At 45.8% G+C, this 51,802-nt stretch overlaps 2 protein-coding genes across 11 annotated transcripts; one reads left to right on the top strand and one right to left on the bottom strand.

Annotated features, from left to right (window-relative positions):
• The first annotated feature begins 4,753 nt into the window (after nucleotides 1-4,753).
• On the top strand, nucleotides 4,754-7,312 carry AQP6 (aquaporin 6). The gene is made up of 4 exons (XM_030834995.2): nucleotides 4,754-5,146; nucleotides 5,932-6,090; nucleotides 6,351-6,431; nucleotides 7,100-7,312. Exons 1-4 carry the CDS (start codon nucleotides 4,754-4,756, stop codon nucleotides 7,310-7,312), a joined length of 846 nt encoding a protein of 281 aa, XP_030690855.1.
• A 9,354-nt stretch (nucleotides 7,313-16,666) lies between these two features.
• On the bottom strand, nucleotides 16,667-50,139 carry RACGAP1 (Rac GTPase activating protein 1). Of its 10 annotated transcripts, none has more exons than XM_060305759.1 (18): nucleotides 50,054-50,104; nucleotides 45,083-45,198; nucleotides 36,671-36,759; nucleotides 30,805-31,007; nucleotides 29,644-29,780; nucleotides 28,620-28,689; nucleotides 26,895-26,948; nucleotides 26,137-26,217; nucleotides 25,243-25,360; nucleotides 24,637-24,767; nucleotides 23,825-23,989; nucleotides 22,531-22,626; nucleotides 22,245-22,443; nucleotides 20,623-20,728; nucleotides 20,315-20,447; nucleotides 20,065-20,200; nucleotides 18,057-18,165; nucleotides 16,667-17,750 (listed from the first exon to the last, which is right to left on the bottom strand). In XM_060305759.1, the coding sequence occupies exons 3-18, from the start codon at nucleotides 36,753-36,755 to the stop codon at nucleotides 17,675-17,677; spliced, it is 1,899 nt and encodes a 632-aa protein (XP_060161742.1). In that variant the 5' UTR covers nucleotides 36,756-36,759; nucleotides 45,083-45,198; nucleotides 50,054-50,104; the 3' UTR covers nucleotides 16,667-17,674. The 10 variants fall into 10 exon arrangements, with proteins under 10 accessions (XP_060161742.1, XP_060161741.1, XP_069902518.1 ...); XM_060305758.1 differs by lacking the exon at nucleotides 50,054-50,104 and adding an exon at nucleotides 45,866-45,981; XM_070046417.1 differs by lacking the exon at nucleotides 50,054-50,104 and adding an exon at nucleotides 45,866-45,981 and having other exon boundaries at nucleotides 36,671-36,755.
• Between the last annotated feature and the right edge of the window lie 1,663 nt (nucleotides 50,140-51,802).

The raw sequence follows: 51,802 nt of genomic DNA, 5'->3' as shown, positions 1-51,802 counted from the left end.
CAGTTTGGCCAGCAGAGGGCGCTGCGCTCTCTGGTGTCGGATCGTCCCCGCGCGGCTCGAGTCCGGCGCTCACAAAGACCTGCGCACGCACGAGCCCGCACACGCTAGCGCCGCTCCACAAGGCTCTTCGGTTGTACCCAGCGGGCTCCGTGTTTCGGCATAGACCGCTCACTCCGCGTGTGTGCAGAGCCACATCGCCCGTCCCCTATTCCCTGTCACAGGGCCGCTCGGGACCAGACCCAGCTGCCTGGCTCCACGTGTTATCAGCGAGGTATACGTGTGTGTCATATCCAAGCACACACACGCTCAGTCATCCCTCTGACCCTCTGCTCCACCTGAAGACAGAACCCAAAAGAGCTTTGATTCTCCTGTAGGAGGCTTCCTCCCCTTCCCTTCCCCGGGGCTGCCAGTTTCACCAGGTAGGAAGGTGGACATGGTGACATGATGGAAAGATGGAGGAGGACTAGGGGTCATGCAGAGAACAGACAGAGGGTTTGCTGTCTAGATGGATGGACAGGAGGAGGGGTTGCCGGGAGGGTCGGCTCTGTCAGCCCCCCTCTGAGCCTCAGCTTCCTCTTTCCACCATTTTGTGGGGATGGGTGAGGGGATACAAGGGAAACTACCTTGAATCTTTCCCTTTCTGTCATGTTTTTATTGTCCTTTCTCATCTCTTCCAGTTCCCTCCTCCTTCCCCTCCTTCTTGCTCCCCCATCCTCTCCAAGCCCTGAGAGAGAACCTCAATCAGAGCTCACCTTGCCCCTCGGGCCAAGCACACACCACACACACATCTCCCCACAGAGACGCCCACCCCGCTAGTCTGGGGAGCCCAGAGACAGGCCTCTGAGAGGTTCAGAGCACACAGCCACCTGACAGGCAGCTGTAGGCAGCCAGGTGTGGGGCTTGAAAAAAGCTCTTGGACCAAGAGTGACCTCAAAAGCGTACTACTAGGGCCCAGGACTGGCTGGGCCCAGGGACACGCTGGCTGGAGCTGGAGCAAGTCCTGGCCCATGTCCACCTGTCCTCAGGGGGTGAAGGACCTTGTTCCAGGCCAGGCAGGGCCCCAGGAGGTTCTTCTCTAGGCCAGCTAGAGACAAGGGCTGCCACTACCCTTAAGGCTCTCAATCTCCAGGGCCCAGAGCAGGGGCCTCAGGTGCTGCTTGTCCTGGACCCTTCCCACCCCAGCACGGCCCTCACAGCTGTCTCGCTGGAGTGGGAAGGGAGGTGACAGTCCTAATAACCAACATCTTCTGACTGGGGGGTGCTCTCCTAGGGAGGTGGGAATTATCATCTCCACTTTTTTTTTGGCCATACCACGTGGCTTGCGGGATCTTAGTTCCCCAACCAGGGATCAAACCTGGGCTCCTGAGAGTGAAAGCTCAGAATCCTAACCACTGGACCACCATGGAATTCCCAACATCTCCACTTTAAAAGTGGGAAAGCTGAGGTCACAGGAGTTAAGCACTGGTCAGGGGTACAGAATATGTGGCAGTGTTCAAATGCTTTCACTTTCTTTTCAAAGCTTCTCAACAGACAGGCATTACTGCTGTTTGTTGCCTGTGTACAGGTGCAGAAACTGAGGCTAGGTAAGATGTAGGGCCTGGCAAGTGTCTGTCCCCAGGCCCTGTGTGAGGGGAGGGAAGGAGATAGATGCCCGTGAGATTCCCTGGGACAGCCAGGGAAATTCCCCCACCCTCACCCCCCAACCCCAGGGCCAGAGAGGAATGTCACTCACACTACATTCCTTCAATCTTGAGCATTTCTTGAAAGACTCCTTCATGCCAGACAAGACTGGGAGTCTGCACTGGAACAGTGGAGGCACCGAGGAAGTCAAAGCCGGAAGTAGCCCCTGGCTTTGCCCAAGCCCAGTTTCTCTACAAAGTTTGCCCTGACTCTCCTGGAGGCGAAAATTAGGGCAGGCTTCATAGAGGAATTGAACTTGAGCAAAGTCTTGAAAGAGAAACAAAGAGGAAAGGCATTCCAAACCCATGGTCTCTCCACTACTCCATGATTACCCAGGCACATTATAAAGAAGCAGCCAGGAGAGGGAGAAATGAAAATCGTAGATGAGGCTGGGAATGGCCAAGAGAGGGCCCCAGTTGCTCAAAGGGAGCCAAGAACACAAGGAGGGGCCCCCTGACGCAGACACAGGAGGAGGGCTGCCTCTTCTTCAGGGCCAAAGGGAAGCTGGTGAGGGCATGGGGCAGCTGCAGGTGAGCTTGCGGCTGGGGGAGGGTGGGGTGGAGGGATGGGAAGAAGTCTTGCCAGCTGGTTTCACTTTCTAGGTAGGACAGCAGGCAAGTAGATCTGCTGGAGGAAAGCCAGAGCAAGGTAGGGTACTTGAAGAGAGTACGGAAGGTTTGAAGTAGGGCTTACAAGAATGGGGAGAGAGCCGCCTGGCGACGGTGTAGTGTAAGGATTGCTGAGCAGAGCTGTGACCCTCACTGTGGCCAGAGACCATGGACTTGTCATGGCGGCAGTCTGCACGGCTGGGCGAGTTTCTCCAGCAGCGCTCAGCAGGGCAGATGGGGGCAGAGGGGTGTGGAGAAGAATGAGGATGGAGGGACACGGCTGGGGGGGGCGGGGTTCAGAGAACAGGGTGCTGGGACAGAGGGCACTGAGGTGAGATGCCAGGGGATCTGGCTGGAGAAGGTAGAGTCAAGCAAGGATGGCTGGATGAACAGAAAGGGGCTGGGGGAGACACTGGGGGAGGAATGTGACTGGGACTGAAATGGGGGAGGGTGGATGGACAGAGCCTGTGGTCAGAGTTGGGATGTTTCACTTGAAGATTTCAGAAGACCCAGCCCCAGGTGAGGACAGGTATAAGGCTATACGGAGAGCCAGCTGAAATGAAGCAGACATGAACGTCACCTGCCTCCAGGAGGCCAAGAAGCTTTTATTCACTCATTCGTTCATTCAACAAATATTTATTGAGGACCTTACTGCAGCAGTGAGCAAATCCCTGTGCAAGACGTTACATGTAGGGATGAACAAAACTTGGTTCCTGCCCCCTCACCCAGGAAAGGGGGAGGTGACATCAAAGCTGAGCCTTAGGAATAGGACTCACCCAAGCAAAGGACGTGGGATGGGCTTTCCAGGGAGAGGAGAGAGTATCCCGCCAGGGGAGAGCAGCATGGAGTGTTCTAGAACCATTGGCCTTCTGGTGAGGCCACAGGGTAAAGGACAAGGCAAAAGGTGGGGAGAGGTGAGGTGGGAGGTGCAGGATCCAGGAGGACCTTGTAGGCCAGGCACGGAGCTCACAGAGGGGACAGGAGGCTTCAAGTGATTTTAGCAGGGGCCAGCAGCATCCGCTTTGCATTTTCGAGAGATCACTCAGGCTGCAGTGTGGGTAATTGATTGGAGCGGAGCAAGGGAGGAGACAGAGAGAATGGTTAAAGGCTGCAGGGCAGCAGGGCTGGCAGGAAGAAGGCACAGGCAAGAAATATTTAGGATTCAGTATCACTAGAACTCGCTGCCTTCGCTGGATGGGGGCGGGAGGGTGAGGTCAAGGATGCCTCCCAGGTGCCGCCAACTGAGCTGGGACAACAGAAGGAGTGCTTTTGGGGTCACGGGGAGAGACGAGGATCTCGCTGTGAGACAGGTGGCATCTGGGGAGCCTGAGGACACCAGGGGACAACCACTGGGCAGGGAGCTAGGGCGGGGGGTGAGGTCAGGGCACCCAGATGTGGTGAACAGGTGAAGAGTGTACTGTTTTAACAGCTCGGCAGGTTCTTCTTAGGGAAGGAACACTTTTATTTGAGAAAATACCTTGGTATATTGCTGGGAGTTAAAGGGCAGAGCCTAGGGCGCGGGTAACCTTAGGGCCAGCATAGCCACAAAAATGGTAAGCTACGCTGCGTGGCACGAGAGGGATTGTTTTGGCCCCTGAGAAGGAGGAGGTCAGAGAAGTAAGGGGAAGGGCTGAGTTGGGGGAGGGGAGGCAGAAAGAGGCAGAAGTGGGTGAAGGGCCAGCGGAAACTGGTGTGTGGCTGGTGTGTGGCTGGCGGGCAGCAGAGGTGCCCATTGCCACAGGTGTCACTGATCAGCTGTGGAATAAACACCCCCTCCATCTGACCCCCTGCACCCACACAGGCCCGCGTCCTCAGTAAGGCTGACTCCGTTCACATCAGCTTTCAGTGAGTGGGGTTCTAGGTGGGAGTGGAGGACAGAGCTTCATTCACATCTGGGTTTATGGGGCTCAGAACAGCATGAGCCCACTTGGAGGCCGAGCCTGCAGGCAAGGGGGGCCGGGGGAACAGGTGCTGCAGAGCGTGCGCAGGGCCCCCCGAAGCAGGCCTTGGACCTGGGGATCTCAGTGAGCTTGCTCTAAGCTGACATCGGGGGTGGGAGCGCCCTGGAATCCCATGGCCCGCGCTACTCCGGCACCTGTGGCCCCCAAGGTTGGGCGTCTGCCCACAGCGGAGTTAGGCCTGTCCAGCTTGGAAAACTCCTGGGAGGTTCCAGCTCAGTGCCCGGGGAGGGCCCCCCTCCTCCGGCCGTCAGGTGAGCTTAGGGTGGAGCGGGCATGTGAGAGCCACCCGTCATGCCACCCCTACTCCCACCCACCCAGACGCACATAACCCTGTCAGCCCGCCCCCTGCCAGTCTGACCACACAGTCCTCAGGGCAGCAGCACTGTGGAAGAGCTGCAGGCTGGGGCCGGAGCAGCCCGGAGACAGGAGACCAGGGGAGGCAGAGGAGATCAGAGGGAAGAGAAACAGAGGCCCCGGGAGCAAAGGCACCAGGACCCGGATGCCATGGAGTCAGGCAGGCGCAGCTTGGCCAAGACGCTGGTGTGCCGGCTCTGCACGACCATCAGCAAGGCTGTGTTTGCCGAGTTCCTGGCCACGGGGCTGTACGTGTTCTTTGGCGTGGGCTCGGCTCTGAGATGGTCCTTGGCGCTTCCCTCTATGCTGCAGGTTGCCATCACCTTCAACCTGGCCACGGCCGTGATCGTGCAGATCACCTGGAAGGCTAGTGGGGCCCACGTCAACCCTGCTGTGACGCTGGCCTTCCTCGTGGGCTCCCAAATCTCCCTGCCCCGTGCTGTGGCCTACGTGGCTGCCCAGCTGGCAGGGGCCACGGCGGGGGCTGCTCTGCTTTACGGGGTCACGCCCGGGGACATCCGAGACACCTTTGGGGTCAACGTGGTAGGTGCGGGGAGGGGGAGGGGGCAGGTCCATACAGGTGGAAAGGGGGGAGGGCCAGGCTGGAGGAGAGGGGACAGGGAGGTAACAGAGCAACACCTGCTCTGGGCTGGGACCCGGGACCCAGGGGAGTGACTGTGGCCTTAGTGCAGGGAGAGCAGGAATGGGATTGTGGTGCAAGGCGCAGGGGGAGCAGGAAGAAGCCACACTAAGGGACAGGAGTCGGAAAAGGACCAGGCATTTAAGGGTGGGGGTAGGTGGGGAGAGGTGGAGCTGTGGGTAGCGGCAGGGGACCCTGCACGCACTTCACCTCCCCGGGTCCACCCCACGTCCCCCGCTCCTCTGTTGTCCCATGTTCCTCCCTCCCCAGCACCCTGAGGCCTGTCTCACTCCCCCAGATTCCTGTAATCATCTGTGTTCCACTTACTTCCCTGAGTCCCCACCTTCCACTCCTACCCAGGGCCCCTCCCAGGCAGCTTGCAGACACGCGTCGTGCATCTTAGCTTCCCCAGCCTTCCTGCTCCCACCAGTCCTGAGCCCCCGCCTCCCCTTGAACCCGTGGCCCCAACCGAGCCGTGTAGTGGGTGGGGTGCCACTCGCTTCTGCAGGGAGCAAGTGTCTGGGGCTCACCTGAACCCCACCACACAGCTCTCCTCAGCCCATTATCTCCTTAAGTCCTGGGACTGGCGGTGGTGAGGCCTCTCACCCCTTACAGTGAGGAAATGAGGCCCAAGGGGTCACCAGCCCCGGGCAGAGCCTGCTGGCTCCAGTGTAACCCCCTTGCACAGGTCCGGAGCAGCGTCTCCATGGGCCAGGCGGTGGCAGTGGAGCTAGTCCTGACCCTGCAGCTTGTGCTCTGCGTTTTTGCTTCCACCGACAGCAGACAGACTACTGGCTCCCCAGCTGCCACGATTGGAGCCTCTGTGGCAGTGGGCCACCTCATTGGGGTAAGGGGCAAAGGGGACACCGGGCCCATGTACCCACTGGTCCCTCCCTGGGGAGGCTGCAGGGGCCCTGAAGGCGAGGAGGTGTCCTTCCCTGAGCCCTCGAGTCTTGGGGCCAAGGCTGTGCCCTGCACTCCAGGCCCCGGATGGGGTGCTACAGAGGCCAAGCCCGGGGCTGGGGCTCTGAGCCATGGTGGAGGGCACTGTCCCCTCCCAGGCCTGCCTTCAGCCTCCTCACACCCTGACCTGCACTCACTCCCCAGATCTACTTCACCGGCTGCTCCATGAACCCAGCCCGCTCCTTTGGTTCTGCTGTCATCGTCGGGAAGTTCGCAGTCCACTGGGTGAGACCCTCTGCTGGCAGCCAGGGGAAGGGAGAGGGCCCCAGTGGCAATAGGGACTTTCACCAGCAGGAGGACCACAGACACTTGGGGAGACAAGTCCCCCTGCCACAGACCATCTTGACCCCCAGTGGAGGTTTCCCGAAGCTCAGAAGACCGGAGCCAGCATCCTTTCTTTACAGCTTCAAAAAGTCCGGGGTACCCAGTGGACTGGCAAGAAATGAGCCAGGGCAGGAGCTGCAGCCTTGGCCCAGGCCTCAAGTCCTGGCTGTTTCCTTATTCACTCCTTCCAGCTGGACCACTTTCCAAACTTGGATAAAGAAAAAGACAAACAGAAATAGACACACACACACACACACACACACACACACACACACACCAGCAGGGACAGGAAGAGCACTAGCCAGGGTTCTGGGCTGGAATGGGGAAGGCGAGAAGAGAGAGGCAGAGGGGTGGCGGGGAGCCTGGCCCAGCCCCGTGGGAGGCAAGGTCCCTTCACCTGCGGGGACTCAGAGTGGGAGGTCAGGACTTGTGCTTCTCAAATTTGCCACCTCGTGGATGGCTCCAGGGTTCCTGGGAGACCAAGTCAACACTGGGAAGCAGGTGGGGTCCCAAAACCACCCTATGGTCCTGACGGCTCACAAGCAGGGTACCCACTTCTGCCTCCTCAGATCTTCTGGGTGGGACCCCTGACGGGGGCTGTCCTGGCTTCGCTGATCTACAACTTTATCCTGTTCCCTGACACCAAGACCCTGGCCCAGCGACTTGCCATCCTCACAGGCACTGCGGAGGTGCAGGAGGTAGAAGGGGTGGAGCCCCAGAAGGAAGAATCTCAGTCCAGTTCAGAGGACACTGAAATGGAGAATGTGTGTCAGGTGGCATAGAACCTGGCCCCTGCCCTCACACTTCTGAAAAGAGCCCTAAAGTGGGCAGCATGCTTCGTGTAACCAGACTTCAGGTTTTCCTGGGGGGCGTGGGGCTTGCGAGGTGGGGTAGGGAGGCTTGGCCTCTTGTCCTAACAGGGTGGGCGGGGGATCCCTGGCATTACATTTCTAGATGGAATCGGGGAAGCAAATCTGCTCAGTTTCCTCCTCCTACCTCTCTTTTAATGGGACAGAGCAGAGCGAGGCAGGGGGAATTCATGATTGCTCTCCCTGTCTCTCATCTGTCTGGACCCCAGTGGGGGTCCTGGGCTTCCAGGTCCCCATGTCTTGGAGAAAAGGGAATTTGAGCCCAGACAGACACTCTGCTTAGAGACTGAGGGCTATGGGGACCTCTGGGAATCCCAACTTCTTACCCCACCCTTGGGGAGGAGGGACCAGACTTCCCAGAAGAATCAAACCCTAGGGCAGCCTCTGCACTCCTCAGAGGGATGTCTCTGCTCTTGGATGAGGACGGGGGCTGTGGCTCCCCCCTCAGATGGGGGGCTTCCTGAGGCCAGAGACTGCCCTCCCAATAGATCTTCATTCCTTTCTCCTCCAAACGCTCAGCAGAGAGCCCCTCCCTTGGGAAGAGCTGACACAGAGAGGAACCTTTTCTCCGGCCAGCAGAGGGGCATGATATAGGCAAGGGAGGTTCAGGCCGGACAGGCCTTTCTCCCCAGGTGCTCTCCTACCTTCCACTCCACAGCCCCATTCACAAGAGCAATCCTGAGAGGGGAAATGTCCTATCCCAGCACTTGGTCCCTGACCTGGGCCTGAAGAAGCCATCTCCAGCCTCATTCTCAGCTCTGCCAGGATCCCCAAAAAGCTGTTGAATACGTCCCAAGGATGGTAGGAACTCAGGAATGACGCAGGAAACCAAGATTTGCAATTCAGTGCCTCTGAAGTATTATCTGAGTCTCACCTTGTTTGTTAATATTTACAAGCTGTGGTAAATCTACTCTGCCTGTGATTTGGGGTCCTGTCTGGATCTCAGCTTCCTCAGCTGTAAAATCTCCCCCAGAGATTGATGTTAAAACAAACAACAGGTTGGAAAATGTTTTTGGAGGTTAAAATGCTAGAAAAACAAACCTAATAAATGATGATTATTGTTGCTGTTACTGTAATTATTGGGCTTGAATACAATTGCTGTTGGTAATGGGAGGAAGGAGGCCAAGAAGGGAGAGGGAGATGACTGAGAGGGAGGGAAAACAGAGTAGGCTTTTCTTTTCATCTGCTTTACTTACCAAGGGTCCTGCCTTCTTCTCTCCTGGGCCTACTGACCTGGGAGCTTTGTGAGTGTGTGTGGGGGGTGACTGGGGGAACAGGAGTCAGGCTGGGGAGGGACCCTGGAATGAAGAGACAAGCCAATAAAAGTCAGTTCTTCTCATCTCTATTGTGCCTGTCATTATGGTACCCTGCGATAGAGCAGCCAAAATGCACAAAAAAGATAGGTCCTTTTCCACAATGTCTCCAAAGGGGCTGGAGATAGGGGAGGGGCTGCCAAAGTCTTCCAAGGACAGGGCCCAGCCTGTGACAGTGCAGTGGCTGAGTCCTAAATGCTCGTGGCCACAGCAGCTGTGTTCTGTAATATCGTCAGTGCAGAGTACTACTCACATCTCTCCAAGCTGGGCCCCACTCGTCCATCTTCAAGATCTCTCAGAGCCCAGGGCTTCCTGTGCCCTTTTATGAGCAGGGACAGCTGGGCACGCGTGCGCACACGTGTCTGTGTGTGTGTGATTGACTTGCTAAAGGTCACCCAGCTCGGTACCACAGCCCCCCAAGGTCTCCCCAGCTCCCAGCTTAGAATTTTCCAAAATAGAGCTCCAGGGGGGCTTATACAAACTGCAGCCAGAGGAAGGAAGGAAGCAGGAACTAGGAGGTTGAAGAGGGCAGGGGGGTGGAGCTCCCACAGTAGGCTCTTAAGCTCCTAGACAAATCATCTCCACATCCCCAGAGCCAAGCATGCAGTGGGTGCTCAATAAAAGTTTGATGAATGAATGAATGAGGCTGGGCGGCTGGGGAGGGGAGGTGGTAATTGATCAAGAGGAGAACTCAGGAGTCATAGCTCTAAATGAGCCAAGATGACAGAAGCTGAGAAGCCTATGCTCACAGGTCAGGGGAGCTGGGAAGAGGGTGCACAGCCACACTTGAGCCCCCGCCCCTACACCAGAGGAGACTGGGAAACCTCTGTCCCAGGGACTTCCGGGACAAGAGGGTAAGGGTGATTGCCTGAAGAGAAAGCTGGGGGCTATTTTCACAAATAGTTCTTTAAAGCTGTTTTCTGTCATAACAGACTAGAGCAAGAGGAGACAAGCTTCATGAGAGGTGAGGAATTAGGTTAGAATCTGAAGAGTATCCAAAGTTAGACACAGGAATGAGTAACCAAAGGTTAGCTTCTCCTTCTCTGGAGCCCTTTAATAGGACAGCCGGCCATCTGCTTGGATGTGGGAAGGGTTGGCCTTGGGGGGGCGGGGGCAGAGCTCAGCGGTGCCAGCCAGGGGCTTCGCTTCACAGGCACAACCCCTGAGCCTGGATGGGGGGCGGGAGCCTGGGGAGGGCAGAGACCCAACCAGGCAGACCCCTGGTGTGCACTCCCTTCCTCCCTTTTGTCAGGGGAAGTTTTTAATTAATGGTGTGTAATCTGATCTGGCCCTTCTCCCCGCTGAGCGCTGCCTTCAATCAGCAGAGCCATCTGCAATTGCAATTCATAATTCTCCCGAAAGGGAGGGGGGCCCGGGGCGGGCGCCTTGGTGATTAATACAATTAGCCTTTTATGTTGATGATTGTCTTAGCAGGAGCAGATGATGGGAGCACAGAGCCATGGCTGTCGCATCCCCATTGGCTGGCAGGAAGCCCCTCTCCGCTCCCCCCCCCCCCACTGCCTCCTCCGGGTGTAAAGAGGACAGGTCTAATCTGGGACCACGCTGCACAGTGGAGGCGGCTCCACAGAGGGGCCAGGCTCCGGGACACATTCGGGCTCCATGGACTGAGAGGAGAAGAGGAGCACGACGACGATCCGGAGACTTTCACTTTCCAGAGAAAATCACTTTGACCTGAAGGAATTCTGTGCACCAAGGTTTTTTTAAAAAAAGGCCATGTGAAGATAGAATAGGGGTTGAGAGGGTTGAAAGAGTTTAAATACAGGCTCAGGCACTTACAGCTGCATGAACTTAAGCAAGTCACTTCAGGATCCTGAGCCTCACTTTCCTCATCTGGAAAACAGGGTCTGTTCATAAGCGTCTGGAAGAACCTTACGGGGCGCATGTGTTCAGCACTGCGCCTGACACACAGCCCTCGATCAGTGGTGGTTTTCACCATCATGGTAGATTGCCATGCCCTCTGCCAATGAGCTCAGCTGTTTCTCCTGCAGTTTTGAACACGGCCAGGCTGTTACTAAAGAAGGGATCACTTCCTTCCCATACCCTAGGCTTAGCTTGAGTAAAGGAGAGAGAGAAAAGGAGGGACGGAGGGAGGGGAGAAGTCAGGGCTAATCAAGATGAAGCATCCGGCCAAGCGGTCACCACCTGGGCAGCTGGGGCAGGGGGTCTGCACAGACACATAATCACTTCTCAGCGGGGAGCAGCTTCACATATTTAGTAAAAGCTGCAGAGGGGAGGCACGGTAAGTGAAGGGGGTTTATGAAAGTGGGGAGCCCAAAGACTCTAATTAATAGGCTACAGTTAATGGGCAGAAAAGGGGAGGATGAAAATTTTTCAGAGCTCGAAGTCAGATAAAGGGGCAGTTTTTCTCAGAGCTGGGGGTGGAGGAGGCCAGAGACAGAGGCAGGGACCAATAACTCCCCCTGCGCCCCCGTGGGCAGATGAAACAAGGCCCAGCCAGGCCAGGGCCCAGCCCCGGGTCAGAGGAGAGACCAGGACAGCAGTCTAGGGCAGTGTCCGGTTATGGAGCACCAGCCTAGAAGTGCTTCCCCAGCCCCGATTATGCTTCCGGGCCTCTCGAGCCGCCCGGTTCACGCTGAGACCTCGCTTTCATGTCATCACCTCTGAGGCTCTCTGAAGCCTCCAGCTCCTCCCCACTCTGAGTTCCCACAGCACTCTGCACCCACCTCCGTCCTGGCACTGAACACATCACTTCATAGTTATTTGAACACCTCTCTCTACCCAAGCAGGAAGACTTTCTTAAGCAAAATTGTATTTTTAATCTCATCTCCAGGCAACAGGTTCCTTAACTTGGCCATCTGTCCCCTTTTTTGTTGGTGCCCTACCATGGCCTTCCAGTTTCTAGTGAGTAAAGACCTCTGGTGTTCTGGATTTGGTGAGCCAAAGGTTTGCACAGATTATCTAACACCTCTGTGTTAAAGAACCCTGAATGTTTCAGTACTATACCGTGATTTCAGAACTCCACCAGAAGGTGCTATTATTTTGGTCACAGCCTCACTGATTCATAATGGCTTCTTTTGCCACTTCCTCAATTCAGGGGTCACACGTGAGGGCTCTGGGGGTCATGATTGGGACAGATTTTGATCCTCTCCTACAAATTACTCGTCTGCTTCTTCATGCCAAGCATCCTGGGGTTGAGCCTTGCTTTTCCTACACCATAGCTTCCCTCAGACCTGGGGAAACTCCCCATTTTAATCTTTCTCTGATCACAGCTAAGTAGCAGCTTCCCTCACCTCCACATCTGGTCTAGCTAACAGCCTATCTCCCAAGAACAGCTAACATTTCCAACCCAAATCATGTTGATAATAAGATGCACCGCTATTGTACAAGCCACTAAGAAAGAAAAGCACTGCATTATATGCCACAGATTATAAGTCATCTCAATACTCAGGTATTAAATTGTATTTTTAAGTGCATTTTACAATCAAGGAAATGATCATTTCTCCTTCAAATCTTGGCTCTTTAAGTCAGATTTGGGAATGGAAGGCCCAAGGGGGGACCACGTTGGAGGGGCTCAAGTCTTCTTCCTTTAAAGGGGATGGACACCATGGCCCTTGTATGCTCCCAACTCCTCTGCACATCTGTTGCTATTCTAGCTTTTGAATACCCAGGCTGCCCCTCACAGCGACCATCTCCTCTCCTTCAGTGCCAGGGAGTCCACTGAAGAGAACCCCACTTTTCTCACAGAGGCAAAACAAAACACAAACCCTGCCAAAGCCGGGACTGCCATTTTTTATATCATCACCTAGCACTCCAACACCATTTATCCAACCACTTCCCACTCTAGCGGGTTACCTTCCCCTGAGCCTCCAGGCCAATGCCCCGAGATTAGTTATTTCCTCCTAATCAGGCTAAGACAGCACCGTTAAGCTGCCGACTGCAGGCAGTTCCCATTAAAGCAAAGCAGCTGGAAAGGGCTTAGCCCTTTAATGCCAGCAGCTGTATCTCCACAGTGCGGCTGCTCTGTGAGGGGGCTGGACTCTGTCCAGAAGCATCAGGCATTTAGCCCCAGTCGATGTATATTAACCTAGGAGGAGAGAGCAGCCAGCTCCCTGGGAGGAGGGGAGGTGGCTCAGTTAAGCACGTCCACCCACAGGCTTTGCTTTCCAATAAGGAGGAAAAATCCCAGCCCCTTGGTAGTGTTCACTCTACTAAAATCTGGACCAACGGTATCATCTCACAGGCAGAGCTTTCTCTGTAGCAAGAACGACTCCATCTTTAAAACTCACATAAGGACAGATCCACTTGTCAGTTCTGACAAGAATTTAGGCCACTAACCACACACTCATTCTCCTTTGAACCGATTTTTTCTCTGAGGTCTCAAGTGTTGTTTGGATCCCAGGTGTGTATACATGTGGACACAAACAGACGGGCTTCCTCTTCTCAGAGAGCACTGGGCCCTGGGGTTGATGAGGGAGAAAGCTGAACAGCCCTCAGAAAGCCCTGGCACAGAGCGGGCTGCTGAAGAGAGATCACTTGAAGACTTCTTACTCAAAGCCAGATGGTGAACATGAGACGGGGTGAGAGCTAATGCCACTCGGGGAAAGCCAATAAGCTAATCCGCTGACACGTCTCTAAAAGCAGGATGATGGCTTTCGCTCAGAGACTTGCCTGTTCTTGGCTCGAAGCTTCGGAGCACACAAAATGCTCACGGGTGGTCTGAAAACAGACTCCCACCAGGAGCAACCTTAAGCTCCTCCTCCACCAGCTCCTCCTCCACCTTACACACAGAGCTCGGCCCCGGACCACCGAGCCCAGGTCCTCCATCCTAACAACAAGCCAACGTTAAGACATTCTCCTATCCCAATGCTTTTCCCAGCAGCCTGGGCCTTCCTGCTCTTTCTGGGTCATCTGTTGAGAGCACACAGGCACATCCACATACAGCCCTGCGTGGAATTATTTACATACCTAATAATGTATTAACAGGCCCCGCGAAGCTGATGAAGTCTGAAGTAGCAAGCAGCACAGCTGACCTCCAGAGCAGGAAGGAGCTTAATCTCCTGGTTCTAATCCCAACTAAACTATACTTTATGAGAATTTGAGCCAAATGACCTCTCTGAATTTTTCATCGATTGGGATCATATCAACTATCCCGCCCACCACACATGGGTGTGCCGAGGTCAAATAAGATGATAAACGGAAGCAACCAGTATACTGTACATCACCATATTATATCTTCTAGAGGCTTCTTTTTAATTCCATCTTCATTGATGACCAGAGAAGATATTAACTGGCAAGTGCTTTATGAGAAGTCTAAATATCCATTTACATGTGTCTAAGCCTAACACACAGATGGTGTCCAGCCATGTGAGATGCGAGAGTAATGCTGTATAAAAACAGTGCAACTAAATGAAGCCTGGCAAGTTACAGAGGGAGAAGGTATACAAGAGGAAAAAATTCCTGCTTCCAACTCTGTGTCCCTGAAAAGTGGCCTCCTTTCCCATCCCACACGACTGCAGAGGACAAGGCTCCCACACACTGCAAGGTTATTCTTGGTGACGTCAAGCTGTCTTCAGCCTGACTTCGTGAACAGAAACCATCAACAAATAGACTCTGAAAACGAGAGTCTAATAAATTACACGAGTTAAGGACCTCTTGGCCTGGGACTTTCACTTATTTACAAAATATGCCAGCTACAGGGACAGATTTTTTTTAATTACTAAATTCTTAGGTTAAGTGGCCACTCTCCAAACCCAGTTTATACTAAAAGCACAATGACTAACATGCCCTGACTCTGCACGCTTAAAAGCTTTTCGCACCAGTGGCTGAAGCCTGAGTCACAACTGAGATTACCATCAAAGCACATTGATCGAGAACCTACTGTGTGAGCTGTGCCGACTTGAACACTGAACTCTGTGCCTGCCACCCTTGCTTCTCAGATCTGGACGCCACAGCAGCTCCCTTCCCCGCTCCTGCTGAGAATCTAAGAAAAGGTGATGCATGATTAAGCAAACTGGTCAGTATTCCAGGCACAGCAGTTGGTCTCCCAAATGCTTTCCAATAGGAAACCATATACCATATGTATATGCACGTGTGTACGTCTGTCTACCTACCTGAAGCGTGAGGTGGGAAGAGAAGCCCTAGAAAACAAAAACAGCAAGCCTGGGATCTCTGCTCACTTCACTCACGCAGCACTCCTTGTCACTTTGTGCTGCCTGATAACTTAAGCACGAATTTAGGAACTCAAGACCCCTTTCAATGCCACAGCATCAGTTCACAGCCAAAAATGACTTTTTTCCCCACAGTAAATCAACTGAGCATCCTTATAGTCCTCTGATGGAAACGCATGATGCCTTCTCACCCTCTATTTCTGCAAGCAAAGAATTCACCTTCGTAAGAAAAAAAACGTTAAATACCAATAATAAACACAAATTGTTGCCGCTAAATCAAACCATGTAATGCTTGCCCAGTTAAATAAGCATCAAACTTAGGAGACTTACATAGATTGATGGAGGTGAATGGATTTAAAGATGTGAATATTCCAGCTATTAGCAAGTGGGGTAATAAAGCTAAAATGCATTAAAAACAGAGTAACAGGCAGCATCAGACATGGTTAGGAGCAGGAGGTGGGGTGACACCCACTCCAAAGCCCCTTCCATAGATCTCACATCAAGGGAGCACAATTTAATTAAGAAAGCCCTCGAAATTCAAGCTGTTCCACATGAAGTACTGTTAAAGAAGCTGAAGGTTGGTACATATTTCCCTCTGCCAATATCAGAATTATTTTCATGGCTAAGGTCTCGGCCTAGCCCAAAAACTGAGCAACTGGCTGCCAACACTTGACACACAGGACCATTTCCTTTTTCGTTAATGGGCCATCAGTTCCTGCATAGCATCAACTTGCCTTCACTGACATTATACAATCCATTTACTTCCTCTACATTAGTGACTTAAAATGCACCTTGGGGAGATACCACAGAACAGCAAATATGGAGCCAGGCCAACACTAGGCTTGCAGAGACATAGGAGATGGCATCTAGGACAAAGTTAAAAAAAACAACAAAACGTAACAGTCCTGTGTGTGTGTGTGTGTGTGTGTGTAAAAGGGGGTAAGGGTCTCGAGACGGGACCCATCTTCTGTCAATTTGCTGAGGCAGATGGGCCCTGCTGCGAGAGCTGCCACCTCCTGGGAGAAAAGCCAGTAGGTTGCCTCCTCTCTCTATTAAGCCTGCCACTGTTTACGTTCAATCTCAGATACATTCTGTTCACCAGCTTCAGAGTTCCAAGTGCAGGTGCCCTCAGTTAATCATCCCAGCTCACTCCAGAGTCACTTCCAGCAGTGAAGGATGTTCCAGGCAGTGAGCCAGACAGAATCGTTTGGGTTGTTGCTGTTGTTGTTGTTTTTCTGCACCATTCTGATCCCTAAAGACTTGTTTAAAAAGTTTGTTTTTTGTTTAAAGTCATTTCTTCAAACAAGAGGGTAAGGGCTTCCCTGGTGGCACAGTGGTTGAGAGTCCGCCTGCCGATGCAGGGGACACGGGTTCATGCCCCGGTCCGGGAAGATCCCACATGCCGCGGAGCGGCTAGGCCCGTGAGCCATGGCTGCTGAGCTTGCGCGTCCGGAGCCTGTGCTCCGCAACGGAAGAGGCCACAACAGTGAGAAGCCCGCGTACTGCAAAAAAACCCCAAAAAACAAGAGGGTAAGAGTCAGGAAAAATCTAGGACTTCAATTTGGACAATGAAAGAGACTGAAACGAAGAAACAAACTCCTGGTGGTGGTGAAGTTGGGAGAAGGTGGTGATGGGGGAGGGGATAAATGAATGATAGACTCATGACACTTTGAGGAAAAATATTTCCTAAAAAAAAGGAATTTAAGGTTACCTTCCAGGACAAGAAAACCAACCTTACATTCATTTTGAAAAAAAACTATTTACTTTTTTCCAAATATTATTCCAAATACATGTTTTATAGGCCACTATGGGTCATAAACATTCTATAAAAGAAAGCATTTTGATAGACATTGGAAATAATTTTAATAGAAGAAAAAGCTCATATTTATCTAGATGTAGCTATGTTACACAGGAAGATTTCAGTATCCAAAGTGCAAAGACAAAATGACTGTGGCTTTTCTTGCCACTCAAAATATTGACAATCCTCCCTTGTAGCCTACTCTTAATTGTTAGTTGAGTGCCAAACAGATGGTACACTGACTTTTAGAAGCAGGGCTTCTAAATGGACAAGGGGGTGGGGGGTGTCAAGCATCAGAATGAATTCAACTTAAGAACAAACTGGCTTTGACCCCAACCAAACCCAAAGTCCAGCCAGAGGCCCATTAGAAATAAATATAAATCGTAGTATCACTTTTACAAGGTTGTGCCACTTAACACTATTAAACCTAATCAATCCAAATTAAAGCTAAGCACACTCCCACTATTAGTTCAGTCCTCACCGTACCCCATTTCTATGAAGGCTCCGTGTTATAGCTCAGTTCATAATGGGGGAAGGGGAATTTCCAAGTTCTCGAAGGAGCCATCCTAAATCTTCTGTCAAAACCTTTCTTTACCCTGCCCTCCCACTCCCCACCCTGAGACAAGTCAATCTTACCAAAGAGGTAGGGCTTCTACCACTGTCTCATGGAAATTACACCAGAGAAAGGTCATTACATGAGAGAATTTGGCTTTAAGGCAAAGGGATGTACCCCCAGCCCCCAAAAGAATCACAACGAATTTCATATCCCACTTCTACCCCTGTAAAGATCTCCCATCTAAAAGCTCCCGATGACAGCACAAGGTGTTGATATTACATTACTTGAGGAGAAGGAGATATAAATAGTTTTCATAAAACCCCCATGCACAATTAAACTTGATTAAAAGCCTGGAGAATGCTAAAAGTAGTAATGAGTACAGGAGGCTGCAGAGCAGAGAGTACAGGTGTGCCCTTCCTTGTAGTCGGTAAACGCTGGCAAGTAACAGGAGACGTGACTTCACTTGAGCATTGGAGAAGCAAAAAAGTTGCCTTGTCGTCCTAGGTTGGTGGCAGACTTGCTTTTGCTCCCAAATCTAAAGAAAAAGAGAATGAACTGGAAAAGTATTCTATAAAAAATGATAAACAACTGTAACATTACTTGACATAATCAATTAAAGTAGGAAACCCTCAACAACTACTCTGTAAGCTATTCTTTGTCACCTGAGATGAGGGAGAGGAAACAGTAAAGACCTTCAGACCCTTTTTAAAAAGGGGCTTTTAAAGTCGAGCTGCTAGCTAAGATCTAATTCAATTTTTCTTTCAGTAAGCTTCAGCATGATGGGAAAGAAGTCTAAGGAAGCAGTCATTTTTTACTTCCTGAGCAGACCAATTTTGCATACCTGGGAGTGTTCTTGGTGAGGGTGGAGCGGACTCTCTGTGACAGGGAGCTGGATGAAGGAGTCTTGAGGAACTGATGCTCAGGAGTGGTCACAGGCCCCAGTAAACTCACTTCAATCAAAGGTAAGACATATTTTTAAAGGAAGGGAAAAAAGAAAGCACTCTTGCAGGCAGCCAGTATTAAGCTGAATATCCTGTGAAACACTTAAGAGCTAAGGTTAGAGACCTAGCAAAGTCCCAGAGGTCAGTTTTGTCATCATTTTATAACACACCAGTATATATATATATATATATATATATATATATATATATATATATATATATATATATATATTTTTTTTTTAATTTTATTTATTTATTTATGGCTGTGTTGCGTCTTCGTTTCTGTGCGAGGGCTTTTTCTAGTTGTGGTGAGCGGGGGCCACTCTTCATCGCGGTGCGCGGGCCTCTCACTATCGTGGCCTCTCTTGTTGCGGAGCACAGGCTCCAGACGCGCAGGCTCAGCAGTTGTGGCTCACGGGCCTAGTTGCTCCGCGGCATGTGGGATCTTCCCAGACCAGGGCTCGAACCCGTGTCCCCTGCATTGGCAAGCAGACTCTCAACCACTGCACCACCAGGGAAGCCCCAGTATATTTTTTGAACTATGCAAGCAACTGCTCAGTGAGTAGTTGACATTCATTTTCTGAGTTAAGCCATTCTCACACTCATTTTCTGAGTTAAGCCATTCTCAAACTCCAAACTTCACAAATCTAACATCATTTGATTTTTCCTATACTAGAAAAAACAATATGCTCCCTTAAAAAGGAACTTGCGGGGCTTCCCTGGTGGCGCAGTGGTTGAGAGTCCGCCTGCCGATGCAGGGGACACGGGTTCGTGCCCCGGTCCGGGAAGATGCCACATGCCGCAGAGCAGCTGGGCCCGTGAGCCATGGCCGTTGAGCCTGCGCGTCCGGAGCCTGTGCTCCGCAACGGGAGAGGTCACGACAGTGAGAGGCCCCCGTACCGCAAAAAAAAAAGGAATTTGCAATAATGAAAGAATAGGTCTCCGAAGCCAGTGAAGTTGGAATGAAACCAGCCTCATGTATTTTTGGTGGCAGTACAAACTGGCAAAAGCCTTTAAAAAATCAAGTTGGGGCTTCCCTGGTGGGACGGTGGTTAAGAATCCACCTGCCAGTGCAGGGGACACGGGTTCAAGCCCTGGTCCAGGAAGATCCCACATACCGCGGAGCAACTAAGCCCGTGAGCCACAACTACTAAAGCCTGTGCACCACAACTACTGAAGCCCATGCACCTAGAGCCCATGCTCCCCAACAAGAAAACCCATTGCAATGAGAAGCCCATGCACCGCAATGAAGAGTAGCCCACACTTGCCACAACTAAAGAAAGCCCGCGCGCAGCAACGAAGACCCAATGCAGTCATAAGTTAAATAAATAAATAAATAAATACATACATTTATTTTTAAAATCTATATTAAAGAAAGAAAGAAAGAAATCAAGTTGGTAAAACATACCAAGAAACAAAAATGTTTAAAACTTTTAATTCAGTAATTCCCACTCCTGGGAATTTATCATTAGGAAAAAAAAGGTACATACATATAATGTTGATGGCATCACTATATGTAATTATGAAAAGTTGAAAAACAACATCAATACCTAATAGAATATTTAAGCAAATTCTAGTTTACAACCATAAAAATGATAAATAAGATTATATAGTAACAGAGAAAGTTCTCACAAAATGCTAAGTAAAATAAGAAATAATTATATCTAACTTAGTCTATCTATATGTTTTAAAAATATCCATATGGGTAAAGAAAGGAGAATATGGAAAAGTGAAAAAAAAATAGGATGGAACTGTACAAATTTTTCTTTAACATTCTCAAAATTATTTTAATTTTATTGAAGAATATACATTTCAAACAGCTCTAGCAAAGGCAAGGAGAGGGCACCTGACCAAAAACCAGAGAGGGAGTCAGGCCCTTTAAAAAGCACACCTTAGGCCTTGCCTTACCTTTAACATCTGGGGTCTGTGGTGTTGAAAAGGCATTTGAGTTTTCGATGACATGCATGGGGTCAATGTTCTCTTGTTCCACCATCATGAACTGACTCCAGTATTCCAGGGGTAGTGAAAGCAGGCGCTCTACCACCTAAATGCCATCAAATATGTTAGCAAACTTCCAATGCTCAGGGCTTTTACCTCTCACCATTCTCTCCTGTTATGTTACCCAAGTTCACGTATATAGACATACATGCTTGCTTACCTTGGGTTGACGCTTGATGTCCTGTAACATTATCACTGGATCTGGATTGGGCACAGCATGGGCAACTATTGTAGGGCCAAAGACTTTAGCCAGATTGGCAACATCCATTTTAGTGCTTGGGCTCTGAGCCACTCTAAGTAAAAGAGCATTAAATTAGAAGACTTGTCCCTCTGCTTAAAAGCGGATCAAAATATAAGATCTATAGGAAAACAATTCAGCCCTCACATTCCCTCTCTAACACCCAACCCCATTCTCTTCCCCTTGGCAAAATTCCCTGACTCCCAGAGACAAATTTCTGCTCTACTCACCTCTGCAAGTGAATCATGAGGAAAGCTAATGTGTCTCTGTTGGCCTGGGGCAGTTCACCAACAGCCTGGTACATGGCAGCTATGCTGTTGTCCTCATCTGTGATTTCTATAAATGAAAAGAAAGTACCAAGAGGCCTAGACTTCTTTCCTTTGACAGCGGGCCTTCCAAGTTATCGATCACAAAGTCTCATCTATACAGTCAGCTTCTGAAACTTCTGATTAGGTTCATGACTGCACCAGACTCTAGTTTCATTAACAAGCAGGATATTGGCCAACAGCTCAATATTAGAAATCAGAACTCTTAAAAAACCAGCTCTTGCAGTTAGGGAAAGCAGCTGGAAACTCATGTTTCCAGGAATGCAGACATATAAGTGCAGTGACTACAATTATTAAGAAGGTATTCGTTCACAAAACATGTTAAGAGTCTACTATGTGCCAGGCACTGTTCTAAGTGCTCAGGATCAAGCAGAACTAAACGAAGGACCTTGCCTCATGCTACCGGAGGAGTCAGTCAAAAAGCAAATACCTATCAGACAGTGATACGTATAATAAACAGTAAGGCAGGCAAGAAACTAGAAAGTAATGGTAGCTGTTCTTTCTGACAAGGTGGTCAGGAAAGGTGTTTCTGAGGACAAGCTATCCAAAAAGAAACCTGAAAGGAAATAAAGGAGCAAATCACTCCAGGCTGAGACAACAAACATGATGGCCTCGATGGGAGTAAGCTTGGTTATGTTCTAAGAACTGCAAGAATTCCAGTGTAACTAGAAAAGAAGAAAGGAGGGGAAGGGTGTTGAAAGAAATGATGTTGCCAGGACCCAAATCATGTGGGGTCTTTGGGGCTTGTTAAGGACTGTGGATTTTATTCTGAGACTTTTGGGAAGACTTTGGAGAATACTGAGGACAGAAGGGACATTACCTAACTTAAATTTTAAAAGGACCACTCTAGCTTCTGTGTGAAGATTATACTGTAGAGGGCAAGAGTAGAAACAGGAAAACCAGTAGGTTCTTACATCACTCCAGGGTAAGAGAGGTCAAGATAATAATAGGAGTGACACAGTTTAAATTTAAGATATATTTACAGGGCCTTTGTTGACATGATTTGCCAATGGATTAGATGCTGGGCGTGAGGTAAAAAAATCAAAGATGACTCCAAGTTCAAAAGGACAACCTAAAACTTGACCAAAAACACAACACAAAGCAACAACAAAAAAACCTGTTAGGACCCTATACAGTTTAGATAGGAAGAGGATAGCCGTGGGGAACGTGGATAGAGTTATTCATCCATCAAAATATCTGAGCAACTGCTATGTTTCAGGCACGTACCAGGCAGGGGATAAAACAGAAAACAGGAAACAGAAAAGTCAAAAATTCCTGCCCCATGGGACTCACATTTAAGGGTTTTTTTTTTTGTTTTTTAAATTCATTTGGCTGCACTGGGTCTTAGCTGCGGCTGCTGGGTGCAGGATCTTTGTTGCGGCACGCGGAATCTTTTAGTTGCAGCATGTGGGGATCTAGTTCCCTGACCAGGGATCGAACCCAGGCCCCCTGCATTGGGAGTGAGGGATCTTAACCACTGGACCATCAGGGAAGTCCCACATTTAAGTATTAAGATCTGCCCTTACCTGCTGCTTCCATAAAGGTCTTGTTTAGCCGAAAGGTCAGAAGGGGTTCTTTGAGGTTTCGAAGGAAGTCTTTCAGGAGGCTACAGATAGCATGGATGTCATCCACTTTGCTGAGGAGGGGTACAGTTTTCACTCTGAGGAATTTCTCTTTCAGCTCTTTTACTGTCCGGTCACAGCCTGAGATCCGATACAGGCCTGTCTATTATCAAGATGACACTTTCAGTTAAAAACCTCTTAATTACTGACACAAGTAACAAATTCACCCTCTCCAAGGGTGGACTCTTACCTCGGTCAGCCCTCTCTGCTCAATCTCATTTACACAGTGGACAACAATTGAAGGGATCATTGGAGAAGTCTGGGACACATAATCTGCCAGCATTCCCTGAAAAAGGCGAGTTTAAAATTAGTATTTACACCACTTAGACCAGCAGATGAAGACCAATGGAAAGAGCCATCCCCAGACTAATATTCAGGCTGGGACATCATGTTTACTTTTAAATTCCTCTTCCCAAAGCATGTATTAAAACAAAGACTCAATTATTTTCCTACCTCCACACCAGGACTGATTTATGGTCACATATACCACACTCTTGCATGAACAAGTAATAAAAGACCACTAGCTACAACTCTGCCCCTGCTCCTCTTATAGTCAAGGGCATCAGAAAGAAAGCAATAATGAGATCACAGGTATGGAGTATAATATAAACTAATTTATTACTCTAAAAAAGAAAGCCTTTTCTATACTGTAATTATTCTTAGTAAGAAAAATTATTTAACACAACTAACTCACAGTTGATCATGACACAAACCTATCTGTAGGAGAGAACTCCATGGTTCTATATTAGAATACAGAAAATTTGTAAAAAATTACATGCATGGATAAGAACTCTTAAGATTAAAGAAAAGTAACCTTTGATTTGCTGGAGGCTGGGTAGCAGCATAGCCATTTTGTTTTGATTCTTGCTACTGTTGCTTATAACAATAATTTCTTAATGAATCAAACTTTAGAAATAATCTAAAGAGCATAGTATGGAATATCTCTAACATAAGAAAAAGAATAGTCAAAGATGAAATTACATGATGGCTGGGATTTGCTTCAAAATAATTCACTGAACAGGGTGAAGAGTAGATGGGGGTATTAATAAATCAAGACTGGACACGAATCAGTGATTGTGGAAGTTGAGTGATAGGAGCTAGGGTTAGTTATACTAACCTCTCTACTTTTGTATATGTTTGAAATTTTACAAAATCGGATGGGATGGGGAGGGGAAGGAGGAGGCAGAGAAAACGAAGCGGGGGAGGGAAGGGAGAAGGAAAATAGGATGAAAACAAGGAAAGGGAGGGAGAGAGAAAGGGGAAGGGAGGGAAGGAAAAGGAAGAGGAGTTTGGTTTAGAAAGGTTACTAAACAGACAGACAAACCCAAATAGGATTCTGCTGCAGGTTAACATTTTACAATTTCTATTCATTATTTGTGGGAAAAAATATATGTGGCATCATTAATTTTTGAAAAAAATGACCTAAAGCTTTTAAAAGCTAAAGAAGCCATAACACAATGATGGTTCCCACAGGTCATACATACTTCTCCGATCTTGACAGGTGTCCCTATCAGGGTAGGAATGCAGGGAAGGGGACAGCGGTCCCGACATTCTGGATGAGAGACCACACGACAGTCTCGACACTTCAGAGACAGCTTGCCAAACTTTATTCGCTTTCCACATGGTACACAAGATTCGGGTTTAATAACCTGAGGATGAAACAGGAAGTAGTATGAATTAGAAAATTATCATCATATCAACCGATGTTTATTAAGCACTTAGCATGTGCCAAACAACTTCCTCATCCCTTTACACATATTTACTTGTGTAATTCTCACAATAATCCTATAATTTTTTTAAGATAAGGAAACAGAAGCAAAAGGTGGCTAAGTAACTTGCATAAGGGCATCCAGCTGCAAGGGATCACTGTACAGTAGTGGAAAGAATTTGTTGGCAAGGAGTCAGAAAACCCCCATGTTAACTTTGCTACTTACTATCCTGTGGCTCAAACAAGTCAGTTAATTCCTCTGAGCCTCAGTCAGTTTGCTCGGGTTTTTATGAGTAAATCAAGTGGGACAAAGTTAAAACGTGCCATGTTCAAGCATGAAATGTAAATACATGTCACTAAAAAGCACAAACAACTGCTTCTGAAAAGTTGCTTTCTTTTAATTTAATATTACTCACAGAACGGAAAGATACACACCCTCTGTAACCCTGGAAAGTGGGATAAGAAGGAGGAAGGAAATTCGACATTTAACTTTACAACACTAAAGTATTTAAATTTGTTGCTAGTAAATATTACTCCCACAATTTAAAAAGTAGATGTGCCCAAGAGCAGCAGCAATCCCAGATTTACCGTCTTAGAGACAAAGTCATGCAGGCGCATCCCTCCATTGCTTTGTGGAGTGCTGGAGCCGTCTGTGTCGGTTTTTGGCTCCAGCTGCCTGCTGCTCAAGGTGGAGTCACTATTCCAAGGCTGTAAAGTACCTAGAAAGCAGGCAACTCTAAGCTTTGTGTCTTAGGTATTTTGTTCCTTCTGAATTTTTTTTTTCTTTTTGTTGCGCTGCATGGCTTGTGGCGTCTCAGTTGCCCGACCAGGGATTGAACCCGGGCCCTCAGCAGAAAGCGCAGAGTCCTAACCACTGGACCACCAGGGAATTCCCCCTTCTGGATTTTTAACCCCAATTTTAATATAACTGGTAGATAACCAGTAATCTGTAACAATAATCAGAAGTGAATACAATGGCTATGCAAAAAACTGTTTCCAGAGAAACAAGTTATATAGTGGTGTAGGCCAGGCTAGCAAGCCAAAGGCAGGGCATGACACAAACAGTGCTCTGGCCCTCAGTAAGCAACTACCCAAAACATCCAACCCCTGCCTCATGAGGGTTCTAAGAAACCAATTCTCCCCAGATTTTACCAGTTGTTTTACACAGGCAATTCAGCCACAAACCCAGCAGACCTGTTTTCCTTCGGCTCCTGGTCCAATATGGCACAGTCTCAATAGTGGACACAGCTTCAATGGGCCCGCCATCATTGGGAACAGTAACTGTAGTTTTTGCAACTATGGATTCATTTCCCTGAAACAAAGGTTGTAATGAGGGAAGGATAAATCTAATTTCCCCTCTACTATAGGTGTTTTGGAATAGTTAAAAAATTCCTGAGTCTCAGGAATTAGGTCAGGACTTAAGGACTTAGCTCAGGTCAGGACTTAAGCCCCCAGCCCCAAACACTCTTAAAGTTGAAATCTCATACTTTCAAATAGAAATACAGGTCAGGAACACACATACAAACAACTAAGAACCACACATAAAGCTGACAGCTGTTTACTACTCTATTCATATGGATGATAAGGATCCTATTACACAGAAAAACGCTCACTGAACATCTCTCTCAAAATAACACTGCAATGTTGACTTAGGATTTTTAATGCTTGGGGCCGCTAAACTTTGATGTGTTCAAGACCACAATTCTCTTGGCCTGGCTATTCTTTTATGTATTTATTTATTTATGGCTGTGCTGAGTCTTCGTTGCTGCGCACAAGCTTTCTCTAGTTGCAGAGAGCAAGGGCTACTCTTTGTCGCAGTGCGTGGGCTTCTCATTGTGGTAGCTTCTCTTGTTGCGAAGCATGGGCTCTAGGCGCGCAGGCTTCACTAGTTGTGGCACTCGGGCTCAGCAGTTGTGGCTCGCAGGCTCTAGAGCATAGGCTCAGTAGTTGTGGCACACGAGCTTAGCTGCTCTGCGGCATGTGGGATCTTCCCAGACTAGGGTTCGAACCCATGACCCAGGGTTCTTAACCACTGGGAGATTCTTAACCACTGTGCCACCAGGGAGGCCCTGGCCTGGCTATTCTTACCTGGTCTGCTGTGGAGCCAATGGAACGAGTTTTCTTTACAGGTCCGGGTGGACCATCAATGAACTGTCGGCTACTAGAGCGCTAGAGATGGGGCAAAAACCAAGAACTTTAGTGCCAAATAGAAGATCTGAAGCACAAAAGATAAAATTATTCCATTGGATAACTTGGATGCAAGTCCTAGGTACCAGGACTGTGCACTCTCTCACTGCCTATTTCCACATGAAGCTTAAGTTGTACCAACACAAAAATGCCCTCAGTGCCCTATAAGAAACAAGCAAGCTTTGGAAAAATTTAGATGACAGCACCAGAAAAAGTAGAGTGGAATCCTATCTAAGGACATGAAGTCTTTGGAAACATATTAAGGACCCTAAACAAGCACAAAGATAGATCTCTGTATATCCCATTATACACACATTTCATCTGAAACTTATATCAGAGCACAAAAGTCCTGCATAAAAATTCATATGACAACTCAAACAAACTTAAATATATCCTTTTACTCTCCATGAATGAACTGAGAGCAGCCCAGAAGAGTGAAACAGGATGGGATCCTGTCCTGAGTTAGGACATCAAGGAACATCAATTACTGCCCCTGCAACATGGATTCTCTTGTAATCTGTGTTTAACAACAGCTAGAGCAACATGTCAGGAATGCAGTACAATGGCAACATTTCTGGAGAAAAGTCTTTTATTGTTACTTTGTAAAACCAAACAAACAAACACAAAAAAACCCCAAAACTAAACAAAACCATACATACCCTCTTTTCTCTCTTCTTCAGTTTAAAAGTCTTGACCAAAGAAGAATCCCAATCCTGTTGACAATTAAACTGTATTAATTTCTTTCTTTGGTTAGTCCTCCCCTAAACCCTGTACAAATAAATTTACAGAGAATTTTAAAGGCCTCTTGAGTCAGAGTACCTAACTCACAATTTGGGGAGACAGAAAGGGAGGGTCTCAAATGTTATAGCTATAGAGCTGTAGTGAGTTAACATGCTTTCTTTCCAAAATTGAAGCTATTATAATAGAATCAGGAATCAATACCAAAGAGGCAAGAAAAGGTTAAAGAATCAACTTCTGTCGTGATTATCTTCGGTGCCCGGTCCTTTATTTCTGATTATTTTTGTAATTAGTTTTAGAACTTACAGAATGTTGGGCACTATACTGCTGGCGTTAGATGTGAGCCTTACTCTTAAGGGATTGCTATCGTCTAATCAGATGTTCTGTACAATGTAGCCACTTTAAAAGTTCTAATTTAGGTTTTACATCTCTCAATCATCCCTCCTCCTTGGGCCCTAAAAAAGACATTCATGTGGACACTGAAGAATTATTTGTCTTTCACTGTGGTCTAGTTCACTTTGCTCATTTTAACCATTTGCATTCATTTTTAGTAGCTACCTATGACCTCCTGATCCTGATCATCCCTGAAAACACAAAATCCAAAAACAGTCGTATATAGCTTAGCTAAATAAATTTAACCTCTCCAATTTATGGTCAAGTGATTTAGTTACTGGTTGTTTGATTCAGCTTCAGTTACAACAGATACCATATCATAGGTCTAGCTCTAAAATCAGCCAGTAGTATATTCTAGTTTTATTACATATCCCAGACTATGTCATTCCTTATTTCAAAAAGGTGATACCTAATACTAATATCTACAAAACGGCAATTATTTCCCTAGTCAAACTCTGACAATTTGGACATAAAACCCTGCCTATGTAACAAGTAGTTGTCATTTATTTTGCTATCATCAGAAAACCAACTACTAATAACCTCCTGATTTATTGTTTTGTTTGCTAGCTTCCAGCCAGTAAAATAGGAGAGATACATAAACCAATAAACTACAAGTCTCTGGAACATCAAAGATTGAAATATCAGGAGATGACCTTTTATGGAGAAACACCACCATAAGTTACAAGAAGGGTTCTGCCCCACAAAAGCAGGGTAACAAACAGCTTAAACAGGTGAACCACTGTTCATCAAAGCATTATCTAGTGCCTGGAAACTTTCATCAGTCTTCTGGCTGAAGTTTCAGGGCACTGGTTTCCTTCTAATTGTGAAGTATGTCTAAGTTTTCCTCAAGAACCAGTTTAATTTAGAAATAAGGCACAAGTCTATTCTCCCCAGAGCAGCAAATAAACCCTGGCTGGATAGAGTCTTGCTAATTATTATTATTATTTTTTTGCTAGCTGGGGTTTTAATAAGTCAAGATGTAGTAATCAATTAATACAGGCAGCTCACAGATCCGTTAAATAAATTTAACCTCATGCCAAATCCTAAATTCTATATTCTCACTTCCAAAAATTAAATATATAAGCCAGTCTCTTACAGCTTATATTTATATTTTTAAATGCTAGTCAGTATCTATAACGTATCAACTAATAAAATAGTAATAAGGGAATTTCAGAAGAGAGGACAGGAGAGAGATTCCTGAGGGAGCAGGGTTAAGAAAAATAGATAACTCTCAGAAATCAAGTGTTCATTACCAGCGATTCATCAGTCTTGTCAAAGCTGATATCTGATAAAATGGAACCAGATTCATCAATGGTTGACAGTCTAAATGAGTGAAACAGTAGTGTTAGAAACAAAACTGGAAAGTAAAACCCACCAACACCAGAACAAGTCACACTTGTCAGGTAACATCAGCAATTTCACAGTAGCATCTTCCCTGTGGAGATAACTACAAGCTCAAACCCTAGCTGTGGTGGGTTGCTTTTTATGGTTTTCATGGGGGACTATGTGTGTGTGTGCAGGAGCACACATGCAGCACAGTTGCTATTTCAGCTAAGGCCTTATAACAGAAGTTGAAAGTTACATTCAGGGGTATGGGTGCTATTCCCTGCTGAGTCTGTACTACAGGCTACTAAAAATCCACAAGGCAGAAGAGCGAAGTTTAATTTGATCCCAATTGTGGTTGCTTTCTACAAGAGAGAGTATTACCCAGCATTAGCTTTTTAAGAAATTAAGCCTGTACATCTTCTTAGTTATAAAGATTCCCCATAAAACAACCAGGCAACAAAATAAATAGCTCTAAAAGAGTGCTGACCTTTCCCTACGTATTGTATTGGGGGTGTTAAATTGAAAGCCTGGTTGAGACTATTCTAAATAGCGATGCAGTGGAACCAAAATTATTGTCTGGTCTTGGCTCACAGAAGGCCCTTCTAAACCAGAAGAGCTACGAGAGCTCTATAGAGAGTAAACACTGGAAGTATTGCTGAACTGCCACTTCCACCTTTAGGTTTCTTAGCAATGTGCAAGATTAGTTATTGATGTGCAATTCAGCATCAACATGAAATTTTACCCATGATGAAACATCCTAAGGAAAAATAAAAAAATAAAATAAAGAGGGAGGCCTCTGCGCCTTTATTTCCCACACACCCTTCCTCCAAAGTCTTTTTCTGCTTTATTCAGCACACATTCCAGAAGCAGTATATCTAAGACTTTAGATAACAAGAACTTATGACAGCTGTGTTGCTGATGATCAGATAACAACAGATGCAGTTCCCCCACCTTTTGTTCCCAGCATTGCCGCTGGATGGTTGGCCTCTGTTGAGAAAAGCCAGAGCTGATCTTTGCTCCTCGCTTAGTTGAATGCTGCCAGATGTGTCACACATGAGCATCTCTCGAATCAGCTGAATCTGTCTTTCCTACAGACCAAAGCAGAGTAAAACAGCCTAACTAACCAGGGGAGAAAGCTTCACCTCAAATTTATGGGACAGGCAGACCAGAAGACATTAAAATACAGCATTATGCAAATGAGCCTTCAAGAAGGCTGCTACACCAATAGCATATTAATTCACAACAAGCCCAGGTTGTGTCTCCGATTTCTGACTGGTAAAATGAACTCCATCTAGAATAGTGGGGTTTCTGCTATAGGACTTTTGGATCAAACCGCTAATCCAAGAGAAGACAGTACTGCAAAATGAGAGTCCCAAAATAGATTTCACATAGCAAAAACACTTTAGTGTCAGCTAATTAGGACAATTATTGGCTTCTTCTACAGCTCAAAGCAGCCACCCACCTTTCTAAATGGTGGAGCAAAATGCATTAAAATGGATATAAAGCTGTGATGCACTGGAACCAGACAATTTGAGCTTACTGAGGCATCTAACACTGTACGAAGATGAATTAGTCCCTCCTAGCAAAGGCTTGCCTTTGTACCATGACCCACCCTGGTACATCAGAATGATAATGCTCTATGTTCTAGTGTTCACATTGGTTGAATACATCTATCCCTTTACCCTAAATTAAGAGCAGTGATGAAGGAAAGACTTAAGAGTTGTCCTGCCTATATCAATGACAAAGTACTAGCTATTGACATCTTATATGAGGATGTTCTAGGTAGCACTTATAATCAACAATGAGACAGATCAAATATGCTAGGATTTATTTCTCTGCCTTTCCCCTTAATTTTAATTCTTTAAATTCTCATTTGAAATCTGTCTATTAAGTAAAAGTTTCAGGTCTAAAGGAGAAAAAATTTTTTAAATTTAAATTTCAGCCTATGAAGAATAGGATTCCTTGGCTGCAATTTCAGCTCCAATCATAGACAAACTGCTTTTAGTTCTTTAATGTAGAAGAAACTGGGTATACCTGGGCAAGTGGAAACATTACCCGTTGATCTTCCCCCGTCCCCACTGTCACAGTTCTAGCATAAAAAACAATACACACCAGCTTTTCACAGTCAGCCTCAGCTCGCTGTCTCCGTTTGATCTCTACATCCACCTGATTGCGTGCATGCTTCAGCTTAACATCCAGAGCACTACGCTCAGTCTCTACTTTCATCAAAAGATCCTTGTATTTGCCCAGCTCGTGATCTGTTCTCTGCCACTTTTTACGGAATTCTTCAAAGTCCTTGGCCAACTGGATAAATTCTAAGAAAAGGGGGAAACTTTAATAATTCAAGCACCAAACACAGTATAAATGCTCTAATAAATGAGTCCTCTGGTTAGTTTTACTCCAAATGCATAATTAAGGGACCAGATGAACTATGGGCAAATCCATCTGAAAATAACCAGGAGCAGATCCTGGATATATGTCCATCACTCTGGATGAGAGCTTTGTGGGGAGCAATTCCTATTTCAATAGGCCAGTTACTTTTGGCTTAGCCAGTGGCATCTGCTATGGAATAAGTAAGTCATTAGTCACCTGGCTCCAGATGTAACACTAACAGTAAAAGCTCCTGAACAGAAGGCAATCAAAGGGGATACCTTTGGGGTAGCTGTCACCCACCAGGACAGTTACAGCTATAAAACAAAAACAGTCTCCTTTAGAGTCACGCATTGCTGTGCCAGAGAGGCGTTAAACAGCAAATTCAAATGTAACTGTAGTATGCTCCAGTAGATATAGATTAATATTACAGATGTCTAGGCCTACAATTGCATTCAGCTATATAATTATACAAATACTGATTTGAAAGTAAAGAGCCAATTTGCCTTTGCTGTTTAACACAGCCCTGAAGGGTATGTAAACATTCCAGTTGGAAAGACAGAGGAAGAGAAGATCATACTAGCTTTGGGTGAGTCACTGATAGAGGAACGTGGACTCTTTTCAAATGTCTGCAAAGAAAGTATCCCTTCTAAGGAAGGCAGCACCTCAAAGCATGATAACCCTGGTGGCATCCGTTCTTATCACCTGCTACTGGCAAAGACTATTCTATAATGCCTTACTATTCTAGTTAACCTCAATCTACCTCTAAGCTTCACTCCACCAGCATCATGGAGGAACTTTCCAAGGTATACATCTGCTGCAGGTTAAACTAACCCAGTTTACGGCTGAAACTAGGCCAAATTCACACAAAGCTAGCAGATTCTCAGGTAGTAAGGGTACTTTTCCCATTTGAATTTAACCTGAGAGCATAGAAATAATATAGTGCTTTTTTAAAGCAATTTTAATAATTTGACTAAATTTCAAATTTACAAATTAGGATAACAATTCAATCTAGAGAAACCAAGTCTGATACATATGGAAACAGGTTTTTAGTAAACAATCGATTTTAGCAAAACAGGATATTATGACTTAGTTATCTTAGACAACGCAAATATCAAGGATCTCAAAAAATAAAATATATTATTACAAAATTCAAATAGTTTTAAATGATATACTGGTTTAGTTAACAGTTTGGAACACATTACTAAGGGTTTTTTTCTCCTTAACTTAAACAAAAAGAAAACAAACAACATATCCTTTTGCAAATTTAACTATTTCAAAATTACAGATTCATAAGAAAAAATTAAAAACAAGAGCTGGTTCTTAGCCATGTTTACTCTCGCGATTCACCAAGCAATGCACTTATTATTTGTGTACTTTTCGATGTATGTGATACTTCCATTTGAAAGAATAAAGAACAGGAAACACACTTTTCAACTACACAGTCTGAAAACTTTCTAGCTCCACACTGTGGTCAATTAAATGTTTCTAAATATAGTGTTGCCTACACACTCAAATACTTACTGAATTGAAAAACAATTCTGAGAATGAAAAGATTTTCATTTGACCTAATTTTGCTGGCTTGCTTGGTCCTTAGGATACTCCTTGAAAAGTCTTATTAAATTGGGGTTTTAATTCCCATTCGTTAATTGGCATACGTTACAGGTCTAACTGCATTGGATAACAGAACTGAAACCAAATAAACTATCAGTTCATTTCAAGGAAGGAGTTCCTATTTTAATAGTACAAATGGTTAAATTACTAGTTTAGTTTGTTAGACCAAAACCAGAGCATTTGCATACATAATTAAGATATTACTTTTATGTACAATTCTGTTATGAACTAATTGTGCTAGCATGGGTCAAAAAGGCACTTCGGACCATAGACCAGGAAAAACTTTGATGCTGGCGATCAATAAACACAAATGGCATTTTTTTGGTCAGTGTGTGAATCACAATTTAATTTGGTACTAGCCCCTGTCATGAAGTATACATTCAAAAGGTTTATTAAATTCAAATTGTCTCTTTAAAAAAGTTATGTGTATATTAAATTACAAAATGCATCTATCAAAAAGGAGAAAGGAGAAGGGAAATTTCCTTAAAACAAATTAAGAATAATCCTAGATCCATTAAAAAAAAAAATCAGGACTTGGTTCATAGTTCAGCAAAGAGATTAAAGCAGCTCCAGAAATCCTGTTTTTTTCAGCTCACTCCTGCTAAGGCCTTTGTAGAGGCTCTTGTCTTTCTCACTACCTTCTAAGCTTCTTAAGGGCAAGGACCCTGTGTCTCTTCTGCTTTTTTATCCCCAGGGCCTTACACTCTACCCAGCACACAGTAGGCACTTAAATGTTAAATGAGTGACTGAGCAAAATTGTTGTTCAGATCAAATTTAAACTCCAGGCATCCAGGCCCACCTCACCAGTCTGATCAAACTTCCCATCACTACCCAATATCCTCTTTCTAGCTAAACCAATTTGTCCCTGCCCCAGGAAAGACCTGTATTCATTTCTGTCTTCTCACTTAGGATCAAGCTATGCTCTCCAAATGGAATGCCCTACTTACTCTTCTTCTTCTTCTTTTTTTTTTTTTGGCTGTGCCACGCAGCTTATGGGATCTTAGTTCCTTGACCAGGGGTTGAACCCGGAACCACAGCAGTGAAAGCACTGAGTCTTAACCACTGGACCGCCAGGGAATTCCCCACTCTTCTTTATGTACCCATTTTTCTAGTCCCAACTGCTCTATGAATCCTTTCCTAATTTGTTTGCTCCATTTTTCTGTACTTCCCCAAAGCATACATTTTTATACTTGTATTATCTTCTTTTTCATGAGACAGAATCCTGTCTCTGAAACTTAAATACCTTAATCTTCTTGAAGACAGGCACCATGTCACATACACTTTAGTATCACCTACTGCATATAGCATAGCACCAACCTAGTATGGTGTTGGCACACAATAGGCACCTGATAAATATTAAGTTATATTTATTCCTAATTTACACACCAACGTCAAAAACGTTCAGGCGTCCCATGATAAAAATAGAAGATAAAAATCATGTAGACTGGGGAAAACAAAGATAAAGTATCTAGGTTATTAAAGTCATTTTATTTGAATATTAACTTTCACTCTGATCTTTCGGTAACCTTGGACTTAGCTTGAAAAAAAAAAAAACTATAACTATACAAAAAGGAGAAAGAGGAATGAAGTTATTATGATGAAAAGCAAGAGTAAGGAGTCAGGGGACACGGAGGGATGGGAGGAATTCCTAGGATCTAAGAAGAGGACAGACTGGGGTGGTTGCAGAAAAGGAAATTCTAGAGTCTAGAAAACACTAAGCCACTTTAGTTCCTCAAAAGCCAACATTCCGGGACTTCCCTGGTGGTCCAGTGGTTAAGATTCCACACTCCCAATGCAGAGGGCCCGGGTTCGATCCCTGTTCAGGGAACTAGATCTCACATGCTGCAACTAAGAGCCCACATGCTGCAAATAAGACCTGGCAGAGACCAAAAAAAAAAAAAAAAAGCCAACATTCCAAGTTAGGGATTTGCAGAGGGGACAAAACGTACCGCTGGGCTTCCCTAGTGGGGCAGTGGTTAAGAATCCGCCTGCCAATGCAGGGGACACGGGTTCAAGCCCCGGTCTGGGAAGTTCCCACATGCCGGGGAGCAACAAAGCCCATGCTCCACAACTACTGAGCCTGCGCTCTAGAGCCCGCGAGCCCCAACTACTGAGCCCGTGTGCTACAACTACTGAAGCCCACATGCCTACAGCCCGTGCTCCACAACAAAGAGAAGCCACGGCAATGAGAAGCCTGCACACCTCCACAAAGAGTAGCCCCCGCTCGCCACAACTAGAGAAAGGCCGCGCGCAGCAACGAAGACCCAAAGCAGCCAAAAAAAAAAAAAAAAACCAACAAAACCAACGTACCTCTATTTTATAACAGAAATCAAGGGAAGATAGAAATTTGCTTATAAAATAAAGGTTCTTGTAAAAATAATATCTTGTATTTTGGGGGGCATAATTATTTCAAAAGGTATTTTCACAACTAGTATCTCATTTATCTCGAAATCCTCATGGCAAAATTCCTTTTTTACAGATGGAGAAACAGACACAAAAATAACAGTTAAAAGCCAGCAAGAGTTACTGAGACTCCAAACCTCAGGTTCCTCCCTCTGCCCCCAAATACTATCAGCTGCCTCCTCCTAGAGATCTTAATCACAATCTCTTCCACCCATTTCTCCTTATTTCCACCTTCACAATCACCACTCCAGTTGGGGCTCCCCATTGCCTCTTTCCTGAGCTATGGCAACCATGTCCTAATCAACCTCCCAGCCTCCACTTCTGATGCAGCCTCCACCTCTGCCAGGGTAACCTTCAAAAAGCACGGTTCTGATTAAACCACTTCCCCTTACTCTTATTCCCCTCACACTCCACACCCTCTTGTCTCCACTCAGGTGGCTCCCCTGACCCTAAATGCCTTCTTTCATGTCTGTCTGTTGGGATCCTACCCTATACCTAATCTAAGGCTCAACTCAAACCCTACTTTTTTCCATAAAGCCATTATTTGCTGAGTGAACCTGAATTTTAAGATCTCTTATTCAATACTCCTCCCCACTAGACTCCAAAGCAATCCATCTTCTGAGATGATGTGACCTCAAAGAGAAGCCTAATTAGTATGCCATCATGGTTATTGAGTTGGTACCAGACGATAGGGTCATGCAACAGCTATTAGAGAGAGAAAAATAGAATATTGTTTTGAAAGACCTGTAAGTAGATGAGAGCTATCAAAAACATGAATCAAATTAAAGAAAATATTGAATGGCACAAGCAAGACACCATTACTAAGTACTATGGAGATTGTTTTCTTTTTAAGTTTAAGACACAGTTCTTGCATTACTTTTGTACCAATGAGACTGACTTAACAGCAACACCCGCTAAATTAGGTATACATGAAAACCTGAAATAGGAGAGCATGGTAACACAAAGAAAAGCTGGTAAAGAAAAATTCCCTTACATCACTTAGGTCAGTGCTATCAGCCCCACCTTTCTTTCTCACTAATCTACTTCCCAGAAGACTACTGTGTCACCACCTTTTTCTTCCCAGCTCTCCACCCAACCTTAACCCTTTATTACTAAGCATCAAATAGGTAGGTGAAAGCAGATGAACTGTCCCTCCTTCAAAAAGAAACTGTCATTTTTCTCCTCTTCAATTGAAAATGTTTTATAGAACACAGGGAAAACCCAGGATAAAAAATGTAGACAACTACTACTCTGAAGAAAAAAGGCAACATCCTTAGAAATTCAGTAGATTTTGCCCAGTTTGTGATAAGAAAATAGAACTGACGACTAATGCCAACTATGTAGTGAAAAGAGAACCCTGATAATGAAAAAAGTCTGGGTAAAACCCATTTAAAAACAACTACAGAAAAATAAGTGACCATTTAGAATGAGTGTCCATTAAGCTTTGACCATAGATAAGTGACCATCATTTTCTTTTTAGATAACTCAAGTGAAAAACAATTTTAGGATTGGAATACACTTTGGCTTTGCAGAAAACCGAAATCTGAAATCTGTTTTTTCTCTTCACACGGGCCAGCTCAGAATGACTTACGGACTTCATTTCCTTCACTGAGAATCTCCATCCGGCGTACAAGCTGCTCAAACAGATTCCGCATATTCAGCATCAAAGTATCCATCTTTCTGCCAAGAAATCAAATATACATTAGGGGTCCTGCCATCTCCCCCAGACAAAAGATTCAGGAGCAATCCAGTACAGTGATCAGTGACTAACATCTGGACTCTTCCATGTGTAGCTACCACTATGAGAATCTCGAGCTGACAACTGATGTTTTTTGTAATCCTTATTATAAAAACAAAGTTGGAATGTTTAAGACTCATTTGAAAATTACAAACGCATTTCAGTCCCCTGAATATAACACCCCTTCCTGCCTACTTCTTTTCCTCCACTCTGCAATCACTCTGGAGCTGAGAAGCAATTAGGGACAAGTATGTCAGTTGATTGCTAGGTGACCAACTACTTAGTCAAGCCTATCAATATAACATTTTTGCCACTTTAATCCTGCTGCACTTTGGAGACCTTCCATGTAACTTAAAAGGTTTATTTTTAATTTCATCTTTAGCTAGTACCCCTGTTGCAACTGTCTTTTAAAACGCAGTACATGGTCAGCACATTTCCTACCAACAGCGCAGATGACGTCACACAAGTGATTAAGTGGGGAAATTGCCAGCTCAGCAGCTCAAGAATTATTTCTGTAATGCAGGGCTCTCTGCTGGACTGCGTGCAGGGACTATGTCTAATAAATTTATACTAAGTATAGGCAAAGGATTATGTTGTACCATATTCTGGCATCAAGGAGACAATACACCACCTTCACAGTTAGAAGGGCAAAGGAAAAATCATTTGCTACTGTGTTCTGTAATAGTGAATTTCAGGCTTCATATTCCCCCCCGCAAAGACTTGCTGATATTACATTAAAAATGGTGTCCTTACAGGCAGTTCTATTCCAAATAGACTTTAACTGGGAACACTTTAAGGAACTAAGATCTTCAAAAAAGGAAGAAATCAGTGGGATTTTATGAAAATTATCAAGGAAATGAAATTAAAAAATCAAGTTTCATTTGAAAATTGAATGTTCTCAGAAACACCATTAAAGGATTCTTCTTATGTTTCTCCTAATCACCCCTTCAACATTCTAGTCCAGGCCCTTTTTTCATGCATCTAAATAAAATTTTAAGAACTCTTTTACGAAGGTTTAGTGATTTTACAATGTTTGTAAGATTGTACCATAAGCTATGAGGGCAAGAAAGGGCAGAAAAAACACAAAGGAAAAAGGAATATATAAACATAAAGATATTTTCTATTAAATGCTATAGACTTATTCATCTGTACTTGTATGATGGTTGCTCTAATAGCAAAAAAGCTTTCAATTCCAAGCTTGGATGCAATATATACATGAATCAGGGCTGGAAACCAAGATTTTCAAATGGCAATGTATCTGTTCCAAGCTACATAATCACGGCAAGCTGCTAAGCAACCAGACCAACAAATTTATTACAAAGCTCTTCCTCTAAACTAAGAACAAAACTAAAAGAATAGCATTAAAACTGGTAGGAAGAGATGTGGAAGTCATGGAGATGCCCATGGGTTTTAACAATATGACAAAAAAGGCAAATACTTCTAAGTGCTACAGGACAGAAAACAGGGGCAGGGCATTCAGTAGCCTATTCAAATGATGATTTCCTTTAGCTCCCAATAAAAATGAAAGACAGTGATCAGTTTTGTTTTTGTTTTTTTTTAAACATTTATTGCATCCAGCATATTTTGGGGGGGCCGCACCTTGCAGCATGCAGCATCTTAGTTCCCCAACCAGGGATTGAACCCGAGCCCCCTGCAGTGGAAGCGCAGTGTCCTAACCACTGGACCACCAGGGAATTCCCAGTGATCAATTTTTTTATTTTTATTTTTTTGGCTGTGTTGGGTCTTTGTTGCTGCGCGCGGGCTTTCTCTAGTTGTGGCCAGTGGGGGCTACTCTTCATGTGGTGCACGGGCTTCTTATTGTGGTGGCTTCTCTTGTTGTGGAGCATGGGCTCTAGGCATGTGGGCTTCAGTAGTTGTGGCGCATGGGCTCAGTAGTTGTGGCTCTCATGCTCTAGAGTGCAGGCTCAGTAGTTGTGGCTCACGGGCTTAGTTGCCCTGTGGCACGTGGGATCTTCCCAGACCAGGGCTCAAACCCGTGCCCCCTGCAGTAGCAGGCAGATTCTTAACCACTGAGCCACCAGGCAAGTCCCCCCAGTGATCAGTTTTAATATGGGGTATTATTGGTTTCTATCATCTCTGCACTCATCTGTATATTCTGAGACTATAAGACAGTGAGCTCAGTACATAGGGAAACTTTTATCTGTCCAGGAATGCAGAAAAGGAAAATGTGACAGTGCAACTAGGGTACTGAAAACTGGTTATTTTAAAAAAAAAGAAAGAAGGGACTTCCCTGGATGGCGCAGTGGTTGAGAACCCGTCTGCCAATGCAGGGGACACGGGTTCGAGCCCTGGTCCAGGAAGATCCCATGTGCCACAGAGCAGCTAAGCCTGTGCGCCACGACTGCTGAGCCTGCGCCCTGGAGCCCGCAAGCCACAGCTGCTGAGGCCCGCATATGCCTGGAGCCCGTGCTCTGCAACAGGAGAAGCCACCACAATGAGAAGCCCGCGCACCGCAGCAGAAGTGGCCCCCGCTCGCAGCAGCTGGAGGGCCCGCGCGCAGCAACAGAGACCCAACACAGCCAAAAAAAAAAAAAAAAATATATATATATATATATATACACACACACACACACACATATATAAATGGCACTACCCTTAAACACACACACACACACAAAAAAAAATTCAGAGGGTTTTTATGTCTTAAATGACAATACAACAACCTGATTCCTTGTCTCCTTTAAGAGAAATCCCTCATTTTCTCAAGTTCCTCTATTCTTCTTTCCTATTTTCTTTGTGCATACCACTCCCTAGAGTGAGTGCTGTGGGGAGGTACTTTCTTGAAAACACAACCTGATTCCTGAAAAGACTATAGACACAGAGTACCTACCTGTGGACATCTCACCATAGTAACTATTATCTCATAGAACTACGTCGATCTACATTGTTCTCCTATCATGATGCCTAGTACCTAGGAGAGAGCTGTTTGACTAAACATATCAAACTATCCCACCTTAGTCATTACATCTCTACAGACAACTCATCCATTTCTCTCTCCAGCCCTCAGCTCTCTCCTAAGTCAATCTTGTAACTCTCAATTTGTTTTGGATGCCCTGGATGTTGAGCTCGATTTTGAGACATCATTCTAGCCTTCCCCCACACGTCATCAACTACTTTACCCAATGACCTACGATACTCCCTCTCCTACCGACACCCAACTTTGATTTCCTTATTTTTATCATTCTCCCAGTCACTCAGTTCCAAACCTCAGAGTCACCTTAAGTTACTCCCCTTCCTACAAGTATAATCACCAAACTCTGTGGATTCTTCTCTCATGTGTGTCATACCCAGCCCATCATCACTTGCAGGTCATTAACATTCACTTCAACTGGCCTCCCTGGCCCCAGTCTTTCCCCAACTACTTTGCTCAATTGGCACTCAGACACCTTATACTCTAATTTAACTTTACCATGTTTCTATCCTATGTCCCAGCTAAACTGTAGATTTGAGAGGAGAAACCTTACATTTGGCACCGCTGTATTGCACAAAGACTCAGTACTTTTAAAAAATACTTGATAAATCGAAGTCAGAGAACAAACACATGAACGAACACACACACACACAGACACACACACACACAGACACACACACGCCCCCCCCCATGATTCTGTCAAAAGAATTTCCATTGTACCTGAACATCACGTTTAATATAGATGAAAACAGAACAGTTAAAAGAAAGGTGAGGGGGCAGAAGCCCTAGGATATAATTTTAGTTCCTCTATTTACCCGTTGTATAACCTTGCGTAAGTCACTTAAATTCTGAGAAACATCTATAAATGGGAACGATAATACTTGTCCTATTTACCTCAGAGAATATTACAAATTAATGTAGGTAAAAGTTTTATACCGTATAAATTGAACCTCATTATAAGAATATAGGGTATTGGACTTCCCTGGTGGCGCAGTGGTTAAGAATCCACCTGCCAATGCAGGGGACACGGGTTCAAGCCCTGGTCCAGGAAGATCCCACATGCCGCGCAGCAACTAAGCCATGCGTCACAAGTACTGAAGCCTGCGCTCTAGAACCCGCAAGCCACAACGACTGAGCCCACGTGCCACAACTACTGGAGCCCGCGCGCCTAGAGCCCGTGCCCTGCAACAAGCCACCGCAATGAGAAGCCTGAGCACCACAATGAAGAGTAGCCCCCACTCACCACAACTAGAGAAAGCCTGTGCACAGCAACGAGGACCCAACGCAGCCAAAATTAATTAATTAAAAAAAAGAATATAGGGTATTATAGTGGGTATACATTTTTTGCTTTTGTTTTGGTCTGATTGTTGTTATTTACATCCCAGAACAGTGATTACCAAATCATAGCTGGAACCCAGATCAAAAAGAAGGGAGGAGATAGCAAAACTTGACCTTGTCTAGGCTCTTAAACAAGCTCTTCTACATGAAGCTCATAGCATCTGAGAAGAGTTAATTTTTCCTCTAACATAGATTTACTTTGGGCAATCCAAAAACAGCACTAGAAAATATAATCCTCTTCTCTTTATATGCTAAGGGACCATGCATTTTTATTAACGTGCTACAGAAGTGATTCTCAGGAATTATTTATAGATGCCAAAAATATCTTTCTGTATCAGTACTAACTCTGATATCTCAGCCAAATTGTAGCTTGAAAAGCTAAAATTGACTCATCCTATTCAATGTCAATTGAAAATGGCCTTAATTTTCCTGCTGGGTCACATTTTTTACCCTCATGAATACTTCTTTATTTCCCCCCCTTTATTATTTAGCTCATAGCTAGGAGATACACTAATGTGAAAGGAAACAAAAACAAAGTCATATTGCAGTACATTGCTTTGCAGCTGTAAAACAGATGTCACTTTTTCACTACAGAGGCGGCTGCCTTTCGGGAAAGCTGAAATGATCCTTGTGTGTAGCAAGGAAATCAGTTTGTTGAGTGCTTTAAACAAAAAGGTGCTAGAGAATCTCAGCTGTTATTGATGAGAAGCCCCAGAGGTGGAGAAGTCACTGTGTTACAGATTCCCAATCTGTGAGTATCCCTAAGGGAGCAATTTGGCATCACCAGGAAAGAGTCTCAGCTTGATGTGATTGCTTTGAGTCCCCAATTTAATTTCAATCACCAGCCAAGAGAACAGAGATCATCCTTCAGAATAACAGACTATTACAGATCTTACTGCAGAGTATCCTGGGAAAAGTCTCTAGCCTCTTCTTCCTCCCCTTACAAACAACATTATTAAGAGACCTATACATCAGGCTTTAGATGCATTGAGGGTGTTAAATTCTGTCACACAAAGCAGTGCGTTTTTCAGGGAAGAGTTTTAATGAAAAACATTCTCACAAACATTACTAAATCTGGAGAGTCCCAAGAAATCAACAATACAGGTTCTCTGTTCTCTGCTGCCAAGAAAAAACATTCCCTAAGACTGTCTCAACACTACAGGATTCTTTCAAATGAAAGCATTTCGGAATAATTCTTTTTCCCAAATGTCCAGCTTCTGCTTCACCATATCAAAGCCTCTATTCAACTGGCAGGCAGAAGGAATATCTTGAAACCGAATGTTCTCATGAGCAAGTCAATTGCAGAAAGAGTAAATAGAACATTCTCAGTCCAACATGAATGAAGATTAAAGTACGGAATGGGAGGGAATTCCCCAGCAGTCCAGTGGTTAGGGCTCTGCACTTTCACTGCCAAGGGCCTGGTTCGATCCCTGGTCGGGGAACTAAGATCCCACAAACCCCTGCAGCATGGCCCAAAAAACAAAACGAAACAAAACAAAAAAACGAAATGGGACAAGTTGAATTACTATTTTTCAGAAAATGATTACCAGTTCGTTATACTAAGTTCTCCTCTCATTTTTTCTTCTGTGAATTCCTTCCATTCCAAACTGTTCCATTCCTCAGGGTCTAGTATAAGTCTTACCAACTCACTAAAGCATTCCCTAACCATTTTAGTCCAAAATAACCTCTTTATTATCTATAACACTCATTTGGTAGATATAAAACACTGCCTCATACTGTTAATTTTCTATGTTCAAAAAAAAAAGGACATCCCTGGTGGTCCAGTGGTTAAGACTCCGGGCTTCTACTGCAAAGGGTGAAGTTCGATCCCTGGCAGGGGAACTATGATCCCCGCATGCTGCAAGGTGTGGCCAAAAATTTTAAAAAAAGAAAAAGAAAAAAAAAGTTATTTAATGGTGAAACTAAAACCTCACCACCCTAAACAACTATATGCACCTCCCTATCTAATCTTTGCCCATTATGCACCCATATTTCATCGAATTGCAATCATAGATTTATATATAATTTTGTGTTTTACTTTTTTTAAATCATGTTTCCATTAAGTTACAAAAAGTTCATGAACATTTATTTAACTGTTCTCCTCCTTGGACATTTAGGTAATTTCGTTTTTCTGTTACATCTACTTAGAACCTCTCACATGGTCACTCCCTCACTTCCTTCAGGTATTTATTCAAATGTCATTGCCTCTTACAGATGGCCGATAGGCACATGGAAAGATGCTCAACATCGCTAATTATTAGAGAAATGCAAATCAAAACTACAACGAGGGGCCTTCCTGGCGCAGTGGTTGAGAGTCCACCTGCCGATGCAGGGGACACGGGTTCGTGCCCCGGTTCGGGAAGATCCCACATGCCGCGGAGCGGCTGGGCCCATGAGCCATGGCCGCTGAGCCTGCGCATCCGGAGCCTGTGCTCTGCAATGGGAGAGGCCACAACAGTGGGGGCCCACGTACCACCAAAAAAAAAAAAAAGTCTGCAAATAAATGCTAGAGAGGCTGTGGAGAAAAGGGAACCCTCCTACACTGTTGGTAGGAATGTAAATTGGTGCAGCCACTATGGAAAACAGTACGGAGGTTCCTTAAAAAACTCAAAATAGAGCTACCAAATGATCCTGCAATCCCACTCCTGGGCATATATGTGGAGAAAACTATGATTTGAAAAGATACATGCACCCCAATGTTCACAGCAGCACTATTTACAATAGCCAAGACATGGAAACAACCTAAATTTCCATTGACAGAAGAATGGATAAAGAAGATGTGGGGCTTCCCTGGTGGCACAGTGGTTGAGAGTCTGCCTGCCGATTCAGGGGACATGGGTTCGTGCCCCAGTCCGGGAAGATCCCACATGCCGCAGAGCGGCTGGGCCCGTGAGCCATGGCCACTGAGCCTGCGCGTCCGGAGCCTGTGCTCCGCAAGGGGAGAGGCCACAACAGTGAGAGGCCCGCGTACCACAAAAAAAAAAAAAAAAAAAAAAGATGTGGTGTATATATACACAAATAGAATACTACTCAGCTATAAAAAAGAATGAAACAATGCCATCTGCAGCAACATGGATGGACCTAGAGATTATAAAAAGTGAAGTAAGTCAGAAAGAGAAAAGACAAATATCATATGATATCTATATGTGGAATCTAAAATATGGCACAAATGAACTTATTTACGAAACAGAAACAGACTTAGACACAGAAAACAAACTTATGGTTACCAAAGGGGAAAGGGGGTGGGATAAATTATGAGTTTGGGATTAGCAGAATCAAACTACTATATATAAAACAGATAAAACAACAAGGTTCTACTGTATAGCACAGGGAACTAGATTCAGTAAACTATAATGGAGAAGAATATGAAAAACAATATATATATAAAACTGAATCACTTTGCTGTACACCAGAAACTAATACAACATTGTAAATCAACTACACTTCAATTTTTAAAAAAGTCATTGTGTCATTCTTAACCACACTATTTTAAATTGCATCTTTCCCCCCAACACTTCTCTGCTTTATTTTGCTCAAAAGCACTCATCTCCATCTAACGTACTTATATATTAACTTACTTATTTTGTTTATTGTCTGTCTCCCCAATAGTTTAAGTTCCAAGAAGGCAGAGATTTTTGTTTGTTCATCGCTGAGCCCCTGGTGCCTAGAACAGTGCCTGACACTTGGCAAATGATTACTAAATATTCACCGAATAAATAAATTGAACATCACCGAGGACAGTGTTTTTCTTCAGGTGGCCGTGTGCCTTAAAATGGATTTCCAAGGCTGGGATTACCAAGTCAGAGGATGAAAACCTCTTATGACTCTTGATAAACAGTGCCAAAATATTTTCTAAAAGGGCTGTACTGATGTACAGTACTCTCCACAGTGTAAAGGCCTACTAAAGGTAACACAATCTGTTACCTTTCTAAGTTCTATTAACCCAAATAAACTGCAAGCTCCTTTAAAGCCAAGTAAGATTGTCTTGTACTTACATTTTGCACTTAATAAGTGCCTGTTGAATGCTTAAGCTATAGGAAAAGCGTCTTCTCTGAACACTTTCAATAACTCGAAAAGCTCACCTTCCACATTGAAGAGTATGATGACGTTTCTTTAAAAGAAAGAAAAAGAAAAAAAAGCTTATCTTCCCACCCACCCCACGTTCCTATGCACACCCTCTGCCGAGGAATGAAATCCTGAAGAGGGATGTATGTGAAATGGCCTCGTTGTTACCAAGGCTGGGATTTAGGACGGGAAGGGCAAGATGTCATTGCCTACCTAGACACACACAGCCCACTAGGGAGAGGGGCACCACTCGGAGCCGCGCCGGCCTCTCAAACACCAGGGCTTGCTTTTTCCTTCGAAAAAGTCTTGCTCCTCTGTGGAGAACGGTGGTGTTAGCCCACCCACTCCCTAACTCTGTCTTTAGGTGAGAGCCACTTCTTTGGGGTGGCTCCTGCCTTGTTCAAGCCACCATCTCAAAGAGAGGCCCCCGGCTTTCCACAAAACACGGCGCCAAGAAAGAAGCCACCCACTTCCCAGCCATCGCCCCCTCAGGCCGCCCGCGCCCCCGGCCCATGGAGAGCCTTCAAAGGAGGGGCTGTAGGTGCCGGCCTCCACCACAACCCGCGAGCGGGCCACGGCTTCACAACCGCGGACGCCTGCGTCCCACCACAAACCCAGCGCCAGAACCACCTTTTCTCGCAACTCCCAGCACCCACTTGGCCGGGTCCCCCGGGTCCCACCTGGGCGGCCTTCCACTTCCCTCCGCGCCTCACCCAACGGCAGAGAAGCTCCTCGCCGCCAGCTCGTGTTTGAAATCCGGCACCAACCAATCACAGAGAAATTTATTCCTCCCGCGCTGTCCCCCTACGTTGCGCCGCACGCGTCGGGGCCACGAGGAGGGGGGGCGGGGACAAGGCTGGGCATGCGCGTTCTGATAGAGCGAAGCCAAAGGCAGCCATCTTGACTAAGGTCAACCGTTTTTTTTGGTTGTTGTTGTTGTTGTTTCCCCCTTCCCCTCACCCCCCCGGAGCCCTTTCCTGAAGCCATTCACGATACCATGTTGACTAAGGGCAAGTGATACTTCTTGAGTGCAAATTATTCTTGGCCTTACTGTTTTCTCCAGACTGAGAAATAGGACTTTTGGAAACTGTTAACTGAACAGTGTCTCATCTCTCGATTGAATAGGAAGAATTCCGGAAGGAGATAGAACAGCAGTCATTTACAACCATATATGCTGAGCTGTACACTGCCTTCATTCATTCCTGCATTCCAGGTTTTCATTTGACACACATTTATTAATTGCACCAAATTTGTAACAAGGACTCTCCTAGGAACTGGAAAAATAAAGATGACATGATATCTGCTTTCCAGTAGCTACACATCGGGAAAACAAAAATAAATATAAAATGAAAGTGCCATGATTTCATTTAATAAACGTTCATTTAGAACTTGGCATAGTGCTAACACGGGGCTTTCATACTTTCTTTTAATCCAAATCCACATTGAGAAACAGATTTTACATTACAACCACGTAGTACAGAACTCTGCTTATCCTTACTCCATGAATGTATTCTGAACTATTTTTTTCCTATTCTCTTACCACCACCCCTGCCATGTTGGTTGTCCCTACCTCATTGAATTTATTAATGATTAGCTACCTGCAACTTGAAAAAAATACTGGCTAATGCATGCAAGAAGCAGTGTGGTTTAAAGGGAAGATCACAGGTTTTATAACCAGAAAACTTGACTCCATTTAAACAAATACTGTGGAGCACTTTTGTGCCTCCGCATACTGCTGAACCAGCCGCATCATCACTTTTTAACCCTTCTGTACTTCAATTCCTCCAGCTATAAAACAGAAATAACAGTATCAATCCTATCTCACAGGCTTATTCCTAGATCAAACAGGAGAGTATGTGGAACACTATCAAAGTTTACACTTTGTAAACTGTAATAAAGATTTTTATTATTAGGAAAGAGATGAAGAAATATTAACTGTACACATATTATCCCATTTATTCCTTCCCACAACCCTTCAACGTCAGGAGATCTCATTTAGTTGATTGCATTAGCCTCTGCCTCCTACACCTATAATACAGTTAAACATATACAAGAACAGAATATGTGTAAAGTGCTTTAGAAGCACAGATGAGGAAGCAATTAATCCTATCAGGGGGGCGGGAGTGTTAGAAAAGCCTACAGAGACTTGTTATCTGAACTTGGACTTGAAGTATGAATAGGAATTTACCTGATAGAAAGGAGAGGCAATTCCTGCCAATGTGACCTCTCAGAAATGAGTCACAAGTATATATAATAAATACACAAGCAAAGGATTTGTGAAGGTTTAGTGCTGTGAAGGAATATTTACCTTAACATGCAGGTAACTTTGGGGGTTCAGTGGGTGTGACACCTCTTGTGCAGCTTGGGCCTGAGGAGGGGAAGAAGCTAGCAAAGAACGACCAGACTAGGAAAGGATGGGACTTTATCCTGTAATTGACAAAATGACAAGACAATGGGGCCTGGGTTGACTCCGACTATGTTTGCATTTTACATAGGTCGTACCCGCAAACGGCATGGAGGATTGTCTGGAGAGGGGAAAATCTGAAGGTAGAAAGACTCTTGCTTCATTGTTAGGGAGAGGACCTGAGCTGAATCAGGCCAGTGGCAGCGGGGATGGAAAGGAGGGGACGGGTGGGAAAGACATTCATGAAATCAAATGAATTTATTAAATGATTGGATCTAGCGATTGAAGGAGAGAAGGGGGTATAAAATGACTCAGCTTTCTCCCCCTCCCTTTCACCCCTTATCCAATTACTTAGCGCAGCTCTTAAGTATCTCTTGTATGTACCCACTTTACTTCTTCCTACCTTCACCACCCTAATCCAATTCAGTGGCCAAGCCATCAGTGAATCTGTTTACCCCTCACTTGCATTCTTTACACCCTGAATGATCTTTTTTTTATTTTAATTTTTTAATATTTATTTTATTTATTTGTTTGGTTGCATGGGTCTTAGTTGTGGCATGCATGTGGGATCTAGTTCCCTGACCAGGGATTGAACCCGAGCCCCCTGCATTGGGAGTGAGGAGTCTTACCCACTGTGTCACCAGGGAAGTCCCCCGAATGATCTGTTAAAAATGCAATTCTAATCATGCCTCTCTTTTGTTTAACACCATTAATGACTTCAACTTCCTCCTCAGTAAAGACCAAAATCCTTAATAAGGCTCTCCTAACCTGGCCCTGGCTTGCCCCTAGAGCTGCATTTCCTGACCCTCTGGCGTTTGCAGTTCCTCTTCCCCACCCTTACAGCCTCTTTACCTGGCTAAATTCTACTCAGCCTTTTGGGCAGCTGAGAAGTTTTCTGCCTTGCTCAGGGAGGTCTCTGAGGCCTAGAGCCATGCTTTTGCTACAAGCTTCCCCATCATCCTCTTCCTCCCGTCACACATGTCAGCTCATCTGTTTCATCTTCCTCGTTCTTCTAGTCACCAGCTATATGGCCTTTCAGAAGTCATCTGTGCCTTTGCTCACTCGTCTATAAATGTAAATCATAATAATACCTATTTCATAGAGTTGTTGAGAGGAATAAGTGAGATATCCATGTAAAGCGGTTGGCACACAGGACTTCCCTCGTGGTGCAGTGGTTAAGAATCCGCCTGCCAATGCAGGGGATACAGGTTCGAGCTCTGGTCCAAGAAGATCCCACATGCCACGGAGCAACTAAGCCCGTGCACCACAACCACTGAGCCTGCGCTCTAGAGCCCGGGAGCCACAACTACTAAGCCTACGCACCACAACTGTTGAAGCCCATGCGCCTAGAGCCTGTGCTCTGCCACAAGAGAAGCCTGACCACAACGAGAAGTCCAAGCACCACAAGGAAGAGTAGCCCACACTCCCAGCAACTAGAGAAAGCCGGCAGGCGGCAACAAAGACCCAAACGCAGCCAAAAATAGGTTAAAAAAAAAAAAGTTCGCACAGTTCCTGGCACAGAGTAAGTGCTCCGTAAATATTCCTGATTTTCCCTACTAGACTGTAAACTTCCAGAGAACAGAGATGGTACTCCTCTCATTTACTGCTATCATCTCTTGCTTTTGCAGCTCCAATAAATAGTCCTTTGGGTGAGCGGAGGTGAGTTCAATAGGACGGTGGAAGCATTCCACTCCATCACCCAAATTCTGTCCCAAATGATGGATGAGGGTTGGTGACACTGCCCCCCCCCAATTCCTCCCTCCATCCAAAGCACCACCACACCCCTCCCATTCCACTCAACCCCCTTCCCTGCTGCACCAGCCCGGTGAGAAGCACAGGAAAGGTGGGGGGGGCGGGGGCGGGGGGGTCTTAAACCTCTTTCTTCCCAAACTATACTCTGGGTAGAGAGGCATCCTGGGGCTGCACCTGTAACGGAAAAAGCATGAGAACTGATGCCAGAAAGCATGGATTCGATTCCAGCTCGGCCACCTATTAGACACGAGATGTTGGCTGGTTTTTTAATCCCTAGCATTGGGAGAGCCCCACGCACCGGATGGTTCAGGGATGCCAGCGAGATAACGATTGTAAACGGCCCTCTATCAGCCGGAACGCGCCGTCGGAGGATGCGTTAGCACCGCTGCGCCCGCCCTCGCCGCCGCACGAGGCAGAACCCTCACCCCACTCCGGCGCGCGGGAGCAGCTAATGGGATTTATGCCAATGTGAGGACGCGGATGACCGGCCGAGCGCGCCGCCCCGCCGCCACCCGCGCCCCACCTCTCGCCCGGCGGGCCGCCTGCCCAGAAATCGCTACCGGGGAACGGGCACCGTCGGTCGCTGGGCAGTGGGGGGCCTGGCGGGGCGGGGCGAGACTGGGCCCGTGGCGGCGGGCCGTCTAGTCGCCGCCCAGTGTTTGTCTTCATCCTCTCTCCCCCTATCGGTTTTTATCTCCCAGTTCCTTCTCATTTGCTCTCCATCTCTAGAGGTCTTCCACCCTACCTCCAGTCGAGAATTACTGTTCCCTCCGTCAGTTACACCAGGACGTCTGGAGCACTTCCGCGTTCCAGGCAGTGCGCTCAGCACCGGCGTGGGGTGGGGTACAAGCGGCGCAGAGTGCGGAGGTGGGGACTGTGTTCTGGGGATTCGGGGGAAGCAAGCCCATTTTTGGCTGGGAATCAGAGAGGAAGAGGCGTCAAACCGAGCTTTGAGGAATAGATAGGATCCCAACGGGGAGGGGAGTGGGAAGTGAAGTAGTCAGAAGGGTTAAGAGAAAAATGCAGGGGACAGCCCTGGTGGCGCCGTGGTTTGGGAGTCCGCCTGCCAATGCAGGGGACACAGGTTCGAGCCCTGGTCCAGGAGGGTCCCACGTGCCCCGGGGCAACTAAGCCGGTGGGCCACGACTACTGGTCATGGCCCTGCGCTCTGGAGCCCAGTGAGCCACACTACTGAGTCTGCGTGCCACAGCTACCGAAGCCCGCGCGCCTGGAGCCCGTGTTCCAGAAGACAGGCTGGCAGCAGCAAAGAGTGGCCCCCCTCGCTGCAGCTGGAGAGGACCCGTGGGCAGTAGTGAAGACCCAAGACAGCCAAAAATAAATAAATAAAAATTTAAAATAAATAAAACAGGAAAACTGACATGAGACCCAGCAATTTCATTAAAACAAAAGAAAAAAGAAAATGGAGAAGTAAATCCAGCATGGCCGAAGTGCAAGGATCTTGAAGGGGGATGGTAAAGACTGGAGGGAATTTTGAAATCACAGTATGAGAGACCTTGAATACCAAGATGAATAAATTAAGATGAATTCTCTAGGCACTAGTGAGCCATTGAAGGTTTTTGAGCAAATGGCAGGTGACTTCCTATTCTCTAAGAGAAGGAGCAAAGCATAGTGGTAAAATGCATGGGCTCTGGAGTTATACTGGCCCTGGTTCAAGGTCTATCTCTATCACTTATGACCTGTGTGATGGGCAACTTGATTTATCTGTTTCTCCATTTCCCTATCTATTAAATGGGGATGATAATTATAGTCTAAAGGGCTGTTGGGAGGATTAAATGAGACAGTGTTTGCAAAACTCTTAGCACAGTGCCTGGCACATAGTAAGTGCCCCATAAGTATTAGTTATTATTACTTTGTGTCTCCCTGTCTTCTCTGTTTCTTTCCTCTCTTTCTTTTGATTCTTTCCTCCGTCTCATTGAAAAAACAGAAACAAACAAAAAATCTTCCTGAATCCGTGGTTTCCCTGCCCCATGCCTAGGAATCAGCCTCTCACAATGAATAAAACGTTCAATTAAATCAGACTCTAGTAGAACCAAGTCCCCTTCAGAAACACACCTGTGCCTCTCCCAGGTGCCCAGGCTCAGCAGAGCCTTGCTTGGGGGAGGAGGTGTAGTTATCGAGGTCCTGAACTCATCTCTACTAGATTCCAGGCTCCTTGAAAGCCGAGACCACAGCTCATCCATCCTAACCTCGTCCCACTTCTAACAACGTACCCGACGTTCAGTAGGTCCCTGCTGTAGACCAGTGGTTCTCAAGCATGCATCAGAATCCCCTCAAGGGTTCTTGTTAAAACAGATTGCTGAGCACCACTGGTCATTAGGTCTTTGGTGGGGCCTGAGAATTTGCATTTTTAACACATTTCCAGGTGATGCTGTTGTTAGTGATGTGGGTACCACACTTTGAGAAGCACTGCTCTAGAATAGCTGTTGAATGGCTACCTCCAAGAAAATAAAGTAGCTTCACCACCCCTTTCCTA

Source organism: Globicephala melas, chromosome 10, assembly GCF_963455315.2.
Source record: "Globicephala melas chromosome 10, mGloMel1.2, whole genome shotgun sequence".
NCBI classification, from domain to species: domain Eukaryota; kingdom Metazoa; phylum Chordata; class Mammalia; order Artiodactyla; family Delphinidae; genus Globicephala; species Globicephala melas.
The sequence above is the reverse complement of the archived record's forward strand: the minus strand, read 5'-3'. Positions and strand labels throughout refer to the sequence as shown.

Coding starts and splice junctions, on each gene's coding strand:
- AQP6 (XM_030834995.2), top strand. CDS start 4,754: ATGGAGTCAGGCAGGCGCAGCTTGGCCAAGACGCTGGTGTGCCGGCTC. Junction 6,091..6,350: donor CAGTGGGCCACCTCATTGGG/GTAAGGGGCAAA, acceptor CTCACTCCCCAG/ATCTACTTCACCGGCTGCTC. Junction 6,432..7,099: donor GGAAGTTCGCAGTCCACTGG/GTGAGACCCTCT, acceptor CTGCCTCCTCAG/ATCTTCTGGGTGGGACCCCT.
- RACGAP1 (XM_060305762.1), bottom strand. CDS start 36,755: ATGGATACTTTGATGCTGAATATGCGGAATCTGTTTGAGCAGCTTGTA. Junction 28,690..29,643: donor GGCAATGCTGGGAACAAAAG/GTGGGGGAACTG, acceptor TCACTCATTTAG/ACTGTCAACCATTGATGAAT. Junction 20,448..20,622: donor CTCATGATTCACTTGCAGAG/GTGAGTAGAGCA, acceptor TCTTTTACTTAG/AGTGGCTCAGAGCCCAAGCA.